The sequence below is a fragment of the Lampetra planeri genome, chromosome 36 (assembly GCF_965212315.1).
Source record: "Lampetra planeri chromosome 36, kcLamPlan1.2.h2, whole genome shotgun sequence".
NCBI classification, from domain to species: Eukaryota; Metazoa; Chordata; class Hyperoartia; order Petromyzontiformes; family Petromyzontidae; genus Lampetra; species Lampetra planeri.
Window position 1 is genome coordinate 9,993,756 of NC_136142.1, and position 71,332 is coordinate 10,065,087.

Consider the following 71,332-nt stretch of genomic DNA (forward strand, 5'->3'; position numbering starts at 1 on the left):
TGTTCTGTGTGTGTGTGAGATCTGTGTGTGTGTTGTGTCTTCTGTGTGTCTGTTGTGTGTTCTGTGTGTTCTCCCCCTGCTCTTTATGGATTTCCTTCGGGTTCTCCAGTTTTCCTCCAATAGCCACCCCCCCCCCCCCCCGCATAAAACGTAACTGGCACTTTATTGGCCAAAACATCCCGGTGCTGAAAAGTTACCCGCGAATTACTCAGTTTGGGATTGTGCTGAGAGAGACACAAGAACACTGACGCCTACCTAGGCACTCCAATACGACCGTTGTCATAATCACCACGAGGATGCCATAATCATCGAGCCTCCCCATGTCTCCACGTGTCTCTTTCTCCGTGTCCGCCCCACTCTGTCCCCTCGTCTCTCCTCCCCATGTCTCCTCCTCGTGTCTTCCTATGTCCACAAAAGACGGCGGTCACCGCATCGCGCGGCGCTTTCAGATGCACTTCCGTGGCCGTCTGGAACGCCCTGCTCTTCCTTCCGATATTAGCAAGCCACTGGAGCTATGCACTTTTACTACATCGTCTAGATTGACAAACTCATTTCTCTAGAGAACTGCTTTTTGTTTAGTTTGTTGTCCTTCCCCCGCACCTCCAATTCGCGCGGTTGGCTACATACGGAAAGAAAGTAGCTCAACATACACAAGTCTTCCCCGTGTCTCCTCGTGTCTCCCCATGCGTCTCTCCATGTCTAACCACCTCCCGGTGTCTCCCCCATGTTGCCCCACGACTCCTCGTGTCTCCCCATGCGTCTCTCCATGTCTAACCGCCTCCCCCGCGTGTCTCTGCACAGCGACCGCCCAGGGCTGCGGGGTGCCCAGTTACCCGCCCATCGAGAGCCGCGTGGTCAATGGGGTGGAGGCGACACCCAACAGTTGGCCCTGGCAGGTGCGTGCCTCACTCCTGGCTCCCCTCGCGAACAGCCCCGGGTTTTACCCTCGCGGGGATTTTGCGCTCAATCCCAGGGCCCCGATCTACGCTACCCCCCCCCCCCCCCGAGCAATCCCGGTTGCGGAAAACCAGATCACTCTCCAAGTTACCGCTGGAACCGCCTTTGGCAACGACTTGCTCCGCCCGCGACTCGCTCCGCCCGCACGCCGGCGAGCGGTCGCTCTGCCCCGTGGCGTCCTGGGTTGGTGGCCCGTCGCGTCGGCGCAAGCGGTGGCGCTCGCCGATCCGAGCACCGTCCAGGCACCGTGAAACCCCTCGTTCGCCCTTCTCCATGAGATCGGGGGGGTGGGGGGGTAAGGGGCCGTCCATAAATGACGTCACGCACCTAGGGGAGGGGGGTCAGACAATTGTGACGATGTGTGACGAGGGGGGGGGGGGGTTGAGAAATGTGACGTCACATCAAAATGCGCAACTTTAAATAAATATAGACAACACGTTCTACTTAATTAAATAGACTTTTTAATAAATGTTTTCTCCTACAACATTAGAGTGCAGAGGCACATTAAATACGCACTACAATGACAATAGTTTAAAGCGATTTGAAGCACGTTTTATATATTTTGGGGGGGGGGGGGGGGGGCAAAGTTTTGTGACGTCATATTTGAGGGGGGTCTGACTTTTTGTGACGCCGTGTAACGAAGGGGGGGGGGGGTCAAAAATCGTCCAAAATCGCGTGACGTCATTTATGGACGGCCCCTAATGGAGTGAAGCAATAGGGAGGGAGGATTTCTCTACAATTTAGGGTTGTCACCTGGATATTGGTGGCGAAAGCCCGACTGCTACTACTACGATGTGTTCAACTGTAACAGAGAGTTGACACCTGTGTGTTATTATGATGGTGGTTTCGCTTGTTAACCCGGCAAAGCCTCAGCGAGTCTCAATACTCATCTTCAGGAGGGTCCTGCTAAGCAGAACTTGCCGCGGCTGCGGCTGCTGTTGCTGCTGCTTGTGTAGATTCCAATTTTAATGATTTGCCGAGGGTAATTTTTCTTACATTTGGCAAATTTGGGACCGTGACGCCGGCACGCTACGTGATGGGAGTCACTGCATCTTTAATGTCGACCGCGAGCAATGCAGACGGCGCATACTAAGTAGTAGTCGTACCGCAGTTCACACAAAGACATGGGGGTATTAACCGGGGCGGCCGCTTGGAATTCGAACCGTGAACCTCCACAACAGCAAGCGGCGACCACGGTCACCGCCAGGCCGTGCGGGCCGAGGGAGCGGCCCCAGCAGAGACGGCGGCCCCAGCAGAGACGGCGGCCCCAGCAGAGACGGCGGCCCCAGCAGAGACAGCGGCCCCAGCAGAGACAGCGGCCCCAGCCGCTCAGGGGCAGGAAGACTGCGTCGCGAGAATCGTGCCGAGAGTAACCGCCGCCATTTTCGTGTTGAGGTGGCGCTTGTGTTGGTGGCTGTGGTCGTTGTTGTTGTGGTTGATGAGATTACGGTTATAGTGGTTGATGTGGACGTGGTTGTTGTGGTTGTGGTGGTTGTGGTGGTTGTGGTGGTTGTGTTTTGTTGGTGTACTTTGATGAGATTACGGTTGTTGTGGTTGATGTGGACGTGGTTGATGTAGTTGTTTTGGTTGTGGTGGTTGATGTGGTTGTGGTGGTTGTGGTTGATGTGGTTGTTGTGATTGATGTGGTTGTGGTGGTTGTGGCTGCTGTGGCTGCTGTAGATCTCCCTGCAGTACCTGTCTAGCGGGTCCTGGTACCACACGTGCGGCGGGACCCTGATCGACCCCCAGTGGGTGCTCACGGCGGCCCACTGCATCTCGTGAGTTGTACCTCATCACAACCTCATCATCACCACCTCATCATCATCACCACCACCACCTCATCATCATCATCACCACCACCACCACCACCACCTCATCATCATCATCACCACCACATCATCATCACCACCACCACCACCTCATCATCATCATCACCACCACATCATCATCACCACCACCTCATCATCACCACCACCTCATCATCATCATCACCACCACATCATCATCATGATCACCACCACCACATCTTCATCATCACCACCACCTCATCATCACCACCACCACATCATCATCATCACCACCACATCATCATCATCACCACCACCACATCATCATCATCACCACATCATCATCATCACCACATCATCATCACCACCACCACCTCATCATCATCATCATCACCACCTCATCATAATCATCACCACCTCATCATCATCATCCTCATCACCACCACCAACATCTCTAGCAGCAGCAGCATCTCATCATCATGAGCAGCAGCATTTACATCTTATCTCATCAACATCAGCAGCATCATTTACATCTCAGCTCATCAACATCAGGGTGACCATTATCTCACCAACAAGAGCAGCGTCTGCGTTGATGCAGTCTTCAAAATGAGTAGCTGGTGCGGGGTGTAATCATCGCCACCGGGGAGACAAAGGCGGCCGGGCAGGCGTGGCACTGGCCAACCTACCCCCTCGTCATCGGTGTGCCGTGCCACGGTCTGCATTGGAGGTGCCACTCGCTGACAGCACTTGCCCCAACGTATCTGTTGAAGGCTACCCGGGTGGTCTTTGCCTCTGCGTATGCGTGTGACAGCGGTCGTCCAGCGTGGCCTTAACGTGCACCTAGCCTGGCACAAGCGCCGTGATGACGTCACCGCTACTTAGTGGTGGTTAGCGCGCCGCGCTACGAACCCGGCCGCCAGAGTTCGATTCCCGCTCACGGCCAACACCGGTGACGAACTGAACCTGTCCCGGGCCTCCCCTAGGTCGACTCGACCTCAAATGAGTAAACATCGCCGCCGGAAAGACAAAGGCGGTCGGGCGCGGTGCTGGCCACCTCCTCATAAGCGCTGTTAGCGAGTACTCGTCCCGACAGTCCGTTAAGTGGTCGTCCATAAATGACGTCACTCACCTTGGGGGGGGGGGTCAGACATTTGTGACGATGTGTAACGAGGAGGGGTGGGGGGTTGAGAAATGTGATGTCACATCAAAATGTGCAACTTTAAATAAATATAAACACATTCTACTTAATTAAATATACTTTTTAAATCAATGTTTTTTCCTACAACATCAGAGTACAGCGCCACATTAAATACGCACTACAATGGCAATAGTTTAAAGCGATTTGAAGCATGTTTTATTTTGGGGGGGGGGGGCAGAGCTTTGTGACGTCATATTTGAGGGGGGGTCTGACTTTTTGTGACGTCGTGTGACGAGGGGGGGGGGTAAAAAAATCGTCCAAAATCGCGTGACGTCATTTATGGACGGCCCCTAAGGCTACCCGGGTGACCTTTGTCTGTGTGTCGCGTGTACGGCAGCTCGCGCACGTACCGCGTGGCGCTGGGCAAGCACCTGCTGAGCGTGGCCGAGGGCGGCGAGGTGCAGGTGGAGGTGGCGGCCATCCTCGTGCACAGCGGCTGGAACGGGAACAACGTGCAGGGCGGGTGAGTCGCCAGACTCGCTTGCTCGCTCACTCGCTATTTCACTCGCTCACTCACTCGATCGCTCACTCACTCGATCGCTCACTAACTCGCTAGCTCACTCACTCGATCGCTCACTAACTCGCTCGCTCACTCACTGACTCGCTGTCTCACTCACTCGCTCACGAACTCGATCGCTCACTAACTCGCTCGCTTGCGAACTCGATCGCTCACTAACTCGCTCACTCACTAACTCGCTCGCTCACTCACTGACTCGCTGTCTCACTCACTCGTTCGCTCACTAACTCGATCGCTCACTGACTCGCTGTCTCACTCACTCGCTCACGAACTCGATCGCTCACTAACTCGCTCGCTTGCGAACTCGATCGCTCACTAACTCGCTCGCTCACTAACTCGATCGCTCACTAACTCGCTCGCTCACTCACTGACTCGCTGTCTCACTCACTCGTTCGCTCACTAACTCGATCGCTCACTGACTCGCTGTCTCACTCACTCGCTCACGAACTCGATCGCTCACTATATCGCTCGCTCACTAACTCGATCGCTCACTAACTCGATCGCTCACTAACACACTCGCTCACTCACTGACACGCTGTCTCACTCACTCGCTCACTAACTCGATCGCTCACGAACTCGCTCGCTCGCTAACTCGCTCGCTCACTAACTCGATCGCTCACTAACTCGCTCGCTCACTAACTCGCTCGCTCACGAACTCTATCGCTCACTATCTCGCTCGCTCACTAACTCGATCGCTCACTAACTCGATCGCTCACGCACTGACTCGCTGTCTCACTCGCTCGCTCACTAACTCGCTCACTAACTCGCTCACTAACTCGCTCGCTCACTAACTCGATTGCTCACTAACACGCTCGCTCATTTAACTGACTCGCTGTCTCACTCACTCGCTCACTAACTCGATCGCTCACTAACTCGCTCGCTAACTCGCTCACTAACTCGATCGCTCACTCACTCGCTCACTAACTCGATCGCTCACTAACTCGCTCGCTCACTAACTCGCTCGCTCACGAACTCGATCGCTCACTAACTCGCTCACTAACTCGATCGCTCACTAACTCGATCGCTCACGCACTGACTCGCTGTCTCACTCGCTCGCTCACTAACTCGCTCGCTCACTAACTCGATCGCTCACTAACTCGATCGCTCACGCACTGACTCGCTGTCTCACTCGCTCACTAACTCGCTCACTAAATCGATCGCTCACTAACTCGCTCGCTAACTCGCTCACTAACTCGCTCGCTCACTAACTCGATCGCTCACGCACTGACTCGCTGTCTCACTCACTCGCTCACTCACTCGATCGCTCACGCACTCTCTCGCTCGTTTACTTATTCATTTGTTCTTCTTCTCACTCGCTCACTCCCTGACGCCTGTAAAGGAGTCTCGTCGGGGCTTAGGTGACGCTTTCCTGGCTGATCAAGTGGATGCATAATTATCATATAAATTCATCGAACATTCAGCCTCGTGTCAGACGGTCCGAGAACGCAACCTTGGGAAGGCGCAACATGACCTCGTGCGCAGGCTGTGGGAGGGGGCGATGTCTTGGGGGAGGCCTTCGTCCAGCAGTGAATTGAGCATGGTCGACGACTGCGTCTCGCACGCAGGAATGACATCGCGCTGATCCGTCTGGCACAGCCCGTGGCCCTGAGTGACAAGATCCAGGCGGCCTGCCTGCCCCCCGCGGGCCTGGTGCTGCCCCACGACTACCCCTGCTACATCACGGGCTGGGGACGTCTCGTCAGTGAGGAGACGCGCTCGCTCACCCAACCGATCGCTCGCCAAATCGTTCACTAAATCAAAGCAGCCACCCACTCACACAATCACCCAACCACTCACTCACCCACGGGGTCACTCACTTAACTCGCTCACACACTCACCCACCAAATCTCGCGCTTAACCATTCACTCAACCAGCCACATACCCACCGAATCACTCAGTTAGCCATTCACTCACCCAGCCACACGTTCACTCACCAAATCACTCACTTAGCCATTCACTCGCCCACCCACCCACTTCCCCAACACAGCCACACTTTAACACCGTCTCCGTCTCCCTAGCTCTGCCACACCATCACCACCATCATCATCTCACCTGTGTCCACCCTTCTCCCCGCTCCTCTCTCTGTCTCCCTCTCGCTGCGTCCGCTGTAGCCGGGGGGGACCTCCCGGACGCGCTGCAGCAGGCGAACCTGCCCGTGGTGGACTACGAGACCTGCAGCAAGCCCTCGTGGTGGTGGTTCAACATCCGCGAAACGATGATCTGCGCCGGTGGGGATGGCTACGACTCTGGCTGCAACGTACGGGGACGCACGGCGCTGTCACTTGAACGCGTGTGCGCGCGTGTGTGTGTATGTGTGTGCGTGTGCGCGCGTGTGTGTGTGCGTGTGTGTGTGTGCGTGTGTGTGTGTGCGTGGGTGCGTGTGTGTGCGTGTGCGTGCGTGTGCGTGCGTGTGCGCGCGTGTGCGTGCGTGTGTGCGCGCGCGTGTGTGCGCGTGTGTGTGTGCGCGTGTGTGTGCGTGTGTATGTGCGTGTGTGTGTGCGTGTGTGCGTGTGTGCGCTCGCGTGTGTGTGCGTGTGTGCGCGTGTGTGCGCGTGTGTGCGTGTGTGTGCGTGTGCCTGTGTGTGCGCGCGTGTGTGCGTGTGTGCGCTCGCGTGTGTGTGCCTGTGTGTGCGCGCGTGTGTGTGCGTGTGTGCGTGTGTGCGTGTGTGTGCGTGTGTGTGCGCGTGTGTGTGCGTGTGTGCGAGTGTGCCTGTGTGTGTGTGCGCGTGTGTGCGTGTGTGTGTGCGTGCGTGTGTGTGCGTGTGTGTGTGTATTTGTGGGGAGCGGTGGCGCAGCGGTCACTACACTGCGCTACGAACCCGGCGACCCGGGTTAGATTCCCGCTCACGGCCAACAACGGTGACGATTGTCTGAACCTATACTGGGCCTCCCCTAGATCGACTCAGCCTCAAATGGGTACCTGGTGCGGTGTGTAAAACATCGCCACTGGGGAGACAAAAGCGGCCGGGTTTGGTGTTGGCCCATCCACCCCCTCGTGTGTCGCAATCGCCGAAGAACCACAAACGAGCTGGAAAAGGCAGGCGGTGAAGCGGTGCTACCAGCAAGTGCCCGAGCTCTGCAGTCCTCTCTCAATGTCAAAGATGTTAGCAAGTTTTTTTGTTAAAGAGCACCCGGAGAAAACCGCATTTACACTTTGACTCTGCACCACACCCACCCACCCACCCCTCCCCCATTCTCCCCACTGCTCCCCACCCCCCGACCCACCGCAGGGCGACTCTGGGGGCCCCCTGAACTGCGTGAGTGAAGACGGCTCGTGGGCCGTCCATGGCATCGTGAGCTTTGGCTCGGGCCTGGGCTGCAACTCCATCTACAAGCCCACCGTGTTCACCCGCGTGTCCGCCTTCGTCGACTGGATCGCCGACGTGAGCGATCCTCCTGCTTCTCTCCCCCACCTGCCCACCGGCGCCCCCCCCTCCCCCATCAGTTCTATCCGATCACATTCTCTGCATAGCTGAACTTAATCGCAGCGTAACAGCGATAATGGGTTGTTGTTGTTGTGCATATGCTCACGGCCAACATCAGTGACGATTATCCGAATCCGTCCTGGGCCTCCCCTAGGTGGACTCAGCCTCAAATGAGTACAGTCTATTAAGATCATACGGGGGATATTTTTTTCTTTGTCTAATCCCAATTGAGTGAACTACGATGCCATTTTCCAATTTCGCCAAATTTGCGCTGTGACGTTGGTCGTTTTGAATTGTGGTCAGTGGATATTTAATGATAAAAAAGACGATTAATTATTTTGAGATAATACCCAGCATTATCCGGGGCAGCTTCCAGGATTCGAACCGGGAACCTCAAGTGGCAAATCACGCCACTGGGTGATGACAACCGAGAAAACGTGTGCAGTAGCATCTCATTCGGTAGAGTGGTTCAAATCGCCCATTTGATTAGCTATGGTTGGCTACGTACGGTGGGAAAGAAGATCGTACGTACATACGTACAAATCTGGCAGACCGCCCTTGTGATTACAAACACGATTCCGCACCGACTGCTCCACTTACAGCAATGGACGTCACTGAAGATCCCGCGACGTCGTACGTAACAAGTCCCGTCCTCTGCTCGGTGCCTCGATCTAAATTTGAAATTTTAAACATTGCAGATTACTTGATTGGGATCATGCGCAGCAGCAGCAACATCGCTCCCCTCCCCTCCTGCAAAACCACTGCAGGCAGCGTGCCTGGTGTGAAACACATCGGCGCCTTCCTTCGCCCCACGCGCCGCTGTTAAGAGCCACCGCGTCGACGCCTCGCGCACTCAGTAATTACGCACGTAACTGTGATTAATAATTATTACCGTGCCCCCCCCCCCACCCCCCTTCACCGCCGCACCCTCCCAGGTGATGGACACGTACACGGTGCGTGCCGACGACTCGCAGGTGATCATGTTCCACTGAGGCATCGCGGGGGGGTCAGGAGGTTATCGCGGCCAATGTTCATGACGACGATTCCGAAGCAACTCGCTCATCATTTCCTCCGTCCCTCCTGCCTGCTGCCGTCGATCCGACACCAGGAGGTGTCCGGGGGAGTCGGCTGCCGTCAAGGAGCTGAGAAATTCTAGCCAGGGTTGCTCGTGAGCGAACGTCGTGACAACGTCGCGTCGGTAGCGGATCGATTAAAAGTTGAGCCAAGAAAGCGGAGTCGCGCTTTGCCCCTCTCTGTGTGTGTCCTTGCTGGCTTTCGTTTTCGTTAAAGTGTGATGCATGTGCCGTACAGCAGCCAGCTGTGCCAATCGTAGGTGGGCGAAACGCAATCCATTTTCTCCTGTGGAACCAAAAACAGTGAACTCAAAAGCCATAAAAACCCAACAGAATGTACACGTATCATGTGCATACATAACGTACTGTACATACATGAATAATGTATATCCATAATGTACATACATGTTGCTTAACTGTGAATAACCCAACCGCAAATCTATATCAATTTTAATTTAGATGAATACATTAACCCCCCCCCCCCCACCGGGCTCACATTTACCCCCAGTCTATTTAAGACTGAAACAGGAGGGAGGATTTCTCCACAACTCTGGATGTCGCCTAAAATTGCCCATAGACTTACATTGCCTAAAGACTAACATTGCCCATAGACTTACATTACCCATAGACTCACATTACCCATAGACTCACATTACCCATAGACTAACATTATCCATAGACTCATATTGCCCATAGACTCACATTGCCCATAGATTCACATTGCACATAGACTCACATTGCCCATAGACTAACATTATCTATAGACTAACATTGCACATAGACTAACATTATCCATAGACTAACATTGCACATAGACTCACATTGCCCATAGACTAACATTATCCATAGACTAACATTGCACATAGACTAACATTGCACATAGACTAACATTGCACGTAGACTAACAATGCACATAGACTAACATTGCACGTAGACTAACATTGCCCATAGACTAACATTGCCCATAGACTAACATTGCACCATAGACTAACATTGCCCATAGACTAACATTGCCCATAGACTAACATTGCCCATAGACTAACATTGCACCATAGACTCACATTGCCCATAGACTAACATTGCACTATAGACTAACATTGCCTATATACTAACATTGCACCATAAACTAACATTGCCCATAGACTAACATTGCCCATAGACTAACATTGCCCATAGACTAACATTGCCCATAGACTAACATTGCACCATAGACTAACATTGCCCATAGACTAACATTGCCCATAGACTAACATTGCCCATAGACTAACATTGCCCATAGACTAACATTGCCCATAGACTAACATTACACCATAGACTAACATTGCCCATAGACTAACATTGCCCATAGACTAACATTACACCATAGACTAACATTGCCCATAGACTAACATTGCCCATAGACTAACATTGCCCATAGACTAACATTGCACCATAGACTCACATTGCCCATAGACTAACATTATCCATACACTAACATTGCACATAGACTAACATTGCCCATAGACTAACATTGCCCATAGACTAACATTGCCCATAGACTAACATTGCACCATAGACTAACATTGCACATAGACTAACATTGCACATAGACTAACATTGCGCATAGACTGACATTGCCCATAGACTAACATTGCCCATAGACTAACACTGCCCATAGACTAACATTGGCCATAGACCAGTGGTTCTCGGGTTGCATGGCCACAATCGCACTCCTGTGGATCGCGTCTTTTATTTACCATTTAAAACTCGATTATCTGAGCTCATCAAATATAAATTATACTATGAACGTGTACGCCATGTGCTAGTTACCTGTGTAGAATGAAGAAAAAAACCAGTACAGTGATGTACTCGGTTTCAATGCCGACGGGTCTGCGGTCATGGTGGCTCAGAGTCGCCGACCCTCGACGAGTGATCATCATCATGTGCGTGCCCCTCGGGGCGTACCAGTCCCCACTGGCTACCACCAGGCAATCGTATCTTGCGCTTGCCGCCACGCTGAGTGCAAGCCAAGGCCGTGGTGTCGAAGATCGGCCTCGATCGTGCGTGTCCATGTCAGCCGTGGTCTTCGATACCGCGGTGGTCCCTCGACGATCGCGCGCAGGGCTCCGGCGTGATCTGTCGATGCGTCTGCCCGGGCAACGCGTCCTAAAAGCCTCAAGTCTTCTGGCTCTGTTTCATGCGTTGCCGGGCATCCCGTGCTAAGGCGCACCACGGCATTGACCATGTGTTCACTGAAGTGGATGCGGAGTAGCCGTCATCGGCACCACTGGTCGGAGGCATCCAGCTAACAGTAGTATAGGCGAATCTTTGTTGCTGTTGTAATACTGGAGCACCAGATGTGTCTGTCGAGCTATTTCATGCATCTCGTGTGCCATTGAGATTCGCTTTTAATTTATACATCGCTGCTTCCAGTGTGTTGCATAGTGCAGCCGCTGCTCATCAGTGGTCTGTATTTTTGTTTTAGCCCAATTTATTTCCAGGCCAAATGGGAAGGCTTCACTTTGCATGATCTCTAGGGCTCGGAGTAAAACTTCAAGTATTTCAGTTAGCAAGGCAACGTCGTCTGCATAGTCCAGGTCGGTGAACACCTAATTGCCGAGGGTTACTCCCAGCAGGCCTTTGTGGACCGTGCAGTGGGACAAGTAGAAGGTTCGGGGCAATGTTTGCCTTGCCTTCCTCCACTTTGGGTGCTGAACCACTCGGACAACTCTTCGTCTACGCGAATGCAACTAATTATATCTGTGTAGAGCTTCTTCATCAGATTCACGATCTTCTGTGGTAACCCAATGCCAAAAAGCTTTGCGATCGATTGAGTCGAAAGCAGCCTTGAGGTCTACATAGGCACTTATAAAAGTTTATTTTTTATTCTTGTTGGGAAAATTGTGGCAGGGCAGGAGAGTCGAGTGATGGCACGATAGTTCTTCCACTAACGTCTACTCAGTGTACCCTTGTAAAAAGGCAGGATGATGCCTTTCTTCCATTCTGCTGGTCCCGAGCATGTCCTCGACGAGTGCTGGAAGATCCTTATTGGCCATTTGATGACAACTGGGCCTCCGGACTTCAACATTTCTGCCGAGAGGTTGCAAATTCCAGGTGCCCTGCTATTTTTCATTTTTCTGAGAGTAGCCATCACTTCTTCTTCCTAAGATGGCTCAGATTTTGTGATCTTCGTTGCTGTTGCTGCAGTGGCCTGCAAAAGTTCTTCCGAGGGGGAAGCTCTGGGTGATTCAGCAGCTGAGAGTAGAATTATTTCCAGTGTGATAGTTTCTGCCTCCTATCACTGACCAAGAGGCATCTGCAGTCCATGATCTGGCGGGAAACTGCGAAATGAGTTCCCCGGAGCTGCCTAAAGTTTGCAAAGGCATCCTTGAGCTGACCCTTAGCAAGTTCTTGCTCCGCTGCTGCAGCTTTCTCCTCTGCCCACCTCTGATGGTCACCCTGAGTCTGGTTCTTGCATTACCTTCTCAGGTCCTTGTAGTCTTGGGCAGACCCTGTTAATCGTGCTTTGTTGTTTCTTGTCAATTAGGCTCCGTGTCTCGTCACTGATCCACTCTTTTTTTTATATTGTTATGAGTTCCAAGGCAGGTATTGGCCACGTCGTTGACAGACTCTTGAAAATGGTTCCAATCTGTCAGCTTTTCGTTGGATAAGGGGGAAAATCGGTTGTTAATATCGACCGTGAATTGCTGTTCGAACGCCAGGTCTGAGAGTTTTTCTTGTATTGGGGAGATTTTTTGCTGGGGAATCGTTTGAGTCTGATACAGATGGTTGCGATAACTGGCGATGATCTGTGTCGACTCTAAACTCCGGTAAACTCTACAATTTTGCAGAGCTTTCCATCTGGAGTTAATGAGTCAATATCTTTTTCTGTGTGGTCGTCGTTTGAAAACCAGGTAGGTCTGTAAATGGCATAGCGCTGGAACCAGGAGCCACACATTCTAAGCCCATTTCCCGTGCAAATATGTAGTAGCCTTTTAAAGTTGTCATTAGGGGTGCCGCTGCCATGTGGGCCGATCACAGTTTGGAGGCCTTCTCTAAAAGTGCCAAAGATTGCATTCAAATCTCCGAGGCATATAATGAGGTCCCTTCGTTTTGTGAGGTTTAGTGACTGTTCCAGAGACTGATAGAAGTGGCCTTTGATGTTGTCGAGTGCTTCGGAGAGCCACCAGGAGGCTCCGACCACAGGATGGTGTAGTTTCCTCCAGTGGTTTCACCAGCACCACGCATAGAGGCCCATGATACTGATTCGTACTCTCTCAAGTTCTTGTAACGAGTTTATGAATTGCACCTGGCTGCCCGAGGGTGATGATGATCCAGGTGCTGATGTGAAATCGTTTGCATAGTTTGAGGTTTTTGGTCATGTCCACCATAGCACACTTGTCACAGCTGGCCAGTGAAAGCCAGGCTGCGAGCTGCATGTTAACCTGCGCGACGAGTGATGCGGTATAACGACGTACTTGGTAGTGTTACTCATGGGGAATTCTTGCCAGTTATGTTCCCCTGGTCTCTTGCCGGCAGGCCTGGGTATGTAGCTGGGAGACTCGATGTTCGGTACCCTTGAGCCGGCTACCCAGCTGCTACTTTAACCTCAGAGCCAAGAGAGCTGTTGCTGAGCTTCGGGACATGTCCACACGCCGGTGGGACCAGCACACTGCAGCTATGGGGCAGGCATCTGCTCACTGACCAGTTATTCCGCCGGACGTTCGGTCGCATGTATAGACTCGGTGATGAACAGGGGGGACCACGAGATGGTGGCTGTACACACATCTGGCAGCGAGAGGCTATAACGAGAAGCATCACTGCCCCCCACCCTCGACGAGTGAGGAGCAGCTAAATAACTAAACGAACATGTATTTGTGGTTGCGGTTCTTAAGCGTGATGATGTATCATTATTACTGGAGACAAAGGCAAAAACTCACCCAGAATGTTTACTTAGACCAGAGAAACCCGACTAGCTATGAAGCTCTTTTTCACTGGTATCCAGTATGGGCACAGGGTCAGAAAGTTACCCACCTCGTGTACTGTACTTGACCTCGTGTGCTGTGCCGGGCTTCACAGGTGCTATTCGCTAACAGCACTTGCCCCGACTGTCTGTTGAGGCTAAATAGGGGGCGGGGTTGATCCTTGTCTTTGACAGGCCACGTGCTTCCGGTCACATGGTACATGTGTCTTCCGAGGGTGCCACACAAGCGTGGTTAATCCGCAAACCGGCGAGATACACTCACAGATAATTGGTTTTCCTGTGTAGTGGGTACAAACTAGAGCGAGACTTCTCTCTTGGAGGCAACACGTTTATTTCCCAATAGCGATACAGAACACAGAGGGGTACGGCCCCTTCCACCCACTACACTAGGGAGGTATATCCTCCTCACTGGCGTGCCCTATACATTCGGGACTAATGTCTATAGGGTCTTTTTCGATTTAAAGTTGTCGTGACTGCAGGGATTCATCTTCTTGGTTCTTTCGGTAAAGTCACGTAGAATGGAAATAATAAAATAAAACATAATAAAATAATTCTCACGACGTTTCGGCCACAACGCAAGCAGCCGTCCTCAGGTGAAGAACAGGTCTGTCGAGACGACAGAGTCTGAATGACACACCCCAGGCTTGGACCGTCTATTTAAGCTGGGAGGAGGAAGAGCGCATTGACAAAATAATTTGCATATCAAGAGGAATTTCAGCATATTTATGGGAAATGCAGATATGCGATTAGTACTACTTGTGAAATGCGTAGGTTTGGCGAGGGGTTTAAAGTTATGTTTTGCCTGTGCATTATGCAGGATTATCAGCATCAAAGGGAGGGGATAGGGGGAAGCATTAATAAAGGGAAGGAATGTTAATAGTCTGTAGCTGCAGTAACTAAATCACCACGTAAACAACTAAAGTATAAACTACATAGTATCATCAGTATACTAAATATACTCTCCAATAAGCTGAGCTACTAACAGTAAGTAATACATTACAATTCTATGTCGCAAAAAATATAATATGCTTCCAGCTAAACTTTATTCTCTTACATCACACGGGTCTACACCGTACTATATACTGCCATAGACAAACCCAACATTAAATTATATACTGTATTACTATAGGTATAGGGTGGTGTAGGCACCACCCTATACCTATGTGTGTGCCTCCCTAACAAGAACAACAATAAACGCTACAAAAAGTAAGTGCCCGACATAAATACACCAGCCCACCTGTACAAATTTACACAAAATACATAATAACACAAAACAAGCAATGCGCGAAGCCCATCACCCCCCCCCCGCATTGTGTACCATAACGAACAATTTAATAAAGGCAAAAAGGAAATGGCCAACAGTGTGCGGTACTCAATGAGCGGTGTGCGGCGAGTGTATGTGGTTGGCGGGGTGGGGGTCAAGAGAATCCGGAATCGAGGGGCTTTGGACCGAGTCCTTGTCGCCGGACCCCCGGTGGAGGCGGGGGGGGTAGGCAAGTGTGGTGGAGCAGCAGGTTCCGCATATGGAGCATCCGGCAGAGCAGAGGAGCTCCCTGTGGCCAGAGCCGGGGGAGCAGAGGCCGGCGGCGTTAGGCGCGGCATCAGTTGTGCGGCGTCTGGAGAAGGCATAGGCTTCTGCTGAAGATTATCATCAGCAGGCACATAACCCGGCTCGTCAGACACATCACACACTCGGCCCTGGATTTGTGGAGGCGAGACAGGGTCGTGCGGGGCATCGAATGGCTTGAGGCGCGACGGGTGCACGAACCAGCAGCGGCGACCCCAGCGAATCTGAACGCACTGCGGATGGACAATGCGGACCACAACGACCGGCCCTCTCCAGGGCTTGAACAATTTGTGTGACGTCCCCACCAGAACCTGTGGGCAGTGGAGCCATGCCTTGTCTCCGGCCCTCCACACATGTTGCGAAGTACGCAGGCCCTGCAGACGTTCATTGGCCAATTGGCGCGAATCAGAGTTCACCCTCAAAGCTTCCCGTGCCTTGGTCAGCTTTTGAATATTAAAGCGGACGGAGTCGGAAATTTTGGACGCGGCTTAACGTCGATAGGGGGGTCGTGGTCCCTGCCATACATGAGTAAGAAAGGCGAATAGCCTGTGGACGCGTGAAGGGCCATACGGTACGCAGCTAAGAAGCCCGGAATGCGTAAGTCCCAGTCCTGCTGAGATTCACTGACCTGGTGGCTGAGCATAGCTGTGAGCGTCCGGTTCAGATGCTCAACCATACCATCCGTTTGGGGGTGGTACGGTGATGTCCGAATTGTGTGAGAGTGAGAGTACACCGCCACCGCTCATGGGGAGCCAGTGACGCAGTGGATAAGCGCGCTACGCTACAAACTCGGTGGCACAAGTTTGATTCCCGCTCACGGCCAACACCAGTAACGTTTATCTGAAAGAGTGCTGGGCCTCTCCGAAGTCGACTGAGACTCAAATGACTACCTGGTGCGGTGTGTAAACATCGCCACTCGGGAGACGAAGGCAGTCAGGCTGTGGTGCTCGCTGACAGCACTTGCCCCAACAGTATGTTAAGGCTATACGGGGGATCTTCGTATTTGTTGGAAGAATGAGTGTATGAGTGAGTGGATTTTTGTATGTTCTCTCCCTATTCTGCAGAGTTAGTGTGAGTGATACCTATAGGACTCTTTTTTGGCAGTATCAAGAATATAGGATGTGTTAAGATGTTCAAACACCAAATGTACGTATGTTGAACTTATTTCGTACCAGATGTAGCCAACCATGTTTATGGGAGGTGCGGGGTAAGGACAATAAACTAAACGAAAAAAGCAGTTCTAAAGAAATGAGTTTGTCAATCTAGATGATTTAAGAGTGCATAGCTCGAGTGGCTTCCTAGTATCGGGTAAGAAGAGCGTTCCAGACGGCCGCAGAAGCGCATCTGAAAGTGCGCAATGTGAGTGATCATCTTTGTTTCATGGTTAGCCAAAAGGCGCTGCTGTGAGGATGACTGGAGTTTGCGTGATGGTTTATGCTCCTTGACGAAATCAGCAAGGTATTGTGGTTCATTTGTGGCAAGCACTTTGTGTGTAATAAGACATCATAATGTATGATTTCCTCTTGTTCTGCAGTGTAACTGTGCAGGGCCGGATGACGGTTCTTGTAGGCCCTAGGCACTTCTATTTCGTAGGCCTTCAATGATAACTCTTTAGATTTGGTACTGCTACTGCCCCATGTCACTACCGCCGCTGCGCTGTACTTTGTTCAGCCGCTGGACAGACGTCGTTACCGATACATTAATTATTTAGTCCATGCCCTCATTCGACGGGAGCGTGCTGTGTGCCGCAAATAAGCAAATTTAATTTAAAATTATTCAAGAAACAACAAGGTAAGTCTAAAAATATGATAAGTGAAATTTTCTTCAACTATTATGTACTCTGATAATTATTGTGTTAAGGTGCAAATGACGACGCGGAGGCAGGTCTTCATGTAAGGGCTTGCGCTGGTTTATTAAAAAGGATTGAGACAACTTCACCAGAGGAAGGTGCCCTACACTGGGTCCTTCACTGACCCTCGGCTGTGTCTGTCCCTAGCTCGGCTAGCTCTTGGGCTCTCTCCCTCAAGTCGGATCGGGGGATCAACCAACACCGACTGACCGGGGAGAGCAGCACCTTCCACAACTCCAGCCGGCTTCTCTCCAGGCTCCGTGAACTCTACCCCTGGCTGTCTCTTTAACCTCTCTCCATCCTGGGCTCCCACAACGACCCCGCTTTCGTCACGGGGTCCCCCTTAAGTACTACGAGGAGACATGACGCCATCGCACTGCCCAGCGCGCGTGACGTCACGTCACGTGACGTCATCGCACCGCACAGCACGCATGACATCACGTCCCCATATTACTCCTCTACATTTGTATCGGATGACGCAGCTTTAAAAGGATGCTAATTATTTTCATCGATAACAAATTCAATGTTCTGGCAAGACGACCTCGTGGCAACCGCCATATTGTTTTACTTTTGTTTAAGCTCAACGATTTGTTTGACTGTTATTTTAGAGTGTAATATGCCTCACTTACCAGTCAACGACCTGTTACCACAGCAAATACATTCAATGAGCAGCCATATAAATATATTTATTCAAGAAGATATCTTGGTTACATTTTTTTATCAAACAAACAAAACGTGGTAAAAAAGTTTTCATTGGCCCTTTAGTTTTCGTCAGAGGTGGAGAAAACGGACATATAACTGCATTTGGCGAATGCCGCGTAGTTGCTCTTGAGGTAGACCAACTTCTCCACCGAACTGGGCGCCAAGCTGTTCCTGAGCTTGCTGTGTATGAAGCCCATAGTTGAGAAGTTGCACTCCGAGGCTGCAGAGGATGTCGCCATTGTGAACAGCTTGACGTCGATCTTCTGAAGATCGGGCGAGGCCACGCCGTCAGACTGCCAATACTGCAAAGGTGTCTTACATCCCTTGAGCAGCACAATGAATCTAAACCCGCCGGCATCCTTCTCCTGCGGCGCCGAAATGACGTACTCGATGAGCTGCATAAAGAGCGCCTCTCGCCTCTCGTCATCAATCGCCATCTCATCGTCGATCGGTGTCTTCAGTAAGATGTTCTCCAGCTCTTTTCGATTAGCCGGGCTCAAGCCCTCTCCAATGAAGCGGGGATATAACAGATACACCAGTCCATGGGCCTTTCCATACATGAACTGAAAGCGACTTGCTGACAACTTGATCAGGTAGTTGATCTCTTCAGTGCTCTCATGGCCGTTTTTGTGCAGCTTGGCAAACTCAGCAGGGAGGGCGTGAACTTTCGGCAAGACTTCAGAGACTAGTATGGAATCGGATTGATATTTGACAATGGGTCGATGGGCGTGAGAATGGCAAAGGACTTCTGCAACAGAGAGACGAAGTCGTCGCTCGTAATAATGGTCTTGATTCGCATGCGCTCGGATTTCTGAGCTGCCGTCCCCTTGATGAAGTCGCGAGCTGTGACAATGGAATGCAGAATCCTCTCCAATGACAACAGCATCTCGCAACAGCCTTTGATCATTACGAACGTGTAGGAGCCGGCCAGACCAATGCTCAAAAGCCAAGGATCTTATGTTCAGCCTGCAGGTGTGCCTCGAGAACATAACTGTTGTGAAATAATTTGACCGTGTCCTTGCACCCCACGATGAACTCAAGCAGGTACTCAAATGGATAGTCGATCGGGTATGTGTGTTCTGATTGGCCGGCTTTCCTCGTTTTCGTGGCAGAGAATATGTCCTTGACAAGCAAATGTAGACCATGCGACGAGCTGTACCCACGCATTCTTGTTGGTTGATGTGTTGTCGGTGACCGCGCCAGCGAATGTAGTCTTCGGATGGGACGCCATCACACGTTGAAGATCCGAGGCGATCCAGTCAGCGTTGTGACCCTTCTCTCTAGTGGATACCGACTCGAGAAACAACGTCGTGGACGGCAATGTGACCATTTAGTTCACATTCGGATCATTCTTGATGTTTGACCACACATCAGATGTCAGGCAATGGTCTCATTGTCCCGGACGGTGTCAACCTTCTTATTCATGTCGTTGTACACCCTGTCGAGCAATTGTCCGGCCAGCCTCTTCCTGTTCGGCAGCAGTGCATCTGGGCAAAGGGCCTCCACAGCGATTACCAGGTTCTCCTCCTCGACCCGCTGGAACGACGTGCCCGAGACAAAGTAATGCATTGCTATGGCCTGCTCGAACTTCTCCTTCATCGAGCTTGGGTATTAGGTGATCTTTGATCGATCCTTGCTTCATCAACGAAGCATTCGATGTAGATGGAATTGAGCTGCCGCTTGCCTTCGATGGCTTCGCCCGCTTCTTGTTCGACGCATACCACTCAGGACGATCATCTCTCTCGGTGCCATTCATTGCCCTCCGAAAAGCGGCACATGCATTCAGGTGCCTCATCGCCTGCTCACTCGTCTTGTGATGGTTGAATCTGGTGCGACAATGTTTGCAGACGGCACTCTTCAACTTGTGCGATTCCGGATCTTCGGCGAAGTAGTGCCAAAACTGGCCCATCGAGTGTCCTCTGGCCTTCCCTGCATTTGCCGACGCCTCGTCGGCCACTTCATCCTTCTCCGCATCGGCCACTCCATCATTCTCCATCACAATTACGACATCACTATTACATTCTTCGCAATCGAGTAAATCCTCATTCAGGTCCTGATCCATGATCCTGCTCGTGGTGCAAATTGGGTTCTTTGATGACACTAGTAACTGAGGTAATGCCAATATGTTTGATTTCCGGTCACCGGCCTTCCGCAGTCTTCCTGCAAAACCTCACCCTAACTGGCCCTTCGGGATTTTGAGGTTTTAAAAATGTAAACCTTATCAAACCTAATTGTTTTAAACCTCGCCTTGCCACCCATGGCTTTCGTGCCTACTGTGTCTAGGGCCTAATAAAAGTGTAATGCGAGCATAAACGGGGTGGTTACTGGCCCCTGCGCCAATCATACGGAGCGTGTGGGAGGAGCCACTGCTCACCTCGGCTCCAATGGGAGACGAGGTGAACGAGGGGCGGAGATGGGGGCAGTACAGGAAGGAGGAGTCAGGGTCACGTGATGGGAAGGATATAGGGAGAGAGCCGGAAGAGATCGGGGAGTTGGAACGGAGCGAGAATAGGGGAAGCCACACTGGGCAGTGCGGGAGGAGCGGCGCCATCTGCCACGTGGTCGGAGACCTACGCACACCGTTGGCCAGCGGTGTGCGTGGGGTAGATGGAGCTAGCGGTGTGTGTGTGAGGGGCTAGCAGAGTGTGCAGGGCACACGTGGCTAGTGAGTGACTAGCGGAGTGTGCGGGACACACGGAGCGAGCGGTGTGGCTGGCGGCGTGTGTGGGGCACACGGAGAGAGCGGAGCGGCCACCAGCGAGTGCGGCCCACACGGAGCGTGCGCGGGGTGCGCGGCGGAGGCGGCGCGGGTCCGGTCGAGGACCCGCGGGGTGCGATACGAAGAACCTAAATAAACGACAATGGAGACTAAGAGAGCCTGACAGAGTCGTTTATTACATTGGTGTCAGAAGTGGAACGTGATGTCTAAACATCTCAAGAAAAAGAATATACCAGCACCATCTTCAGAAGACGAAGAGGATCTTCCTCCGGCGGTAGCAGTCCCGACCATGGAAGGCGTGGGCGAAGTGGCGGCGAGCGACACGCCAGGAGTACAAGATGTCGTCGGGTCGGCCAGACGGCTGGCGACACGTGGCAGTCCAGCTTGATTCGCTGCGGGTCGTTCTGCTGCAATTACTCACCCTGGTGGCGCCAGCAATGATGCCGGATCGCCCAAGTGGGGAGCCTTCGAGTGAGGCCGAGACGTCCGCCATTGGGGCCTGTGCGACGCTTCCCGCCCTCTCCGACACGCGGCAAGACGCCGCCATCTTGGGTGTGGTCGGGGACGAACGGCGGGAAGCCGACATCTTGTCGCCTCCACCGCGGGAAGCCGCCATCTTGCCCCCGCCGCATGGAGACGCCATCTTGTCGCCACCGCGTAGAACACCTGTGGCGGAAGACGGCGACTCGGAGTCCCGCAGCCATCGTCTGACGACGGTTAAGGAGTTCTCAATTGGCGGCGTTTGGAGTGCATTTGCCTGCCGTTTTGAGGTGGTGGTCTGATCCGCCAAGTGGACGGATGCGGAAGCCTTGGAGGTCCTGCCGACGCTCCTGGACGACGAGTCTGTGAGATTCTTCCGCTCCATCAAGGCTGCGAGGAAGACGACGCTGAAAGGAGTGGTCGAGGAAATGGCGGAGACTTACGAGCCCCCAGACGATGCACATCGCAGATTCGTGCAGCGCCAATGGGCACCAGAAGAATCGCCAGTGGCTTTCCGGGGCGCTGTGTTAGAGCTGGCTATGGCCGCATATCCGGACACGGAGCCCGACTTGCCTTTAATATTGGGCAAGATGTTGGAGCTGTCCAGGGATTTGGGCATCCCCATGCCGGTGTGCAGCCATGACCAGCTGACCTCCCGGATGGCAGCCAAGTGCCTGGACGCGCAATTCAACCTACGCCGGTGGAAGCAGGTCACGGCCTGGACGGGGAGCCCCAACATCGAAGGTGGTACCGCCGGGTGGGATCCGTCCAAAGCCGTCTACGTATGGGACGAGAGGGGGCCTGAGGAGCTGGCGGTAGCTTTGGCACAGTGGGCTACTCGAAAGGGAGCGGAGTTGCGCTCGGGCCCACCGCTGCGGGATCGGCGAGACAGAGGGGGAGCCGGACGACGAGCCGACTCGTTGTGCTTTCGCTGCGGCCGTCGGGGACATTTGCAAGTCGGTACGCATCAGACACCCGGCAAGGCCTGTCATCTCATGCATCACCGTCACTATGGGGTCCGGGAGACATTCCTAACAGGGGGGCGCTGAGAGATCCGCGTTGCTCGCTGACGCAGTGGCGGAAATTGGCGCAGAGGGTGGTTGCGGCCGCTACTGGGTCGTCGACTGTGCCGGGCTCGATCCAACGGGTCGATGTGCGCATTTTGGTGGACTCGGGTGTGTCCGCGACCATTATCTCCGACGTGATATTCCATCTCCTGTCCTTTCCACCGGGGCGGGTACAACCGGTTTACGACTCGTGCATAGCGGCGAACGGAGGGAGTATGGGCATAGTGGGTCAGGTGGACGCGAATATATCGGTTGGGGGTGTTTCGGCTTCAGGGACAGTGTTGATCTCCAGGTCCCTCGTGGTGCCATGCTTATTGGGGACCGATTTTCTGGCGGAAATGCCCATTCAGATAAGGGTGGATCAGAATTGTATTGAATTACCGGGGAGCCAGAAAATTTCCCTCTTGCGGTCACCGTGGGGCCAGTCCGCTCCTGACCGCCAGGTGCAGGCGCTGTCCGAGGTTTCGGTTGACATTCCACCTGGCTCGCAGATGCTTATTCCGCTGCGGTATCGGAAGCCGGTGCCGGGAATCGAGGGCGCAGTGGGCGTGTTGCTGTCACCGTCCAAAGCGTTTATGGGTGGCTTGACGCTGGTCACAGCACAGATGATTGTTTGTCCGGGTCAGCCTCCCTTTTTGCAAGTGTTGAATGGGAACGGGGAAAATGTCATTGTGCCGGCCGGGACGGTTTTGGCACATGCTATGACTGCCTTCATGGCCCATGACGATTGGGGCCACCGGGACCTCATAGGGGGGGTCTCGACCTCGACGGCACAGGATAATCGATGGATTGCCGAGTTGTGCCAGGAAAATGCGTCCTTGACTGCGGACCAACGGTCCGCGCTTCGCGCGCTGTTGGGGAAGTATTCGGAAGTCTTTAGTTCGGACGATTTCGATCTGGGATGCACGTCGTTGCTCTCCCACCATATTGATACGGGGGATGCCGCTCTGATTCGGATGAACCCACACCGGTTGAGTCCGGCGGAGCGGGATCATGTACGCGGCGCAGTGGAGGATATGCTGGCCCCTAACATTATTTCCCCGTCAAACAGTCCGTGGGGCACTCCAGTGGTCCTTGTGAAGAAAAAGGATGGGAAATTCCGATTTTGTGTCGATTTCTGCAGGTTAAATAAGGTGTCGGTTGCGGACGCGTACCCCCTGCCGCGTATGGATGATTCCCTTGATGCCTTGTCTGGAGCGCAATTTGTTTCTACTCTTGATCTCTCGTCGGGATTCTGGCAGCTTCCCCTGGACGAGTCCTCGAGGGAAAAGATGGCTTTCCGTACGCCGCAGGGCTTGTTTCAGTGTAATTGTCTTCCCATGGGCTTGAACGCCGCCCCCGCGACGTTCCAGCGGTTGATGGAGCTCGTGTTGACAGGTCTGCAGTGGGACACGTGTTTGATATATTTGGATGATGTTATCGTCTTCAGCCACACGTTTGACGGACATCTTCGGTAATTGGACGCGGTATTTGCTAGGATGCGTTCCGCCAATTTGAAATTTAAGCCCAAAAAGTGTCACCTGTTGCAATGATCCATGCGCTATTTGGGCCACATAGTCAGTTGGGACGGGGTGGCCACGGACCCGGAGAAGACGGCGTGCGTCCGAAACTGGCCGACTCCGTCCACAGTGGGGGACGTGCGTCGGTTCATTGGGTTCGCTTCCTATTACTGCAGGTTCGTTCCAAACTTCGCCACGATCGCTGGGCCGTTGCACCTCCTTACGGCAAAGGGCCGGAGGTTCAGCTGGGGGCCGACGGAGGAGGCGGCGTTTCAGGGCATAAGCGATCGTTTGGCGTCGGCACCGACGCTGGACTATCCTGATATTACTCAGCCTTTTATTCTCGATACTGATGCTAGTGACACCGGGATTGGGGCCGTTCTGTCCCAGTCTAAGGGCGGTGTCGAACGCGTGGTGGCTTACGGTAGCCACGTGCTATCTCCGGCAGAGACCCGCTATTGCGTTACTCGTCGGGAACTCTTGGCTATAGTGCATTTTCTTCGTCAATATCGCCCGTATTTATAAGGCCATAAGTTTATCGTGCGCACGGACCATGCGGCTTTGCAATATTCCCTGAGGGTTGACCAAACGTCTGGCCAATTGGCTCGATGGTTGGAAACTTTGCAGGAGTTTTCGTTTGAGATTCAGTATCATAAAGGATCGCGTCACGCAAATGCGGACGCGCTCTCCAGATTGCCGCAGGGTCCCCCTTGCACCTGTGCTTCGGGCACGAATAGGTGCACGCGGGTTCAGCCCCCGCGGCCTGTTATGTCTGCTGTGGAGGTGCCTGAGGCTCCCGCATGTCCGGAACCTCTTGATGGGGTTTTGAAATTGCCGCGTTCTGTATGGGTTCACGAGCAATTGCTCGATGAGTCACTGGGGGCCTTGCGGGGTCGGGCTGCGAAGGAGAGAGGAGGGCCGCTGTCCAATGGGACGCCGGGAGCTGCTCTCCGTGATGGCCTGTTGATGTGGAGGGAAGGCTTGCAAGATCGCTGGCGTCTTGTTGTACCGTCGTCGTTGCGATATGAGTTGATTTGGACTCTGCACTCTGAGAAGTTGTTACATCTCGGGGTGCAGAAAACTTTGTTGACGTTACAGCGGGATTATTTTTGGCACGGCATGACGACTGATGTTGTTGGGCACATTCGGGCATGTTCTGACTGTGCCCGGCGGAAGCCGCCTAAACACCCATATCTTCCACCAGTGCAGTCCATACAGGTGTCACGGATTAACGAGTTGGTGGCCTTGGATATTTTGGGGCCCTTTCCACCGTCCGCCCGGGGGAATAAATTTTTGTTGGTCAGGGTGGAATATCTTTCCCGCTGGCCGATGGCCTGGCCCTTGGCCGACCAGTCAGCGGCATCTATCACGGAGGCGTTCCTGTTCGGATACGTAATGGACAAAGGGGCACCGGAGATGTTGCTCACAGACCAAGGGCTTCCAAACTGTTGAGCGAGGTGTGCGCTGCACTGGGGACCAAGACGGTTCGGACGTCTCCCTACCATCCGCAAATGGATGGGATGGTGGAACGGCTGAATCGGACACTGTCGGCCATGCTCTGTAATACAGCTAGCGAAAAGCAGGCTGATTGGGATTTGCATATCCCTGGGGTGCTCTCCGCATACCGGATGACGCCACATGCGTCGACGGGGTACTCACCTTTCTTTTTGATATACGGCCGCGAGAATGTGCCGCCGGTGGAAGTGCAACTGGGCATGGGGGCGAAGGGTCCTGTTAAGCCTCTCCCTGAGTATATTTGGGACACCGTTCATCGCGAGGTGGCCCGATTGGCTACGGCCAAGACCCAGGCCCGGAACGAACGTTGTGCACGGCGCTCGCATGGTGAGTCCCCATGGCGAGTGGGGGACATGGCCTGGCTGCACTGCCCACAGGTACCGGTGGGGACCTCCCCTAAGTTGCACAAACCGTGGCAGGGGCCGGTTGTGCTTATTGAGGTTCCTAGTCCGCAGTTCGCGCGTGTTCGGTTCAGATCGCGGCGCTGGTACGTTCATACGTCTCGATTGAAACCCTACGTGGCCCCGCGGGTGGAAGCATGTTGCCTTGCCGGTGTCTGTCGCGGCCGACGTGCCACTGACCTTACCTGTTCAACCTGCAAGCGCGCCTGTCATGCCTCCTGTAGACGGACCGGCTGTGATCCTGCCGGACACAGGGATTCCTGCACCGGGTGGGCCTACCACGGTGACGGGGACACTTGGCCCCGCTGCCCCTCCAACCCCGCCGTGGGTGCGGTTGCAGGAGGCCCCGACGATGGGCCTCTCTGGGGAACGAGACGCTGGGATTGACAGGCCTCCACCAGCGGCGGGCGGTTCCAGTCCCGCCGCTCCTAAAACCCTGTCAAGATCACGGTCTGTGCGGGGGCCGTCCCCCGTGCAGGACGGGCCGGCGACTTGTACTCGTTCTAAGTCCCTCCCCTTTCGCTAATTGTTGTTGTTCTAATCTCCGTTATGTCGTGTTTCCTGATTGTCATGTTGTTGCTCGCATTATTATTGTTCTGCTGCAGCCGGGGACGGCTGGCTTTTTCATCAGGGGGGGGGGTCATGTAATGCGAGCATAAACGGGGTGGTTACTGGCCCCTGCGCCAATCACACGGAGCGTGTGGGAGGAGCCACTGCTCACCACGGCTCCAATGGGAGACGAGGTGAACGAGGGGCGGAGACGGGGGCAGTACGGGAAGGAGGAGTCAGGGTCACGTGATGGGAAGGATATAGGGAGAGAGCCGGAAGAGATCGGGGAGTTGGAACGGAGCGAGAATAGGGGAAGCCACGCTGGGCAGTGCGGGAGGAGCGGCGCCATCTGCCACGTGGTTGGAGACATACGCACACCGTTGGCCAGCAGTGTGCGTGGGGTAGACAGAGTGTGCGGGGCACACGTGGCTAGTGAGTGACTAGCGGAGTGTGCGGGGCACACGGAGAGAGCGGAGCGGCCATCAGCGAGTGCGGCCCACACGGAGCGTGCGCGGGGCGCGCGGCGGAGGCGGCGCGGGTCCGGCCGAGGACCCGTGGGGTGCGATACGAAGAACCTAAATAAACGACAACGGAGACCAAGAGAGCCTGACAGAGTCGTTTATTACAAAAGTAAAGCCCTACTGTGCCTCTTGGATAATACGGCCCTGAGTGTGCGGTTTGTATTATCTCCCCCTGTTCTGCTTCGGCTGTCTCCGCGTTCGCCCGCTTCCTCACGCGCAACGTACAAGCGGTGTTGGCCAACACATCCCAACGCTGGGAGCCTCCTGTGGCGCCCGTACTTGATGACTCTGCGGTAATAATTACGATGCTTATCAAGGTCGTGAGATAATACGACTCGTGGAGCACGTGTGTCTGTCGATGCGTTGAGAGCTGACGGCGAGCGATTTACCCAGTGAAAGTTGAGCGATGCGCCAACATTGGTCACATTGCAAGCGCTAACTCAACACTGCATCCTTTACAGGGCAATAACTGTTGTGTGCCAGAGGCTTATCTTCCCATCCGTGTTTGTAGCTCCTGACGTTGACCCAAGTTCCAGGGAAACGCAGCAGCTGGAGTCGTACGAGACGTTGAACATCGCCATCATTGCCATCAACACCGTCATCATCAACACCGTCATCATCACCACCGTCATCACCACCGTCAAGACCACCATCGGCACCATCACGTTCGTGAAAAAGTGAGTTAAGCACTTTATCGCTGGAGGTCGTGAGGGTGGTGAGGGGTGAGCGGTGGTGAGGGGTGGGGGTGGCGAGGGGTGGGGGTGGTGAGAGGTGGGGGGTGGTGATGGCTGGTGTTGAGTCACCCCCACCTCTTCTCTCCTCCACCCTCTTACTCGCAGGGTCTATAAAGGGGGAGGAACTCACCGACTTGGGACGAGACTCGGACAAGATGCTCGCCCTGATCGCCTCCGTGTTCCTCCTCGTGCAGGGTGGGTGTCATCATCATCGTCATCATCATCAATAATAATGAGTTATCATTCTAGATTTGAAGTTTTCGTGACTGCAAGGATCCATACTCTTGGTTCTTTCGGTAAAGTTACGTAGGTAAAAAAAAAGATAAAAAAAATAAAACAAAATCACGACGTTATCATTTTTAACACGTCTAATTTTTGTTAACCCACGTGATAATTTCATCAGGATGTGCAGGAGACCACAGACAAAACCGGTGCTATCAACGATTGCCCAAGTTCTGTAGTCCTATATTGGGATGTCTGGACAACTCCATCATCATTACCCCCTGTGGAAGCTCATTCTCCGCCATCATTGAGTCAAACTCTTTGGTTCTTTCGGTAAAGTCACGTAGATGAAAAAAAATGAAAATAACTAAATTAAATCACGTTTCGGAGGCAACACAAGCTCCCGTCATCAGGTGGAACAGCCACAGCAAAATTACTGGTGGCTATTCCACCTGATGACGGAAGCTTGTGTTGCCTCCGAAAGGTCGTGATTTAATTGAGTTATTTTCATCTTTTTATTTATTTTTATTTTTCATCTACGTGACTTTACCGAAAGAACCAAAGAGTATGGATTCTTGCAGTCACGAAAACTTCAAATCTAGAATCATTGAGTCATAATTATAATCACAAACATTTTGGGCCATCGTCATCTGAAACGGGAATATTATCACCGTGATTATCAGCAGCATTAACAATATCATCAGTGACAGTAGTATCATCATCACCACCACAATCATCATCATAGCAAGGCGTGTTATAATTATATATAATCAATAGCAAGCAACCCTTTACCATGATTCCTCCATAACTCTCAGTCTCACAGGGTGTCTCCCCGTGTCTCCCTGTCCCTCCCAGTGTCTCCCCCTGTCTCCCCGTGTCTCTCCCTGTCTCCCCCTGTCTCCCCCTGTCTCGCCGTGTCTCCGCCGTGTCTCCCCCTGTCTCCCCCGTGCCTCCCCGTGTCTTTCCCTGTCTCCCCCGTGTCTCCTCGTGTCTCCCCCTGTCTCCCCCTGTCTCCCCGTGTCTTCCCCCTGTCTCCCAGTGTCTCCCCCTGTCTCCCCCGTGTCTCCCCGTGTCTCCCCATGTCTCCCCCGTGTCTCCTCGTGTCTCCCCCTGTCTCCGCCTGTCTCCCCGTGTCTCCCCCCTATCTCGCCCGTCTCCCCGTGTCTCCCCGTGTCTCCCCCTGTCTCCCCGTGTCTCCCCCTGTCTCCCCGTGTCTCCCCCTGTCTCCCCCGTGTCTCCCCGTGTCTCCTCCTGTCTCCCCGTGTCTCCCCCTGTCTCCCCTGTCTCCCTCGTGTCTCCCACCGTCTCCCCGTGTCTCCCCCTGTCTCCCCGTGTCTCCCCCGTGTCTCCCCGTGTCTCCCCCTGTCTCCCCGTGTCTCCCCTGTCTCCCCGTGTTTCCCCCTGTCTCTCCGTGTCTCTCCGTGTCTCCCCTGTCTCCCCGTGTCTCCGCGTGTCTCTCCCCGTGTCTCCCCGTGTCTCCCCCTGTCTCCTCGTGTCTCCCCCTGTCTCCCCGTGTCTCCCCATGTCTCCCCCTGTCTCCCCGTGTCTCCCCCTGTCTCCCCGTGTCTCTCCCCGTGTCTCCCCGTGTCTCCCCCTGTCTCCCCCTGTCTCTCCGTGTCTCCCCCTGTCTCCCCGTGTCTCTCCGTGTCTCCCCTGTCTCTCCCCGTGTCTCCCCGTGTCTCCCCCTGTCTCCCCGTGTCTCCCCCTGTCTCTTCGTGTCTCCCCTTGTCTTCCCGTGTCTCTCCCTGTCTGCCCGTGTCTCCCCGTGTTTCCCCCTGTCTCCCCGTGTCTCCCCCTGTCTCCCTCTGTCTCTCCCCGTGTCTCCCCGTGTCTCCCCCTGTCTCCCCGTGTCTCCCCCTGTCTCCTCGTGTCTCCCCTTGTCTTCCCGTGTCTCTCCCTGTCTGCCCGTGTCTCCCCGTGTTTCCCCCTGTCTCCCCGTGTCTCCCCCGTGTCTCCCCCTGTCTCCCCCTGTCTCCCCCGTGTCTCTCCCCGTGTCTCTCCTGTCTCCCCGTGTCTCCGCGTGTCTCTCCCCGTGTCTCCCCGTGTCTCCCCCTGTCTCCTCGTGTCTCCCCCTGTCTCCCCGTGTCTCCCCATGTCTCCCCCTGTCTCCCCGTGTCTCCCCCTGTCTCCCCGTGTCTCTCCCCGTGTCTCCCCGTGTCTCCCCCTGTCTCCCCCTGTCTCTCCGTGTCTCCCCCTGTCTCCCCGTGTCTCCCCCGTGTCTCTCCGTGTCTCCCCTGTCTCTCCCCGTGTCTCCCCGTGTCTCCCCCTGTCTCCCCGTGTCTCCCCCTGTCTCCTCGTGTCTCCCCCTGTCTCCCCGTGTCTCCCCATGTCTCCCCCTGTCTCCCCGTGTCTCCCCCTGTCTCCCCGTGTCTCTCCCCGTGTCTCCCCCTGTCTCCCCCTGTCTCTCCGTGTCTCCCCCTGTCTCCCCGTGTCTCCCCCGTGTCTCTCCGTGTCTCCCCGTGTCTCCCCCTGTCTCCCCGTGTCTCCCCCTGTCTCCTCGTGTCTCCCCTTGTCTTCCCGTGTCTCTCCCTGTCTGCCCGTGTCTCCCCGTGTTTCCCCCTGTCTCCCCGTGTCTCCCCCTGTCTCCCCCTGTCTCTCCCCGTGTCTCCCCGTGTCTCCCCGTGTCTCCCCCTGTCTCCCCGTGTCTCCCCCTGTCTCCTCGTGTCTCCCCTTGTCTTCCCGTGTCTCTCCCTGTCTGCCCGTGTCTCCCCGTGTTTCCCCGTGTCTCCCCCGTGTCTCCCCCTGTCTCCCCCTGTCTCCCCCGTGTCTCTCCCCGTGTCTCTCCTGTCTCCCCGTGTCTCCGCGTGTCTCTCCCCGTGTCTCCCCGTGTCTCCCCCTGTCTCCTCGTGTCTCCCCCTGTCTCCCCGTGTCTCCCCATGTCTCCCCCTGTCTCCCCGTGTCTCCCCCTGTCTCCCCGTGTCTCTCCCCGTGTCTCTCCGTGTCTCCCCCTGTCTCCCCCTGTCTCTCCGTGTCTCCCCCTGTCTCCCCGTGTCTCCCCCGTGTCTCTCCGTGTCTCCCCTGTCTCTCCCCGTGTCTCCCCGTGTCTCCCCCTGTCTCCCCGTGTCTCCCCCTGTCTCCTCGTGTCTCCCCTTGTCTTCCCGTGTCTCTCCCTGTCTCCCCGTGTCTCCCCCGTGTCTCCCCCTGTCTCCCCCTGTCTCCCCGTGTCTCTCCCCGTGTCTCCCCGTGTCTCCCCCTGTCTCCCCGTGTCTCCCGCTGTCTCTCCGTGTCTCCCACTGTCTCCCCCGTGTCTCCCCCGTGTCTCCCGTGTCTCTCTGTCTCCCCTGTCTCCCCGTGTCTCCCCGTGTCTCTCCCCGTGTCTCCCCGTGTCTCCCCTGTCTCCCCCTGTCTCCCCGTGTCTCCTCGTGTCTCCCCGTGTCTCCCCCGTGTCTTCCCCTGTCTCCCCGTGTCTCTCCTTGTCTCTCCGTGTCTCCCCCTGTCTCCCCGTGTCTCTCCGTGTCTCCCCGTGTCTCCCCCTGTCTCCCCGTGTCTCCCCCTGTCTCCCCGTGTCTCCCCCTGTCTCCCCGTGTCTCCTCGTGTCTCCCCGTGTCTCCCCATGGTCCACCAGTCTCTCCCCTTGTCTCCTCATGTTTCCATGTCTCTCCCCGTGTGTCCTCACATCTCCCCTACATTGCACCTGTGTCTCCCCTTGTCTTCCCTCTGCCCCCCTCACGTCTCCCCCGTGTCTCCCTGGCGTCCTCGTGTCTCTGCACAGCGACCGCCCGGGGCTGCGGAGTGCCCAGTTATCCTCCCATCGAGAGCCGCGTGGTCAATGGGGTGGACGCGAGACCCAACAGCTGGCCCTGGCAGGTGCGTGCCTCGGCCTGGCTCCATGAGCCATGCATGTTTACATGTGGTGACGTATTCACCGTGAGTTAAATATGTAATGAGGCGACTTCCGAGACACAACTTACAGAAGGTTCCTTGTTTATTTCTCGATATTTTACGGACAGGGTCACTGAGTAACATACACACTGGGCTACGTATAGCTGATCCACCCATACATCCACATCGGCGACGTACAACTATATAGCTGTCTGACGATATAGCGACGACAACGATGAGGACCATACAGCGGATCAGCTGTGCAGCGGCAACGACGATTAAGAGATGTCAGCGAAGACAGTGACGGAAGCCAGGACCCGAACCCCCACGACAGCCCCGAACCCCCCGTTGCCTCTCCCTTTCTATCCCCCAGCATGGCCATGCCCCGCCGCTGGCCACGCCCCACGTCTGGAACTCTCCTGCTGGTTCCAGGAACTTCCCGAGTGATCCCCGCCTTGACCCTTTGCCCAGTTACACCCCCTTATTATTGGCCGTTGTATAGCGCACCCATAACTGTAGTTAGCGCCCATGGTCAACAGATGCCACCCTGTCACTATACATACATATGTAGTGAGTCCAACTGAGTCGCAGACGTTATTCTTCAGAGGCAACACATTTATTCGCAACACGTATATACAAAGGGGTAACTGCCCCTTTACCAGACACAGCCTGGGGTGGTGACCACCCAGCTACAATATACACGGGAGTTACGGCTATGATGGGTCGGACCCTCACTCGGGTCCCCAGCCACGTGTTGGTGCCTCTTCAGACGTAGGACGTAGGCGTAGAGCTTCCAGCTTGTAGAACGAAGCGACCCCGGTGCCTCTCAGGGACCCACCCTGTACCCTCCCGGGTCGGGGCCGCTCGCCCTTGGCCCCGCCCGCCTTCTCGAGCGTTCTAGCTCCCTCTCCATCCCTCTCGAGAGCTCTCCCCGGACACGTGATCACCCCCTAGCCCCCCCACCTGGGGCCCTCTTGTGGACACTTCGGATCACGTGCCTACCGGGTCAACCAGAGTGCCATGGCCCGGGGCAACCCTGTCTCTGGGTTGACACTCTCACGCTCCCCCTCGTGGGAGCCCGCACTGCACGCCATGCGTGGTATCCGTGCTTTGCCAGCGCTCACCAAGCCCCGCTAGGGCTGGTACTACACTCACCTACGGGGTGTACGCAATGACGGTGCATCGCACGCCACGGCTCTCCCAGGCCAGCACCATACAGTGACATCCTCGATGTCACTAGACATAGTACAACGTGTTGATGGGTGTGTTTGTTAGTGTTTACATGTGGGGAGCGGTGGTGTAGCAGTTGGCGCGCTGCGCTACGAACCCGGCAAACAGAGTTTGACTCCCGCTCACGGCCACCAACACCGATCCTGGGCCTCCCCTAAGTCGACTCAGCCTCAAATGTGTACCTGCTACGGTAAGCATCGCCACTGGGGGAGACAAAGGCGACCGGGCGTGGTGCTGACCATGCACCCACCCCCTCGTGTACCGTTCCAGTCTGTTAAAGGCTATACGGGGGGTCTTTGTCTTTGTGTCCAAGTGAGTGGTCTTCATCCAGCACGCCCTGTACATGTGCATGTGGAGTTTTATATGTCCAAGTGGATGTGTGTTTGTGTGTAGTACATGTTGCTTTGTGGCCACCGTTGTTGTTGATGTGCCTGTGCTTTTGTTGGTGTGGTTGTGGTTTATGTGAACGTGGTTGTTGTGGTTGTTGTGCTAGTTGTGGTAGTGATGTGAAAGTGGTTGTGGTTGATGTGGTCGTGAGTGATGTGAAAGTGGTTGCTGTGGTTGTTGTGGTTGATGTGGTTGTTGTGGTTTATGTGGTAGTGAGTGATGTGAATATGGATGTTGTGGTTGATGTGAATGTGGTTGTTGTGGTGGTTGATGTGGTTGTGGTGGTTGATGTGGTTGTGGTGGTTGTTGTGGTGTTTGATGTGGTTGATGTGGTTGATGTGGTTGTTGTGGTGGTGGTTGTTGTGGTGGTTGATGTGGTTGTGGTTGTGTTTTGTTGGTTTACTTTTGTAATGAGAGCGCCATCTCCTGTATTATATGGGGCGTTACTTGTTATGCAGTTTTGGTTTATATCTGGAGCAAATGTGGTGGGGGGGGGGGATCCACCCGGGAAGCCTCCGGACCGTTCCCGAAAGTTCCAGGAGGGGCGTGGCCAGAGGCGGGGCTTAGCCGCCGGGGAGCGAATATAAGCGGGGGCCGGAGCACGGTGCGGGGTCGTTGTTGCAGATCAAGAGGAGCTCCCCGTCGCTGCTGGCCCGCCATCTCCATCGGCCACGTGGCGGCTCGACCTCCAGCCGCTCAACCGCTCCCTAGCGCGTCGTCAGCCAGCGGCGTGTTAGTGAGCGGGTGAGCGCCACGTGGCACGGGGCGGCGAAGCCGCCTGGGCGGCGTAACATCCGTAGTGAGAGAGAGAGACAACGAAGCTAATAAACAATGTAAAATCTAGATTTGAAGTTTTCGTGACTGCAGGGATCCATACGTAGGTATAAAATACCTACGTGACTTTACCGAAAGAACCAAAGAGTAAACAACGTAAAGTTCTTACCGTGTCGGAGCCACTTATTACACTTTGATGAGATTATAGTTGTGGTGGTTGATGTGGTTGTTGTGGTTGCTATGGTTGATGTGGTGGTTGTGGCTGTTGTGGCTGCTGTAGATCTCCCTGCAGTACCTGTCTAGCGGGTCCTGGTACCACACGTGCGGCGGGACCCTGATCGACCCCCAGTGGGTGCTCACGGCGGCCCACTGCATCTCGTGAGTTCGACTTCATCATCACCACCTCGTCATCATCACCAGCATCAACATCCCTCCGAGTGTGTCTGTGTACGTCTCTTTCTGCTGTGTGTATCTCTCGCGTGACTCCGTGTACGACTCTCTTCGTGTGTGTGCGTGTCTGTGGGGAGCGGTAGTGTAGCGGTTAGCGCTACGTTGCGCTATGAACCCGGCGACCTGTGTTCAATTCCCGCTCACGGCCAACACCAGTGACGATTATCTGAACCGGTCCTGAGCCTCCCCTCGGTCGACTGAGCCTCAAATGCGTACCCGGTGCGGTGTGTAATCATCGCCGCTGGGGAGACAAAGGGCGTGGTGCTCGCCAATCACCCCCTCGTGTGCTGTGCCGGCCTTCATTGGTGCTCGCTGACAACACTTGCCCCTACAGTCTGTTATGGCTATTGGGGGAGAGATATATTTATCTTCGTGTGTATCTGTGTGACTCCGATGTGTGTATCTGTGTGACTCCGATGTGTGTATCTGTGTGACTCCGATGTGTGTATCTGTATGACTCCGATGTGACAGCTCGCGCACGTACCGCGTCGGGCTGGGCAAGCACCTGCTGAGCGTGCAGGACGAAGGATCTCTCTTCTCTGACGTGTCCACGATCCTCGTCCACAGCGGTTGGAACGGAAACAACGTGGCCGGAGGGTGAGTCGGCCTGGCTCGCCCGTTTGCACACTCACTCACACGCTCAGTCACTCGCTCACTCACTCGCTCGCTCACTCACTCACTCACTCGCACGCTCACTCACTCACTCCCACTCACTCACTCACTCACATGCCCACACGCTCACTCATACGCTTGCACGCTCACTCACACACTCACCCACTCATTCATAATGATCACTCGCTCACTCACCCACTCATGTAACCACTCTATGAAACACCCACCTAACTACTCACCTAGTCGCTCACAAATAATAAACACGCACTTATACACACATTCACTTATAATCTCAATCACTTGCTTACTCACTCACACAGCAACATGTTGGCTCATTCACTAAACACGTGGAGAGTCACCAATTTGACTCCGTACATTGACGCAGCTATCCGGGATCTCATAAACCGAGGCATGAACAAAATAAAACAACAAACCCTACCAGTCATGAGAACTCGTCACCTACTCGTGTGCGCACACATTAACACAAACCGACATTCTGACCTTTGACAGTGACTTCTGGCCGTAACCTTTGTCTGTGACCTTTGTTCATGATCTCGTGGCCAGCAATGACATCGCGCTGATTCGCCTGGCGCAGCCTGTGACCCCGAGCGACAAAATCCAGCCGTCCTGCCTGCCCCCTGCTGGGCTGCTGCTGCCCCACGACTACCCCTGCTACATCACGGGCTGGGGCCGTGTCGTCAGTGAGGAGACACGCTCGCTCACCCAACCGCTTACCCACATAATCACTCACCCGACAGATCACTCACCAAATCGTTCACCCAATCAAAACAGCCACCAACCCACTTACACAATCTCCCAACCACTCACTCACCCACCAAATCACTCACTTAACCATTCACTTACCCGCTGACTTCCCCAACACAACTACACTTTCACATTACCTATCTCTGTCTCCCTATCTCTGCCACACTACCACCATCCTCATCATCATCTCACCTGTGTCCACCCTTCTCCCCGCTCCTCTCTCTCTGTCTCCCTTTTGCTGCGTCCGCCGTAGCCGGGGGGGACCTCCCGGACGCGCTGCAGCAGGCGAACCTGCCCGTGGTGGACTACGAGACCTGCAGCAAGCCCGAGTGGTGGTGGTTCAACATCCGCGAAACGATGGTCTGCGCCGGCGGGGATGGCTACGACTCTGGCTGCAACGTACGGAGACGCACGGCGCAAAGACAATCAGCACCCCTCCCGCCCTCCCCACACAATAGACGTGCTGTCATATGGATTCTGGTCTCCTGCAATGCTGTGGGAGTTGTGTTCCAGAAGAACACCACGTTATGGAATTAAAAATAATAATATACAAAATATAGAGGTAAAGCACAGTCCGCGATAACACGTGAGATGCGTACGCGTGGGTAGCATCTGTAAGCATCCAGCAGCATCCCGTCCTGTGTGATGCTACGCCGAGGCAGCCTCACAACCGCTTATTCCTTCCGTTCACTCAATCGCGTTACATCCAATTCGCACACCGCGTGATCAAAATAATGTGTTCCCTAATACATTCACATTCATTTCGCGTCATGAAAACTGCGCGGTGTTACAGGAGAACAGGCCGTACGTAGGCTTCTGCGGCCCAATGCGATGATGATGCCACCGCCGATGTTATACACCGTATACACCGCGCCTTCTCGTCTCCCGAAGGGTCTGCATCGTTAGCACGCTGCGTCCCCTCCCGCCGAGCGATCGACGCGGTTCACGACGGAACCCCGCAAAACAACATCGATGGAGACGCTGCCGCTGCTGCCAGTGCACAAACCTCATGCAGGCGAATACGCCAGCGTGGTTTCACTGGAAGGGGTCACCGGTCCGAAGAGCCGGAACCGTTTGACCAGCGGGAGATGTTGGAGATCGGATTTGTCAACGATATTGTTGTTGTTGTTGTCCACGATAGACTGGATAACAGTGCACAATGACAAACGTTCAGACCCATTCATAATTTTTTTTTTTGGTCAGATCGTCGCGTAGACAGGATGCCAATTGTTGTGACTACTGTATAACCGTTTCTAGCACCCAATGACAGAGCCAATCAAATGAAGCTGTCACGTCGTAGGCTAAACCTGCCCCAATCGATTTGGTTTATCAGCGTCAAATATTGTTACTGACGCTTTCGCAGGGGATTACTAAACTCAACTATTTTAGTTCTTAAACTCATTTGTAATTGTACCAGGTAAGGCCCCACTGACCTATTTAGCTTTTTTTAGAAGCGACCTGCCTATCACATGATAGCTCAACGAAGTGGCTTATCATGTGGACACTTATAGCAGCCAAAACAGAGGGGGATCTCCGATATATATGTCAGGGCTAGGGACCAGAAGGTTGCGACTTATAACGAAACAATGTATAACGGGGAATTTCCCCCCATAGGAATACATGTTAATGGTGGGGGATAGGGTCCGTAAGTGCGTAAACATTGCCTCTGCGACGCAAAGTGGGGCAATTTCTCCCAAAAGAATGGAATAAGGTCAGAATAGGGACCGTGACTTAGGGAAATGTTGTTTCATACCTAGCAAACAAAATAGTACAGTACATGTACTGTACTTGTGCTATACTGTACAACACAATGTACACATATAACCAATTTTTAGTTCAAAAGCCTTTAAACAGCATTAATACTTAACGAACACTTCATTGAAAACCATTTTCATGAGCATTTCGAAGCAGTACACTTTAAAAGTTTTCTTTTTTAATAGAAAACGTATTTGTGACATTTTTAAACGGTGACTCAAACAGAAAACCATTTTAGTATAAAAAAGCACGGAATCTTAAACAGCATTTTAAAAAGATTTTACCTCAACCTATCATTTTTATGATCTTACCTTGAGGAGTGGATGTGTTGGGTTGAAGGGTTGCGACAATATTTCAAGACAAAGTACGCGCCGATGACAATGAGCACTTGTAGCTACGCACGCGAGAGAATACGATGGGACTGATAAGATGGTGGAACATGCTTGAGTTTTACATTACCTCTATACACCCCCAGAGCAGAGTCCAGCTGAGCCGAGTTGAAAATTATAATCGAAAACGATATTCGTCACTGGTGTTGGCCTTGAGCGGGAATCCAAGTCGGGTCGCCGGGCTCATAGCGCAGTGCGCTAACCGCGCTACGCACCCACGAGCAATGTCTTCGACTCGGCTTGGCTGAACTGAGTCAAAAGCGACTTTTATATACGGGGGAATTTGACGTTGTGTTCCTCAAAAAGTCGGCGATGTGAGTGCGAAACAACGCATATCGAGACAACGTTTATCGGGCACCCCCTGTACTCCAAATGCATGTTTTTAAATGTGGAGGGAAAAAACCGGAGGATGTGTAGGAAAATCCACGCTACCACGGGGAGAACATGCAAATTCCAAATATACAGGCATCAGGGTCGGGATCAAACCCACGACCTCCTGTATACCAAGCGAGGTCGTTAATATCTAGCCACTGTGGCACCACAACTAGCGTCACCCACGTGTGAACAAAAGTTATGTTCTTTCGCACGTGTGTGGGCAAATTTGCCACATTTTTGCTTGGTCATTTCAACGTTTCGGTTTTGCTGATTAACCAAATCGACTGCCAGACCGGAGTTGAACTCGCGACCTTCCAACGAGCGAGCCGCTCGCACTGCGGCCGAGCCACCCGGCCGGATAATCACCGACTCCGTCGCGACCCCGTTCCCCTGAACCCTCGAGCAGGGCGACTCTGGGGGGCCTCTGAACTGCATGAACGCTGAGGGCCAGTGGGAGGTGCACGGCATCACCAGCTTCGTGTCGGGCTTTGGCTGCAACTACATCAGCAAGCCCACCGTGTTCACCCGAGTGTCGGCGTTCAACGACTGGATCGCCGACGTGAGTGCAACGGGAGAGTACTAGGAGGGCCTGTGCCTGGGCATCCCCCCCCCCCTCACGCCCCCACCCATTCCCCTATCCCACCACAGCAGTCACTCTTAAGGTTTGTCGTAACTCCGGTTGTAGTGTGATTGTTCACGTAGTGGGAGAAAATGGATCGTGAGTCAAAAGCAAAATGCGGGGAGTGAAATTGTGGGCACAAGTGTGCCGGAGGCAAGTTATTGGAGTCGTTATCGTGTCGCAAGTCCAAGGTCGTGTAAGATGGCTCGCGCATTGGGGTGTGCCACGCTGGATGATGGGAATAATTTAAATGTCAGCTTTGTAAGACGTCGATTGCCGCACAATCGCTCGCTCCGAAGCGCGAGAGAGAGAACGACCCAGAGGTGCGAGGAGCCACACACGCATGGAGACAAGCAGGCATTTTTGCACGTTTCATGATTACTGTATGTAGTTTACCCAGGTGAGAACTAAAGTGACCACGATGAATCTCGCATACAAGAGTGGCCTGGGGCATTAACTCTGCCCGTAGGGGGCGATGATTGCTGCTGCTGTGTGAATTCTAATCGAGACGTTTGCAGGGCGTTTTCTAATTTGGCAGATTTGGAAGGCAGCAGCCAGATGGTGAGCCGCCACCAACTTGCCCCATCCAAGCTCTGCGGTCCTCTATGTATATTAAATGTGTTGGAGGCACTTTTATTTAACGAGCACCATCGGAATAATACACACCCGACGCGGGTACACACTATTACTGTTGCTAGCCTATACAAACCACTAACCGTCTTAACACTGACGGCGCTGAACCGAGACAGCCAACAACCATCTAGCAGCGCAATATCGAGTGAAGACCACAGCGACGATGGCGATGACGAGATGGAAACGACGACGATCTTGAACAGCACGACGGGGATCCCACTTCCAGCAAGAGCCACGAGGTCCCCCACAGGGGCCCCTCTTACAATCTCAGCGTGGCCTCGCTCCGCCCAGGCCACGCCCCCTCTCTGGAACCTACTAGCGGGTTCCCGAAGCTTACAGATGGGCCCCCCTCTGTGACCTTTCCCCTTGATGTCCCCTCTCGTGTCTATCGTGGCCTGCTGACGTGGGTACTGCCATACACCGCAGTTATCCTTTTTCGCCAGCAGCCAGCGCTATGCCACTACACATGCAACTGATACATCTATATATATAAAAAAGGGAAATTTGTGAATGTGTTCGAAATGTTTAGCATACGTCACGACATGCAACAAACTTGAAATTTGGCATGTGGGTAGCTTCCAGACTGTACACAATGCGAAAAGTATAAAAATAGACTTTTAGATTTTTTTGGGGGGGGGGGGGGGGCAATAATGGATATATTTTGCACGGCAAGTGAGCGGTGACGTCACATCTGTGACGTCACCCGCTGACGTCACGCATCCCCCCCCCAACCCTCCGCGTAGGCCGTGTATTAATCCAAGACAAAAATTCAAGTCTCGGGCGAAGCCGGGTAGTAAAGCTAGTGTTTAATACATTAGAGTTTACACATGTTTATACACTTTGTCCCACACATTAGGAATGGCGGGTGCATATAATTTATTTGTAATCTTAATTGTAAAATGCTTAAAATAAATTAATACAGGTGTCCAGTTTGGGGGGGGGGGTGTTGCCCTCCCCCGTGCCCCCCCCCCCAAACTCCGCCCATGCCTGGGGCTCTGGCTCAGCCTTGCCAGAAACATAACAGCAATGTCTCAGAGCGGTAATGGATTAAGAGTCTGCAATTAATTACTGCCTTCCCACATCTTGTACAGGTTATGCGCACGTACGGCACCCACGCGCTGGACTCGAAGACAATCATTTACCACTGAGTGAAACCTTGTGCATACCACACACACACTCACGAATCAACCTTTCAGCTCTCCTACTACTCCCCTTTGGATTAAAGTCAAATAAAGCCTCGTCTGCTATGTCATGTTATTCCGTGCCAGTGTTAATATTACGCGTGGATGATTGTAAATGATCATTATGGGTTTTGTATGGGCATAGATCACGCAGTGGTGATAACGAGAGGGCAGTCGTTCACAGCGAGGAACCGGGTGGCGTGCTCACAATAAAACACAGGGCTACATTGGGAACCGAGTTTAAAACGAATCATCTGGTGATGCTGCCTAGAGAGTAGTGCACAATCACAGGATGACATTTTTTTTCGTCACGAACACTTGTGGCCTTAAATGGAAACAAATATATTTCGACAACTTTTTGAGCAATGGCCCTTCCTCATAGCACATATGTAATATTGTAAATTACGGCGGGAGACCACTTGACGGGTAGCACACTTTATTAACACTTTTCGTAGCCACAATAACACGTGTGGTCAATTACAGCTCACGCTACACGTTCCACCTGGCTACACACACACAGGCTCTCCAGCCCCGTAGCTTCCAGGGGAACTCACAGACCCACCCCAGCCGGGGTATGGATCACGACCATTGGGCCCCGCAGCCCGGCCCTCACAAGGACGTCCGGCCGCGGGTTCCGAGGTCCCGCCTCTGAGCCACACAGGGTCCCGGCCCTTACAAGGACAGCGGGGCTAGGGGTCTCAGGGCCCTATCTCTTCCTCCTCCGTCTTCCGTCTTCACTGGTTACCAACTCCCCGAGCGCCCGCGCGCATCGCCTTTCATAGTCCTCCGCGGAGCCTATGCGGACCTCGATGTGAGCACCCACTCTAGTTGACCAATCACCACGCGCTGCCACACGATCTCTTTTGCCAGCGCGTGTCACCACCACATAGCCAATCACCACGCGCTGCCACACGATCCCTCACTGCCAGCGCGCATCACCAATACACAGCCAATCACCACGCGCTGCCACACGATCCCTACTGCCAGCGCGTATCACCACTACATCACCCCCTCCCACATAGCTCGCAGCCGGCCCGGCTGCAAAAAAAACCCCACTCTCCAAGTGTGCCCCGTAACATTAACCACAATGCAACACAACAACACAACACAACAACACAACACAACACCGAACGTTAACCAGTAACAACAACGAACTATGTACAAACCGACGAGTAACACAATAAAAGTTATTTTGAAAAGACCGACGAGTCCAGTGTCTCCTCGACTCCCGATCCCCCTCCCGCTCGCCCCTTGAATGGAACGATAGAGTCGTCGAACGGACGGGGAACGCCGTGACGAGACGATCCGGCCGACTCGTCCCGCACCTCCACCTCATTTATTGGGTCAGGAAAAGTGGCGCGATCTAGCACGAGTCCGCCTGGCCGGTCCGTCGTACGGGACGGGACGCTGTCGACCGTCCGGTGGCTCCGGCAGCCCCGGAAGGCACGGAGCGGGCCTGGAAGAACCGCCCGTGCCGCGGGGATCCGGTCGCCGGTGGTCGGCAGCCGTCAGTTCCGAGACACCTGGGAGCGGATCAGGCGAAAACATGTGAGGATCAGGCGGAGACATTTCCCTCCCCGGGTCGTCGGTCACATCACATGCTCGGTCCTCACGACATAAAGGAAGGCCATATGGTGGCGAGAACGGTTTCAGCCGGGAGGGGTGAACGTACCAACGGCGCTTTCCCCATTTTATCTGAACACACTGGGGTCGTGCAACCCGCACGACCTCCACGGGTCCCCGCCATGGCCTCGATAACTTAGGCGACGTAGCCAATGGTGCATGAGGGCAGTGCAGCCAGGCCCTATCGCCCGGTTTCCAATCGTGCACGGACATCTTCCGTGCACGCAAGCGCTCGTTGGCGATTTGGCGAGACCTTGAATTTAGCCGTGCGGCCTCCCGTGCCTCGGCCAGTTTTGCAATGTTAAATTTAATATGGTCGGCCAACTTGGAATTAGGCCGTGGCACGGAAAGCCCCAGCTGAGTCTCCATGGGCGGATCGGCCTCCCGACCGTACATCAGATAAAATGGGGAAAATCCCGTAGCTGCATGGGGGGCCATCCTGTACGCGGCGAGGACCCCTGGGACCTGCAAGTCCCAGTCAACCTGTGCCTCGCACACCTGCTGGCACAACATGGAAGTTAAAGTTCTGTGGAGTCGCTCCACCATCCCGTCAGTCTGTGGGTGGTATGGGGAGGTACGCACCTTTTTTGTACCCAAAAGGTCGCACACCTCATGCAGCAATTTGCTCGAAAAATTCTTCCCCTGGTCGGTCAGCAAGCGTTCGGGAGCCCCCTTGTCCAAGACGTAGCCCTGGACAAAGGCGTCCGCCACGGCCGCCGCCGACTGGTTGGCGAGTGGCCACGCCATAGGCCATCGAGTAAAGTATTCCACACCAACCAGCAGGTACTTGTTACCCCTAGGCGTGACAGGAAAAGGCCCCAAGATATCCAGCGCAACGAGCTCGTTAGTGCGCGAGACCTGAATGGACTGCAGCGGTGGATTTGGCGCAACGGGCGGTGGTTTCCGTTTCGCGCAATCCACACACCCCTTCAGTATATTGACCACATCGCTCCCCATCCCCGGCCAATAATAGTCACGCTGGAGCAGAGCGAGCGTTTTGTTTACTCCCAGATGCAAGAGGCATTCGTGTGCGGCCAGAACAACTTTGCCCCGCATAGCGGAAGGCACGATGAGTGCGTGCCGCCGGGACATATTGTCCCATCTCATTAGCAGGCCCTGCTTAAGCAACCAGGCTCCAGCTCGCTTCTGACCTTCCTCGGGACCCCCCGCCCTGCGACGCAACGCAAGCAGCGAGCTGTCAGCCATCTGGAGTCGGCCCCACTCAACGAGAGACAGTAAGAGTAGCGAGTCCCCGCCCGCAGGAGTAGCGGGAATGTCAACCAACGGTGAATTCGCGGCCGCGACCAACTCACCCTCGGGTACAGCAACATGCGGTTTACAGCGCGCCAACCCCATCAAGCACGCACATTCGGGACGAGGCGGCAACCGCGACAGGGCATCCGCGTTGGTGTTACCCCTAGGCAACCCCTTACGGTAAGTGGTCGTAAATTGATAGTCCTGGAGGACCTCCAACCACCGTGATAATTGGCCCGAGGGTTGGGCGACCCTCAATGCATACTGAAGCGCCGCGTGGTCCGTACGGACCGTAAAATGACGGCCATAGAGATAAGGTCTAAATTGCTGTACAAAAAAAACAATAGCCAGCAACTTGCGACGGGTCACACAGTAGCGCTGCTCCGCTGGCGATAAAACCCTGCTACCATAGGCGACCACCCGTTCGATTCCCCCAACGACCTGTGAGAGCACCCCCCCAATGCCCGTGTTACTAGCATCAGTATCCAGCAAGAAGGGTCTCGTAAAATCAGGGTAACATAAGGGCGGGGCACCCACCAAGGCGTCCCGAAGGGAGCAGAACGCGGCCTCCTCCTCTGGCCCCCATCGAAACCTGACCCCTTTGGCTGTCAGAGCATGCAAGGGTTTGGCAATGGTGGCGAAATGCTCAACGAATCGGCGGTAGTAGGAAGCAAATCCAATGAAACTGCGGACCTCAGAAACCGACGTGGGCGTCGGCCATGAACTAACACAGTTCGTCTTCGCGGGATCGGTGGAGATCCCCGAAGAGTCGACAACGTGGCCCAAGTACCTTACGGATTTCCGAAGCAGGTGGCATTTAGCCGGTTTAAACTTCAACTTAGCCGATCGCATCCGCAAGAACACCCCCCTTAATTGCTGGAGGTGTTCCTCGAAAGTTCTACTGAAAACAATGACATCGTCAAGGTAAATCAAGCAAGTATCCCATTGCAGACCCGACAAAACCAATTCCATAAGGCGCTGAAACATCGCGGGAGCGGAATGGAGTCCCATGGGCAAGCGATTAAACTGGAACAGGCCCCCTGGGGTTCGGAATGCGGTCTTAGGTTTTGACTCATCGTCGAGTGGTAATTGCCAGAATCCCGACAGTAAGTCAAGTGTAGAAAAATACCGCGCCCCGGATAATGCATCCAGAGACTCATCCATTCTGGGGAGCGGATACGCGTCAGCCACGGAGATCTTATTAAGGCGACGGAAATCTACACAAAAACGCAAGGACTCGTCTTGTTTCTTAACCAGAACGATAGGTGCTCCCCATGGACTGGATGAGGGCGAAATGATGTCGGCAGTCAGCATGTCATTGACGGCCGATTGAACGTGTTCCTTCTCGGCAGGACTCAGCCGGAAGGGATTCTGCCGGACTGGTGCCGCATCACCTGTTTAAATGTGGTGGCGCAACAGGTCCGTGCACCCAATATCATATTTGTGCTTGCTGAACACATCGGAGAATTCGATCAGCAGAGCGCGCAGCGCACCCAATTGCATCCTCGACAAATCACTGGAGCCCGCACACAGCGAGTCCAACCATTCCAGGTCCGCTCCTGATTGAATTTTCTGCCCCGGGACGGGATCAACATGCGCAATAAGCCGCTCTTCCGCAGGGACCCGTGCCGCGTGAGCAAGCACGGTGCCCTGCGGAATAACGGCCGGCCGCGAACCCGCGTTCAAATCCATAACGAACGGGTCCCCGTCAGCCTGAACCAACGTTTAAGCCACCGCCAAATCCAGACCCCCGACAGCTCTATTCGACGGACCCAAAAGCACGCCTTGTCCCACAGTCTCCCCACCCAATGGCTTCCGCAACCGGAGGGGTACCAACATCTGCGAACCCGGGGGCACGTGCACCGTACGGGTCGCTAGCGCTTGGATCGTCGCACAAGCCGTCCGCAGTTCAGTAGGGTTAGACAAAAAGGAAATACGGCGACCCGATGGCAGCTCAATACAACCTTGATCAACTAGAATCTTAATGGGCATCTTAGCCAAAAAGTCTGTACCCAACAGACAAGGAACCGCTAGGGAAGAGGAGACCAAAACAGGTCCCGCCAATTTAATATCCCCTATGCAAATGCTCGCCCGAATCTGACCGACAATGCCCAACGAGCCCCCATTTGTCGCGTAACATGGCACGTCCACCGGGAGCAGAGGCCGACAATGGACGGGGAGAATGTTATAAATGAGATCGGAAATGATAGTCGCCGACGCTCCCGTGTCCACCAACACCCTGGCCTCGATACCGTCTATGAATCCCGTAACGACAGACGAGCCGGCCGACGCAGCCACTATTCTGTGGCCCAACTCGGACCATTTAATTTCCCCCGGGCCCCGTACGAACCCCCCTTTCCGAACCGAATCCCCGGCCCGCAATCGCACCTCCTCCGCCGCAAAGTGGCGGCCCATGTGTGTCGTGTATGTAGACCGAGCATGTGAAGTGCCGCGACTTGCCGGGGGTAGTTGGGACGACTTGGGGCCTTGGTCGTCGTCCAGCCGAGGTCCCGTGGTGCGCTGACGTGGAGCGCGGCACCCGGATGCCACGTGGCCCCGAAGGCCGCAGTTGTAGCACGTGACGAGGGATGTCGGATGTCTCGGTTGCTCCAGCTTGCGGGTCGATCGCAGAGGCGAACGACCCCCCGACCTCCAATCCCCTGGTCGTGCTGCAGCGAACGCCTCCTCCCGTGGGCGAATGACTTGGGGCTCGGTGTCCACCGGGGCCGGAGCTGAGACCGCGGCAGAAGCGCAGACGACCACCTGTTTCCGCTTGAGGACCTCGTGCGCCTGGATGCTCGTCGCAACACGCAACGAACATATGTCCACCTCGTCGGCTGTGTTGATGGGGACCCCCAGGTCCTGAGCCAACTTCAGCAGTTGTTCCAAAACCATGGCGTCCTGCCCCTCCTCATCCATACGAGGGAATGCGGCGTCCGCGAGAGCCAACAACGCCGTGCGGTAGGCGAGCGCGGTCTCCGTGTCTGCCTTCCGTCGCTTGTAAAATTGGTGGCGGCAGGCCGAAGGTGGTCCGTACACCTTGGCCATGAGGCCCAGCGCGGCCTTGAGCGTGGAGTGGGCCGATCTCGGGGCGGACCTGAAGGCCGCGAGCGCGTTGTCGTCCAGCATCGCAGGCAGTGCCCGTAGCGCTGTAGCGTTGGACCAGGCCGACATCTCTTGATGGCCGAGAAATCTTCACTGGAATGCGCCCCAGTCACCCCCTTCCGCCTTGAAAGCCGTCAACGCGGGAAGACGCTGCTGGAAAATAATGTCGTCCTCTGCCTCGTGATTTTCCCGCGCCGCACCGTCGATAGGAGAAATGGCGGCCTCTATGACGGGTGGCTGATGGCGGCCCGTAGCGCACGCTGATGACGTGAGCGGTAGAGATTGGAGGACCCCTGCCACGTGTTGCTCGCGATTCCCGCCAATAGACAGCCGCTCGGTAGAAATGGTGGGATTTTCAAAGTCATTCGTGTGAAGCACATTTTGGCGGGAATCTGCAACGCGACCCCTTTCGATGTCCGTTGACATTCTCCCTCCTCCAGACGTGGTGATCTCCGCTAGGATGGACGCCGCGGCGAGTAGCAGCTCTGCCAGGCGGGAGTGCGCGTCGCGGAGTCTGGCATCGGACTCCAGCGGCTCGTTGGGCACCCATGAGGGGTCCTGTGGCGCCGGCATCACCTCCTCTTCTCCCCCCCGATGCCTGCTGGCCCGAGTCGTCGTGGTTTTCCTCCCGGTCACGCTCGTGAGTCCGATGAGTCTTCCTGGTATCCATGGCTGGAAGACTGTTTCACTTCTGACGCCAGTTGAAATATTGTAAATTACGGCGGGAGACCACTTGACGGGTAGCACACTTTATTAACACTATTCGTAGCCACAATAACACGTGTGGTCAATTACAGCTCACGCTACACGTTCCACCTGGCTACACACACACACGGGCTCTCCAGCCCCGTAGCTACCAGGGGAACTCACAGACCCACCCCAGCCGGGGTATGGATCACGACCACTGGGCCCCGCAGCCCGGCCCTCACAAGGACGTCTGGCCGCGGGTCCCAAGGTCCCGCCTCTGAGCCACACAAGGTCCCGGCCCTTACAAGGACAGCGGGGCTAGGGGTCTCAGGGCCCTATCTCTTCCTCCTCCGTCTTCCGTCTTCACTGGTTACCAACTCCCCGAGCGCCCACGCGCATCGCCTTTCATAGTCCTCCGCTCCAGAGGGGGCGGAGCCTATGTGGACCGCGATGTGAGCACCCACTCTAGTTGACCAATCACCACGCGCTGCCACACGATCCCTTTTGCCAGCGCGTGTCACCACCACATAGCCAATCACCACGCGCTGCCACACGATCCCTCACTGCCAGCGCGCATCACCAATACACAGCCAATCACCACGCGCTGCCACACGATCCCTACTGCCAGCGCGTATCACCACTACACATAAAAGAGGCCTGACAGAACAGCGTCCGAGTCGTGGGACTCGAACCCAGGCCCTTCTTGGTGCGAGGCACGACAGTCACGCCGCCAAACTGAGCGGGGAATATCCCAGCAGCGCGACGCGGTGGATTCAAGTCTCCTTTGAGAACCCATCTAAAGTGGCCTTCCCTATCTCGTTTGGTCGTTTGCCCCTGGGTTATTGTTTCCTGCTGTTCGTGCATTGCTCATTGGGATCCGAGAATGGAATGCGCATTATAAATTAGAATTGTTAATTATTAATGTATTCGCCATCAACCGGGGGGGGGGCGGGAGAGGCTTGGCGGTGACCCCAAATCTGGCACGAGCTGGATGGGAGGAGCAGTGGACGCGACGAGGAGAGGGAGTGAAGCAGTGGCGGCTCCTGCAACATCTCTCAGGGGGGGCAAATGTTTGGATGATTGATAAGGATAAGGTCCACCAATGCAATGGACAAATTAACAGCTTAAGCATGTAAAGGCAACTTCACTACTTTAATATTAATGAAAAATAAAGTGACTCTTACAATACATCTCCTTGTTTGTTTTTATACTCACTATTATTACACTGCTTACATCACATTACTCGCTTAATACACTGCTTACTTATGTAATAAACGACTGGACCACGATGTCTGGCTCAGTGTCCTTTATTCGGTTCGTGCTGTACACCCACACGGCTGTCTTTACTCTGTAGCTTCTCCACGGTGCTGACTCCAATGTCGGCCCGATCCACAACAGCAGCCCCGCTGCTGTTTCTCTCACACAGCCCCCCTTGGCTGTACTCGCTGCAACTCCTCTCTCTCTCCGCAGCTCTGACAGCCTCGTGCTGTCTCCCTCTTTCCCTCTGCAGCTCTGACAGCCTCGTGCTGTCTCTCTCTCTCTCTCCGCAGCTCCACCTGGCAGCCACACCGCTGCCTCTAACACGCAGCCCTTCTGGCTGTCTCCTCCGCAGCTGCACACCACCCCGCAGCTTCCTCTTGTCTTTGGGGTTGGCTCCCGATGGCCGTCGGTGCCCCCCCTCCTCTCACTCGCCCGCGTGGCCTCACTCTTTTCCGCTCACACTCCGACTGACTTCCCCTTCCGGTTTACCCACTTAAGAACCCGAACCTACCACCCACGTCACATGGCTCCACCCCCCGTGACGTCACATCCGGAAGGTCGCTTACGCCCGCATTACACCACCCTCCCCCGTAGAAAAATCCCAGCCGACCTTGGCTGACCAATAGCAAATCGTAATGCGGCGAACCGAGCTTCCCCCCCTAAAGGACACTAAGCATAAAATGTAACAGCAAGAACAACAACAACGCAATTAACATCAACGAACGTACAAAAAGCATGCAATAAATACAACTGTAAGAGGAAAAAAAAAATAACAACACAGCAACAATCAACGAAACGTAAGCGATTTGGAACGTGTGCGGGTCGCCGGCCCGTCCCGGACGGTCGGCGGCCCACTCGCAGAACGGGAACGCGATGAAAGTCGAGGAATGACAGGGGGTAATCCCCCTGTCGCAGCTGGAAGTCCACCGACGTCCCGTGTCCCTAAAGAGTTAGTCTTGGGCTTGTCCTGTGACCGTGCCCGCAGCTGGGTCGGAAGGGCTGCAGGGCTCGAAGGTCCCGCAGACCTGGCAGGCGTCCTCCGAGCAGGGCCCCTCGTCCCCCGCAATGTCACGGCCGGCCTGTCTGGAACAGGTACGACAGGCGCTCTAGCAAGATCAATGGACGCAGGCAGGGGAGAGTCAGCAGCAACAGACCCCGGCAAGGCAACATTGGGGGATGACGCATCATGTAAGGGAGCAACATATGGTTTCAAGCGCGACGTATGCACAACCCAGCGACGAGACCCAATCTGGACGCGTACTGACTGTGGGTTGGGAACCGCAATGAGGCGTACGGGACCATGCCAGGGTTTATGCAATTTCGGCGAGGTCCCCGGACGTACCTGTGGACAATGAAGCCAGGCTAGGTCCCCAACCTTCCAAGGGCACTCCCCCTCGGACCGTCGCGCATATCGCTCGTTCCGGGCCTGGGCTTTGGCCGTAGCCACGCGGGCATTCTCCCGCGCCTCCGTGACTCGGCGAACCGTGTCCTGAATGTATTCAGGAAGTGGTTTACGAGGTCCCTTCACCCCAGTTCCCAATTGCACATCCACCGGCGGCACGTTTTCCCGACCATACATAAGGTAAAACGGCGAATATCCTGTAGCCGCATGAGGCGTCATCCTGTACGCCGAAAGCACCCCGGGGATGTGCAGATCCCAATCTGATTGTTGTTCACTCACGGTATGGCAAAGCATGGCAGACAATGTCCTGTTCAGCCGTTCAACCATACCATCCGTCTGCGGATGGTATGGGGATGTCCGTACTTTCTTAGTCCCAAGGCCCGCGCACACTTCCGCCAATAATTTAGAAGAGAAATTCCTGCCCTGGTCCGTGAGGAGTCTCTCAGGCGCCCCCTTATCCATAATATACCCAAACAAAAAGGCGTCGGTAATGGCCGCGGCCGACTGATCGGGCAACGGCCAGGCCATCGGCCAACGGGAGAGGTACTCAACCCCTACCAGCAAATATTTATTACCCCTCGCCGATGGTGGAAAAGGTCCCAATATGTCCAGTGCCACCAATTCATTGACTCGAGACACCTGAATCGACTGGAGAGGCGGCACGTAAGGATGTTTCGGCGGCTTACGTCGTGCACACGCAGGGCACGCGCGCACGTGCCCTACGACATCTGTCGCCATGCCGTGCCAAAAATAATGACGTTGCAACGTCAACAAGGTCTTCTGCACCCCTAAATGTAAGAGAGTGTCACAATGGAGGGTTCTAATCAACTCGAATCGCAAGGACGTTGGTACCACCAGGCGCCAACGTTCCTGGAACCCCTCCCGCCACATAAGCAGACCATCTCGGAGAGCGGTTTGCGGCCCCATAGCCGTACTCGGACTCCCATTGTCCCTAGCAGACCGCTTCCGCAAAGACACCAACGACTCATCCATCATCTGTTCCCGGATCCAGACAGACCGCGGCAGGTTCAAAACCCCGTCAGCCGGTCCCGGTTCCATCGGAGCGTCCGACTTCTCGACGGCCAACGTAAGCGGCTGAGGGGGGTTTGGAATCGGCGAACACCTATGCGTCCCCGACTCACATTTACAAGGGGCGCGCCGCGGTAATCTGGAAAGTGCGTCAGCGTTCGCATGGCGCACTCCCTTCCGATGTTGAATTTGGAAGGAAAATTCCTGTAGCGTGTCCAACCAACGTGCCAACTGTCCGGATGGCTGGTCAATTTTAAGGGCATATTGCAAGGCCGCATGATCCGTACGCACAATAAAAGAACGACCGTAGAGGTATGGTCGAAATTGCCGTAGGAAAAAAACAACCGCCAATAGTTCTCTGCGAGTGACACAGTAGCGGGTTTCCGCAGGAGACAAGACTCGGCTACCATACGCCACGACACGCTCTACACCCCCTTTAGACTGTGATAATACCGCCCGAATACCTGTGTCACTCGCGTCCGTATCAAGAATGAATGGGTGATCGAAATCGGGATAATCCAATGTTGGGGCCGTGGCCAATAGATCACGCAGACTCCGAAAGGCCGCCTCCTCCGGCTGTCCCCAAACGAACTTCCGTCCTTTACCCGTAAGGAGATGCAAGGGCCTCGCAATCGTCGCAAAACCCGGCACAAATCTTCGGTAATACGAGGCAAATCCCAAAAACCGCCGAACATCCCCCACGGTGGCCGGAGTCGGCCAATCCCGGACGCACGCCGTCTTTTCCGGATCCGTGGACACTCCCTCAGCACTCACAATGTGCCCCAAATAGCGGACGGACCGTTGCAGTAGGTGACATTTCTTTGGTTTGAATTTCAATTTGGCAGAACGCATCCTCGTGAACACTGTCTCCAGCCGCGTCAAATGCTCATCAAATGTGCGGCTGAAGACAATAATATCGTCCAAATATATAAGACACGTCTCCCACTGCAACCCCGTCAAAACGAGCTCCATCAATCTTTGAAATGTAGCAGGGGCCGCATTCAATCCCATCGGGAGACAGTTGAATTGAAATAACCCCTGCGGCGTACGGAATGCGGTTTTCTCCCGTGAGGACTCGTCAAGGGGAAACTGCCAAAATCCCGAAGAGAGGTCCAGTGTGGAAAAGAACTTAGCCCCCGACAATGCGTCGAGGGAGTCATCCATACGCGGCAGGGGGTACGCATCTGCCACCGATATCTTATTCAATTTGCGGAAATCAACACAGAATCGCAATTTGCCATCCTTCTTCTTAACCAAGACGACCGGAGCGCCCCATGGGCTGTTAGATGGCGATATAATGTCCGCAGCCAACATGTCTTCCACTGCCCCCCGTACGTGTTCTCGCTCCGCAGGACTCATCCGATGCGAATTTAATCGAATAGGGGCAGCATCGCCCGTCTCAATGTGATGGCAAAGCAACGAAGTGCGGCCCAAATCCAAATCATCGGAGCTGAACACATCGGAATATGTCAACAACAATTTACGCAGCGCACCACGTTGCTCCATGGACAGGGAAGAATTTCCGTCACATAAATCAGCAACCCAACGATCATCCGAACTCCTTGGCTCGGAAACCCCAGCAACAACTCCCCGGCTATGCGGACAATCATGGGTCGCAAACGCCGTAGTGGCATGTGCCACAACCGTACCGGCCGGGACACGGACGTTTTCTCCCCCCGCATTAAGCACCTGTAAAAACGGTAATTGATCCGGCCGGACGATGGTCTGTGCCCCCACTAACGCCAACCCGGTTGTTATCGTGGCGGACGGTGACAACAAGACCCCTACTGCTCCTAGCCGATCAGGCAGGGGCTTCCGATACCGCAAGGGTATAAGCATCTGTGTACCAGGTGGGATGTCCACAGATGCGACGGACAGCGCCTGCACTTGTACGGCCGAAGCAGGTCGCCCCCAGGGCGACGGCAGAAACGAGATTTGACGGCCCCCCGGCAGTTCAATACAATTCTCATTGATTTTGATCAAAATGGGCATCTTAGCCAAAAAATCGGTGCCTAACAAACAAGGAACCGCCAAAGATCTCGATATCAACACAACACCCGAGGCCGACACATCCCCAATAGATATCTTAGCATCCACCTGACCCACGATACCCATGCTACCCCCGTTTGCAGCGACGCACGACCCATAAACCGGACGCACAGCCCCCGGCGGGATGCCCAACAGATGGAAAATGACATCCGAAATAATAGTCGCAGACGCGCCGGAGTCGACCAAAATGCGTACGTCCACCCCTTGTATAGACCCCGGTACAGTGGACGAGCCCGTAGCGGCCGCGACGACTCTCCGTGCCAACTTGCGCCACTGCGTGACCGAGCGACAAGGCCCCGTCGAAGGGCATGCTTTAACCACAACGTTAGGATGGCGCAACGACGGTGATGGGTGAGGTGTAAAGCCTTGCCGAGTGTCTGGTGCGTGCCGACATGCCTGTTTCGGAGGATCTTTAGGCGACTTGTCCGGTGCCGAGGCCTCCTGCTGCGGCGGACCCGGGAAGCGGGCCCAGCAGTCTCTGGCGTAGTGGCCCCTACGCCCGCAGCGGAAACATTCGGCCTCGTTGCGCCGAAGCGCAGGCCTTGCCACCTGACGGCCCCGTTCTGGTAGCGCCGCGCGCGGTCTCGGCCCGCCGCGTCCCGTCCATGGAGCGGAGGCGGCCGTCAGCTGTTGAGGGCCCCGGTCATCCGGAACATAGACAGCCTGCGCAGGGTTCCACCCCAGCGCATCCCCTTCTTTGACGGGCCCCCCCGTCCACGCCGTCACTTGTTTCCAGCGACGGAGGTTGAATTGCGCATCAAGACACTTAGCAGCCGTCCGGGAAGTTAGCTTCTCATGCCCACACACAGGCATGGGGATCCCTAGATCCCGAGACAGCTCCAACATTTTCCCTAATATGAGAGGCTCGAGCAGGTCCTGTGGCGTCTCAGGATAAGCTGCCATGGCCAGCTCCAGCACCGCACCCCTGAACGCCACGGGCGACTCCTCTGGTGCTCGTTGTCGTTGAGCGAATCGCCGATGCGCATCATCTGGTGGCTCATAAGCATCGGCCATTTCTTGAAAAACACCACGTAAAGTTGCCTTCTTATCGGTCGTTATGGAACGGAAGAATCGGACAGATTCGTCGTCCAGGAGAGTCGGCAACACCTCCAAAGCCTCCGCATCGGTCCATCTTGCTGTGCGTACCGCCGCCAAAAAGCGGCAGGCGAACGCGCTCCAGTCCCCACCGACGGAAAATTCTTTAACCGTTGTAAGGTGGCGACTCCGACTCCTCTTCCCGCCGTCTTCCAATGGTGGTGGTTGTGGTGGCAAATTCAAAATGGCGTCGGCCCGCGGCGTGGGCAAGATGGCGGTTTGGCGCCACGGAGCGCGCAAAATGGCGGCCTCTTGCCGCGTGGGCAATGGCGGCGGCAGGACAGGCAACGTGGCGGCCCGCGGAGCACCAACTGCGTCCTCCATCGTCCCTGGCGCGACGAGATGGCACAGATGCGCCAGGACGTCCTTAAGTGCCTCCAGTTGTACCGCCATCGCTTGCCATCGTTGATCCGCGTCTGATGATGTCGACGGACCCGCCACCGCGCCAACATCCTCCACTCCCGTTCCCGTGGTCGCCTCAGCCGGGCTCTCCTCCACCACCCCAACAGGATCCGTGGTTGGAGGGAGTTCGTCGTCGTCGGACGAAGAAGCCGATGCAGGCGCCGGATTAACTTTCTTCCTCACTTGTTTCGACATGCCGTTGCACTTCCGACACCAGTGTAATAAACGACTGGACCACGATGTCTGGCTCAGTGTCCTTTATTCGGTTCGTGCTGTACACCCACACGGCTGTCTTTACTCTGTAGCTTCTCCACGGTGCTGACTCCAATGTCGGCCAGATCCACAACAGCAGCCCCGCTGCTGTTTCTCTCACACAGCCCCCCTTGGCTGTACTCGCTGCAACTCCTCTCTCTCTCCGCAGCTCTGACAGCCTCGTGCTGTCTCCCTCTCTCCCTCTGCAGCTCTGACAGCCTCGTGCTGTCTCTCTCTCTCTCTCTCCGCAGCTCCACCTGGCAGCCACACCGCTGCCTCTAACACGCAGCCCTTCTGGCTGTCTCCTCCGCAGCTGCACACCACCCCGCAGCTTCCTCTTGTCTTCGGGGTTGGCTCCCGATGGCCGTCGGTGCCCCCCCTCCTCTCACTCGCCCGCGTGGCCTCACTCTTTTCCGCTCACACTCCGACTGACTTCCCCTTCCGGTTTACCCACTTAAGAACCCGAACCTTCCACCCACGTCACATGGCTCCACCCCCCGTGACGTCACATCCGGAAGGTCGCTTACGCCCGCATTACACTTATACTGAAATTTTTCTCTTCTCTCTTTCAAAGTAGCAAAGTGATCAATTACTCTCTAATTGAAAGCAGGCATGTTCCTGACTAGTTCCCTCTCCATGGAAAGCATAGCCAGTGCATTCAGACGTTCCTGTCCCATTACATTTCTCAGGAATGTCTTGATTCTCTTTAAGGTTGAGAAACACCTCTCAGCTTGAGCAGTTGTCATGGGAGTGGTTATGAGGATGTTCAACAGAGCAACAGTCTCTGAAAAAGTATCCTGGAGGTTGTACTTCAGCAAAACCTGATACAGCGCCAGTGCACCACATCAGCCCTTGAATTCTGGACTCTCATAAATGAGAGACAGTTCAGTCTTCAGCTTCGCCTTATTTAACATAGGGTATGCCCTGACAGTGATGTTCAGAGCCTCAACAGGGAATGTATGTCCATGCTGTTGAAACATCTCTCCTTGTAGCAGCGTGGCACTTACAAGGTGGTCGGTAAAGGAGAACCTTTCTTTGGTGTGGACCAAGATTGTGTCGCAGACCTGATAAAATAAATACATTTATTTTAGTTATAAAATAAATTATTTATTATAATATAAATATGGAGATACAAGGTTTCCATCCCGACAGCAACAATGTATTAGGCAGAATCCATATTTTATATCTCCATATTTTTTCAAAAATTAATGCTATTGGTCACCCTTTACATCTGTCAATGTGTTTTACAAATATTTAACCAATGAAAAGCATTAAAAGAGCTTGGAAATTATTTGGGGGATAAAACTGGTTTTCTTTCGTTTCCTGAAAAGTAACAGTTTGGACATACAAGGCTTCCGTCCGACAGCGATGTTTGTTCCCACCAATCGCTGCACAAGTTAAGGATACGTATGATGACGTAAGCACGTTAGTGCGAGCCCTCCCGGAACCCATAGAAAATGCATTGCAGTGCCTGCAGTTCGAAAAAAAACATCTTTGAATGTAAGTCTATGGGAACACTCTGGGCGATTCTCAGCCAGAGTGAAATCTCCACAGAACGTGACATGACGCTGATTGGACTATATCCAGAGGCACAGTGACGGCTAGCGTAACTCTGTGGTTGAATGAGATTGTGAATGTGATTGAAAAAGTCCCTTTCACACTTTGGTGGTGCGTCGCCCAATCGCCCTAATGAAGAAACCGCCCCTGGAGTGAAGGGTTGAACTTGCCGTGTAGTCTTGTTTATATGCTTTGGAATCTTTTGATGCTTTAATATCTTCGGATCTACGAAGCCTTATGAGCTGAAATGTTCTACAGACTCATCGCCTCATGTGACAATTCACCATTTCATTTAAAGAACCGGTCCAGGTCCTGCCCATCGTGGTCTTATTCGTGTTTGTAACTAAATGCTACTCATTAATAACACCAGAAGGCGTACGACTCATCTGGTCCAACACCAATGGGGACTAGGCTCTAAAGAAAGCCGTCTCGGGTGTGGACCAATCAACTTCAAGGACAGTGCATATTATTATCATGATCAGAGTTGCTTCTTTTTGTTTGCTTTTTTGACTACTTGTGTTGTGGTTATTGCAAACATAATGCTTTGAATAAAGGTGTCAGTTTTGTACCAGTTTAAAAGAGTAAAAACCTACTACTATATTTTGCCACTGGTAAAAGAGATCTCATAGTGTAAACATTCCTTTAATTCCCCAGTACACAGCAACACTTGTGCTAACACCAATCCTGAATATCCGCCCCCACAGCCCTTTAAAACAGGTCTCTGCGGGGTGGGCTGGTAGGAACGAATAACCAAAGAATATAAACATAATGTATTATTACACTTGTTTAGCCAGGAAAGCCTCACTGAGTGTAAAGGTTTTTGTAGGGTCCTGCCAAGTGTTTGCAGTAGAAGGCGATGTTGCTACACCTAATCGGACGATACGAAGGGAGAGTTTGAGGCCTAGTTCTAGGCTTTATGCCTAGCTGTAGGCTTTAGGCCGCTGAGTTAATTTTTAATTTAAATGTTTTAATTATTAATGTAAAAGCTTTAAATTTAAATGTTTCTATTTAAAAACATCAGGGAATGTAACATTGTTAAACATTAACTCCCTTTCACACACGCGGGGGTACGATACGAAGGGAGAGTTTGAGGCCTAGTTCTAGGCTTTAGGCCTAGCTGTAGGCTTTAGGCCGCTGTGAGTTAATTTTTTATGTAAATGTTTTTATTAAAAAAGTATCTCAGGGAATGAGTTAATTTTTAATTTAAATGTTTTAATTAAAAACTATCTCAGGGAATTAAAAAACTATCTCAGGGAATTATAAGGGAATGTTACACTTGTTTAGCCAGGAAAGCCTCACTGAGTCTAAAGGTTTTTGTAGGGTCCTGCCAAGTGTTTGCAGTAGGGGGCGATGTTGCTACACCTAATCGGACATCGGACGGACGGACGGACAATATAATCTATTGTAGGCTGGTTCACTTCGTTCCTACCAGTATCATCTCCAATACAATCCCCCACACGGCTACGCGTGTACGAGTGACGTCCATGCCCTCTGACCCCCGACTCCCCGTCCCGTGCGTGCGATTGGTGTGACGCTCTAAAACCAACTCCGAATACCCGCCCCACAGCCCTTTAAACAACCTCCATTGCCCGCCCTCGGCGGCAACGCGTCTACGAAGGACGTCATTGCCCTCTGACTCCTGACCCCCCGTTCAGCACGTGTGATTGGTGCGCGGGGTTGTGTGAGCGGAGACGTTGCGTTTGAGTGGCTGAGAAGGTTGATTCCAGGCAGCCGTGTGCCAGCCCCGAGCTGTGCCCCACAAGCAGGACTCGCGAACTCGAGGGGCTGCGGCGCGAGGAGAGGAGCCGGAGTGCGGCAGCCCTTCCCCCGCGAGTAGCGGCGGCTCTCACACGAGCGAGGAGTCCGGAGCCCACAGCCCTCCCGAGATCAGGAGCCGGGGGCCCGCGTCCCCCACAATGCCAATGCAGCAGCAATGCCAATGCAGCAGCAATTCCAATGCAGCAGGAATGGTGATGCAGCAGCAATGCCGATGCAGCAGCAATGCCGATGCAGCAGGAATGGTGATGCAGCAGCAATGGTGATGCAGCAGCAGTGCCAATGCAGCAGGAACGGTGATGCAGCAGGAATGGTGATGCAGCAGCAATGCCGATGCAGCAGCAATGCCAATGCAGCAGCAATGCCAATGCAGCAGCAATGCCAATGCAGCAGCAATGCCAATGCAGCAGCAATGCCAATGCAGCAGGAATGGTGATGCAGCAGCAATGGTGATGCAGCAGCAATGCCGATGCAGCAGCAATGCCAATGCAGCAGGAACGGTGATGCAGCAGGAATGGTGATGCAGCAGCAATGCCGATGCAGCAGCAATGCCAATGCAGCAGCAATGCCAATGCAGCAGGAATGGTGATGCAGCAGCAATGGTGATGCAGCAGCAATGCCGATGCAGCAGCAATGCCGATGCAGCAGGAATGGTGATGCAGCAGCAATGGTGATGCAGCAGCAATGCCGATGCAGCAGCAATGCCAATGCAGCAGGAACGGTGATGCAGCAGGAATGGTGATGCAGCAGCAATGCCGATGCAGCAGCAATGCCAATGCAGCAGCAATGCCAATGCAGCAGCAATGCCAATGCAGCATAGGTCCGCCAGGAAATCCCTGCACCCCGCTCCACACACCACACTGCTGACAGTGGAGGTTGATTGACAAGACCCAAAGTGGTTGATGACATCTTTCCAATGATTGCTGAGTCTGTAACCTTCCTCTCGGTTTAAATTGTCTCTGTGTCTGTATATTTGGATGGCTTCATGAACGAATCTTTGTTGATAGCCAGTAGGCTTTAAAAGTACCATCGATGTAGCGGAACACACCGGTCCTCATATACGGTTTGTGGTTTTTGGGCTAATCAAAATTATTAGTCATGGTCTATCCACTGCTGGGTGAAGGGCTCCCCAAGTTGCTGCCACCTGTTGCTACCTTACATTGTAATGATCAGCTTAGCACCGGCACATGAGCTGGTTCGGGATAGGTTTATGGGTTATTTAGTGGGTTAGGGCTAGGCATATGGTTGGGTTGATCGAACTGCAGCTGACTCTTTAGGAGCCGTCCATAAATGACGTCACGTGATTTTGGACGATTTTTGACCCCCCCTCCCCCTTCGTCACACGGCGTCACAAAAAGACCCCCCCCTCAAATATGACGTCACAAAGCTCTGCCCCCCCTCCAAATTAAACATGCTTCAAATCGCTTTAAACTATTGTCATTGTGGTGCGTATTTAATGTGGCGCTGTACTCTGATGTTGTAGGATAAAACATGTATTAAAAAGTATATTTAACTAAGTAGAACGTGTTGTCTATATTTATTTAAAGTTGCGCATTTTGATGTGACGTCACATTTATCAAATCCCCCCCCCCCCTCGTCACACATCGTCACAAATGTCTGACCCCCCCCCCCCCAGGTGCGTGACGTAATTTATGGACGGCTCCTTACACACCGCACCACGCACTCATTTGCAGTTGAGTCGACCTAGGGGAGGCCCAGGACCGGTTCAGATAATCGTCACTGGTGTTGGTAGCCGCGAGCAGGAATCGAACTCAGATGGCCGGAATCGCAGCGCAGCGCGCTAACTGCTGCACTCCCGCTCCCCTGCAGTAGCGATGTGCCCACGCACACACCCTGAGTCAGGGGGTACCTGGTTGCGACCTCTGCCCCTGACCGTCCCAATCCACAAGAGGTCGGCCTTGTATAGTGCACGGATCGGCAACACGCGGCTCTGCAGCTGCGTGCGGCTCTTTAAGGACTGCGAAGGGACGTTAAACATTGCCCCATGCTCTTAACATCACCCAGAGACTTAACATTGCCCGTAGACTTACCATTGCCATAAACTTAACATTGCCTGCAGACTTACCATTGCCATAAACTTAACATTGCCTGCAGACTTAACATTAACAATAGACTAAACATTGCCCGTGAATCTTGATTTGAAGCTTTCGTGACTGCAGTAACTTAACATCACATGTGGACGTAAGACTGCCATAGACTTAACATTCCCATATACTTAACATTGCCTGCAGACTTACCATTGCCTATAGACTAAATATTGCCCATGAACTTAACATTACCAATAGACTGAACATCACCCATTAACTTAACATCATCCATAAATTAACATTGGCCATAGACTTTTCTGTTTAACACGTAGGCTTTCGCGACCAATATCATCCATAATAGAGTTTTTTTTCGGGTTAGATCGCGTAAATATATAAATGTGTCGTTAAACCCGCCACCACCCAACGCAGCCAACTAGTAAGGATTGTCACGTAAACAAAACGTGCCAATTCGTCACTAGTACAGCACACCGGTGTGTTAGAGAGCCAGGCCACAACATTTACAATCTGAGTACGACGTTTCGCCAGTAATTACAACTAGCTTCATCAGGCGACAGCCAGAATTGTGGAGAAGTCTGTTTCGTTCCTAATATAGAGGCGTAGATGTGGTGAACACGCTTCTGCGCTCTTGCGCAAAGTGGGGGGGGGGGGGGGATTACTGAGTCAACGTACATTATGCATGCGCATTATGCGAGCCCTTTGATCGTGTCCTTCCTGTCTATTGTGTTAAAATAGCCGTACCAACGGTAATCCCTATTAAAGTACGCTGCCCTTTGTATGCATGCATTTAAACAATGTAGTATTTGATTAATCGTTTCCACGCAGCACTAAGGCGGTAGTTATCGAATGGTTAAATGTATTTAAACATTTTTCAATTTCGATAGATTTTCTCATTATTCTTGGCCAGTAGTAGCTAGTTTTGCACAGAACTTCAAAATAATCAAATCAATTGAGTCCCGTGAAAATGTACCGGAACCCTTGGGATGCTTTTTGAGGGGAGAAGCTTGGGATAAATAAGAGTCGAGGCGGAGTGATTTTCTGCTCAACTAAGCATCGATGGGCGATGTTCAGCTCCCGTCTACAGACCTGAGCCATTGGTGGGAATTCCCCATTCCCACGGCGGGGGAGGAAGAAAAGTTTATCCAAATGATTACAGTTGATTTAGAAGAGTAGACTAAATACTCTCTACGAGTTTCTTCTCGTGGAGGCCCCATCCGCCAGCAATTTGAGGGCTTCACCTGTACCTGTTACTATTACCTCCCTTCCCCCCACCTGCTCTCTCTGTGTTGCTATCCGGCAGGCTGCCCCGGTTAATACTTGCGGATGCAATTCGCTTGAATATCGAGGTGTCGCAAGCCACAGGCGCCACCGTGTGGAGGCCGTAGATTTAATATTGCCCATAGACTTCACATTTCCCTGAGAGATTTAACATTGCCTATAGACTCACATTGCCCATAGACCAGTGGTTCTAGATCACACGTGTGATCTGGTCGAGGTGTCGCGAGCCACAGGCCGCCACCAAGTCGTGGCTACACTCGAGGTTTCCTGCGAAGCGTCGACGATGCGTTCCATCGTCTTTCCGTGGTCACATTGTGGACTTATATCGCCGTCGTGAAAAACTTACAACTGGACTATGGCACGTGGCAGATCGATTCCGCTGAACACTGTTGAAGTTTCTAGTCTGGCCCGTTTCTGGTCTGGCCCATCGTCTCCATCATGCTGCTGACATGACGACGACCTTCCAGCAGGATGAAAGAGAGATAATTTGGAATTGTCTGCGACCAATCCATATGTCGCACCTGGCACGCGTGTGGGCGCCCGTGTGTTTCAATGGCCTGAAGGTCCAGGGAGGCTAATCCTCTATATCTGTCGTGCTTATCCCCCCCCCACCCCCCATTCTCACGCCGTCACCGCAATTAGCTGGGAACCAGAGCACACGGCAAGGGCAGGGGTGTGGGAGATGGCGATAGGGTTAGGGATACCATGAAAGTGATTATTCGGCGTTCCGGTGTAACAGGCCGTAGTATACCCACATGCCGTAGTATACCCGGGGTTAAAACGGCCTAGGCTAGATTATACCCGGGTATATTATGGCCTAGGCCAATTTACACTTTGAGATATATTATGGCCTAGGACAAATTATGCCCCTCTAGGCCAAATCATATCCCCATGATAGTAATAGTGTTGAGCGATATACACATGAATTACTAAATTTTTACAACATTTTATTTAAAACTGTAAACACATAGACTTTGATTGCTTCAACCAGAAAAACTTTAATAATAACCCTAACCCTAAAAATGCTTCAATTGATCAAATTGAGATTCTTACTTCCATTAATACGCTTTTTAGATATCGATTGAAGTTCGTTGTCGGCTGTTCTCTGTGTGGATAATTGCCTTTGAACTTTCACATGGGGCATATTCTGACCTGGAGGGTATGGTCTGGCCCAGTCTAGTTTAAACCCCCGGGGGGTATAGTTTAGCCTAGGACACTTTATCCCCCCGGGTATACTCTGGCCTGGGCCAAACTATACCCGGGTTTAATCGGGGCAGGGGTTATTTTAGCCTGTTACACCGGTTATGACTATGGTTATGCAAGTGCTACGGTTAGTGATCCCCAGATTGCTGCTGTCGCAATGTTACAATGTAATGATTACCTTAGCACCAGCACATGAGCCAGTTAGGGATAGGTTTACGGCAAGGGTCGGCAGCCAAAATAACAAGATAATGTTTTTTTGGTAATTCGGTAAAAAAGCTAAACTTCATATTTCAAGAGCTGCAATGCACGTGAAGAACATCACGAAGCAGCCCTTAAAGAGCCGCATGCAGCTCCGGAGCCGCAGGTTGCCGAGCCCTGGCTTAGGGGTCACTTGATGGGTGAGGGCTATGGCTGGAATCATGGGTAGAGCGTGTATTAGGCCAAAGGTGAGTGTGTTTTGGGCGACAGTTAGGATCAGGGATTGGGATAGCATGAAGGCTAAAGTTAGGCTGAACGTGTTAGGTGAGGACATGTGCCGACGTTAGTTAGGTGTCTGGTTGGGGATATGGTCTTTTGGTTATGGCTTCGTGTGGACTGATTTAATGTGAAGTACACAGCCACTTCACATTAAATCAGTCCACACAGCCACTTACCATAATGGAAAAAAACAACATCACTGGTCGTAGACTTGAGAGACCAGGGATTAACAAAAATGGGGCCTTGAAATCCACGACCAAGTCTGGAAGATTCGCATAAAATCTCACCAGTCCAGCTCTGGAGAGCTCCACATCAGATTTCCACTCTGCTCCGATTGCTAATGGCGCTGGAAATACTACATCTCTTTTCAGCCACCGCCAGCGTCCCCAGAACCCGGATTCCTCAACCGATTCCATCGTTTGCCAGATGTGTACAACTCTCCTACTCTGTTTATAAAAAAAAAATCGGGAAAAATCAGACATGGCGTCCTGGTGTGTGTGGCTCTTTTCCTCCTCTGCCCAAACCCCCAAATGCCAGGTGCTTCTGTCACTCCACCATCTTCCCACGACGTCCGTCAGCCAGTCACCATGAACAACATCACTACCGTCATCCCTCAACCTAAATGACGGGAAAACCTTGTGCAACGCGGCTTCATCGAACGTGTGTTCGGATGAGGCCTGAATTCTGGAACAGCACTACCTTCTTCGTCTCCACCTCTTTGCGAAACGTCGCAACGCGAATACATCCGTCACTTGATCAATAACCACAACCTGATGTTGCATCGCTTCAACCCCACACACTTACGTCGCCGACGGCATCGTCCATCCATTCTCGTTATCCGTCGCCACTCAGGCTTTCGCCGCCACCTACTAGCCTGCCATGTGAAATCGCTTTGATTGACGTTTCGATATTCGTCGTTGCACCGACGTAAACCGGGGCATTGCTGCACGCGGTTTGACGCCGTTTATGATTCTCATCGAATAGTAGCGCCGTGAGAGTTGCCACATTCGTTGGAAGATGGGAACGAATCGAATCGACTGTGAGAACTATTTATTCACCAGGGGTGTGTTTGTGTTTGCGCGATAACGTAATGCACTCAACACGGACAATGCAAACGTCACACATTGCCGCGTGCATCTGGCCGTGCAGTCATTGAGGCCGTTAGATGGACGCTTGAGTTGGCGAATCGTGAGCGGTCAAGTGACAGTGCCAGGGGCGAGCGTTTGGGAGCAAGTGCCGCGGTGCGGGAAGAGGAATGGAGATGGTGTTTTTTTTGTTGAGGTGAGATCGAAAAATAAGGAGTGTCAAAGACAAAGATTCCCCCGTGTACCCTTAACAGACTGTTGGAGCAAGTGCTGTTAGCGAGCGCCTACGAAGGTTGGAACGGCACACGAGAGGGTTGGTCGCCAGCACCACGCCCGGCCGCCTTTGTCTCCCCAGTGGCGACGTTTCCTACGCACCGCCCTAGGTACTCATGTGAGGCTGAGTCGACCGGGGGGCAGGCCCAGGGCCGTTACAGATAATCGTCGCTGGTGTTAGCCATGAGCGGGATTCGAACCCGGTTCGCTGGGTTCGTAGCGCAACGCGCTATCCACTACACACACACGAGACATTGAGAGTGACTCCGCATCATTTAGTAGAATAGCAAGGGTGGATATTATGAATTAGTAAAACAAAGAGGGGGTGATCATTTCGGACCCAGGTGTGCAACCCTATATTTCTTCTATGAGGTCTATATTATTTGTCGAATGCAGTTTGCCCAACACGGCGTTTCCAGGAACGGAACCCCCGCATTCGGCGAGGTCTGCCTGTATAGGCAATCCTCGACTCGCCAAAGTCGCCCCCTCGTTGCTTGCCCACCCTGGCCTCCTGCATTGCCAGCTTGGTCAACAACTCGGTCAAGATGTCACTCAAGACGCTCAAATATGTGTCAAGTCTCAGCTTCCTGGGGTCACACCCTCTGCTCATTTTGTCACTTTGAGTGTAAAAGTTTACAGCTGAGAATGTCATTCTACTCAGTTTAGAGTTACAGGTTTCTTAGAACATCCCTCCACTTCCTCTCCGCTGCATCTATGGGGGAGCGGTGGTGTAGCGGTTTGCGCGCTGCGCTACGAACCTAGCGACCCGAGTTCGATTCCTCTTTGTGGCCAACACTGGTGACGATTATCTGAACCGGTCCTGGGCCTCCCCTAGGTTGACTCAACTGCAAATGAGTATCTGGTGCGGTGTACAAACATTGTCACTAGGGAGACAAAGGCGGCCGGGTGTGGTTCTGGCCACCCACCCCCTCGTGTGGCGTTCTGGCCTACATAAGTGCTCGCTAACAGCACTTGCCCCAAAAGTATGTTAAGGCTATACGGGGGATCTTTAGCTTTGTCTTTTTAATGAGTGGCACCCACTCACCTACTCACTCATCTACCCACTCACATACTCGATCTCATTATACTCAGTTTATAGTTACAGGTTGCTCAGCACACCCTCCTGCTCGTCTCTGCATCTATGCCCCTATAATGACTGTGTGTATATTGAGCGGTATCCACCTACTCACTCATTCACCTACTCAATCAGGAATCCACTATTTGTGTGTCTTATGCCGACACAATAACTCTGCTTGAAGTGACTGCCGTGCATTGTTCGACTCCATAGAGCAACTGGCAAAATATTGAGCGGTTGTCTCTAAACTCGCAGCGACCTCAGCTTATAGGGCAAATGAATACAACAACTAGGAGGCATGACCTTGACAAAAGTAAAGTTGAATTCAAAGTAATCACTGAAGTAACTTAATTTATCGGTTAAATCTTCTTCCAGAACACGGCACAGGACAAAACAGACGCACATGTTCCACAGGCACAACCCCTCGTCAGAAAATCAATCTCCCCCAGAGGCCTATTTATATTTTTTACGATCGCTCTTATCAAAGACCCGCACGCAATTACAGGGGATCAGAGGGGAGCTTTGATGATGTCCCCCCCGCCTCTCTCAACCCTCTGCTCCACTCCCAGGTTCTATAAAACGGCCGTGGATGAGGAGGAACTCACGAACTTGACTCGGACAAGATGCTCGCCTTGATCGCCTCCGTCTTCCTGCTGGTGCAGGGTGGGTGTTGTCATCATCATCATCCTCATCACCTTCGCCACCACGACCATAATCGAAACTCACTCACCATCGCTCGAGATACCGTGGCCGCCAATGTGCTAATGCCTATCCGTACCCACCCATCTCCCCATGGCCCCATGTCTCCCCATGTCTTCATGTGTGCCTCATATCTCCGGTGCCCCCTGTGGTCCCCAATGTCTCTCCATGTCCCACTGTATCTCCCTGCATCTGCCCATGGCAACCTGTGTTTCGCCATGTCCTCTATTTCTGTCTCCTCGTGTCTCCCCCTGTTTCTTCCTATCTCCCAATGTCTCCCCCTGCCTCCCCATGTCTCCCTGGCATGCCCGTGTCTGCACAGCGACTGCCCAGGGCTGTGGGGTGCCCAGTTACCCGCCCATCGAGAGCCGCGTGGTCAATGGGGTGGAGGCAAGACCCAACAGCTGGCCCTGGCAGGTTCGTGCCTCGGCCTGGCTCCAAGAGCCCAGGCGAAAACAAAAGAAACACAATTCATAACGTGCACATATTCCGCGTGTTGTTGCGACTGTGATTGTTGTGTTCATGTGGGTTGTGTGATCCCGGTTTTTTTGTTTGGTGTATAGTTGTGGTGGTTGATATGGTTGTGGTCGTGGTTGACATGGTTTGTTGTGGTTGTGGCTGCTGTAGATCTCCCTGCAGTACCTGTCTGGCGGGTCCTGGTACCATACGTGCGGTGGGACCCTGATCGACCCCCAGTGGGTGCTCACGGCGGCCCACTGCATCTCGTGAGTTCCACCTCATCACAACCTCATCATCACCAGCTCATCATCATCACCACCACCTCATCATCACCACCACCTCATCATCATCACCACCACCTTATCATCATCACCACCACCTCATCGTCACCACCACATCATCACCACCACCTCATCATCACCAGCTCATCAATACCATCACCACCTCACCACCAGCTCATTATCACCATCATTAACATCTCATCATCACTGCATCTCGTGAGTTCCACCACCACATCACCAGCATCAATATCTAATCATCATAACCATGTTTCGTGAGCTCCACACCAGCATCACCACCTCATGACCACCTCGTCATGATCAACATCTACAGAACAATCATGTCATCACCTGCATCAGCATCAAAATATCAACCCCTATATTCACGTGCATTTGTCCATGACTGTATATGTGCCAATGTGCTGATATGCGTGTGCCCGCATATCCTTTCATAAATATTATCATCATCTCATGACCACGACCACCATCCAACATATATCATCTCCACACGTCCATAAGTGTCCGCGTCTCATTGTGTACACATGTCATTTAATTAACTTTACCATCATCCCATTACCAAGACCACCATTTAACAGACATCACCACCATCTCCACACGTCCATAAGTGTCCACGTGTCCATCCGTGTCTGTCGGTGCCAGCTCCCGCACGTACCGCGTGGCTGTGGGTGAGCACCTCCTGTCGGTCGAGGAGGGCGGAGACGAGTATCATGACGTGGACCAGATCACGGTGCACGCCGGATGGAACGGCAACAACGTGGCTGGCGGGTGAGTCACCTCCACATTGAGAAACGCGCATTGAGACTATTTAGATTGTCCTTTTGCTGGATGTGAACGGGATGTTGATGTGCACTCGAGTGCGTTTGTGTCGGGAATGTGAGCGATTGTTTATTAATTTAAATGAAGCCGTTATTCGAATAACCACCTCGTGGAGACTCTCTTTCCCCTGTGTCTCTACGGACAAATGCCCATCGCACAGCAGTCAAACCCGATAGCTTTTTAATTCGCAGAGCTGGAGATGAGGCAAAGTGCTGTAAGTGGAAGAACGCAACACGGTCACTAATTGGGGACTGGGCTGAGACCATCAACTCCATCAGCTCGCTGCAATTGAGAACCCAATTTAACCACGAGTGGCTGAAACCTGGCATCCAAACCCAGGATCTCAGCCGTGCCATCTCGGCACCTCTTGGCCCCTGTGCCACGTGGTTAACTCGCGCCCAGCAACTTGAGATGTCGTCACATTTAAACGCTGAATAAATACAAATTGCAGGCGACGGGTCTAACAAGAAGGCCACCACCAGAGGGCGTAGTGGGGCACTTTGGCGCTTTGGGGTATTTCGTTGTTCTTCTCCCGTCTCTACTGCAGCGCCGCCACCACCCAAAGTTGGCCACCAGCCGCCACTAGCGGCGCCATCCTTGGGAAGGAGGCGCCCGGAGCAGCCGGCCTGCCCAGCCAGCCCACCCCTCCCCTACATCACCAGCTGTGAACTCTAACCGTGACCTCTGGTTGTAACCTCACCAGGAATGACATCGCTCTCATCCGCCTGGTCACGCCTGTGACCCTGACCAACAAGGTGCAGCTGTCCTGCATTCCCCCCGCTGGGCTGGTGCTGCCCAACAACAACGTCTGCTACATCACGGGCTGGGGCCGTATCGCCAGTGAGTCTTGACCACCGCCTTGCTCTCTCCTGTTGCCAGAGGTGGCGGAGCTGCCTGCCAGCACCACACATACCCTGCCACTGAATGCACTGCTACCACCACTAACACCACCAGCACCACCAATACCACCACTGCCACCACCAACAATGCCACCCTCCCCACCATGTGCTCATGTACTGAGTGTCCCTCCTTGCTCCATTCTCGCTTTACGTTCAGCTGGAGGCGCCCTGCCCGATGCCCTGCAGCAGGCCAACCTTCCCGTGGTAGACCACGCCACGTGCAGCCAGCTCAGTTGGTGGTCGACCAACGTGAAGACCACCATGGTCTGTGCCGGAGGAGATGGATACGACGCCGGGTGCAACGTAAGGAGGAGCGCTACTCCGAAAATATTTGGAGCATTTGGGCCTGATTAACCCAGGATGGATCGTGGGCAGGCCAGCCTGAGAATGGCCTCGCGATATGAAGTAACGGGGGAGGAAAATACCCTGGTAATTGCAGTCTCCCTGGAGTAAGTTGGACGGTAGGCACAGTGATAGGGACGAAAGATTGGAGAAGAGGGAATGCGAGTCTTAGGTTGAGCGAGAGCAAGACCCTCAATTATTTTAGAAACGGTGGAGAGGTTAGTAATCGGGCAGTAATTGTCAGGGTTGTCATTATCACGTCCGGATTTCTTAAGACATGGTGAAACTTGTCACGTGAAATTAAAGCGGGTTGGCGATGGTGCGCAATCACAGTAGCGAGTTCAATGGAGCCTTTCTTAAAGAGGGGCCCAGGAAGGATGTTAAGAGGAGAAGGCTTCATGTAATGTAATTTGATTAAAGCAAGAACTTAATTCCATGATACAGGGAAGAATATAAATTGGGGGAGCGTGAGAAATAGGAGCTGGGAAAGCAAGGGAATTTGGGTATACATTCAAAGAAGCAGTGATGGAGCTAGGAATGAGTGCCAGTTTGTGAGTAAAATAAGTGCTGAACGAAGTGGCGAGTATTGATGTAGCAAGTGAACCACTCAGAGCAGGAACCAAATTTCTGCCTGGGTGTAGGAGGTCATTATGATTTTTCCAGAGGTGTTTAGGACTGTCAGAAGCAGCTGTTATCCATGTATTGAAATAGTATAGATCGTGAGGCAAGGATCTGTTTATTTGTAGGCAACTCTGTAATGTCCGCGGTCAGTGTTGAGTCCACTAGGACAAAGGATCCGCTCCCATCGTCTCCTGCGCCGCTTAGCATGAACGGTTTGTGGTTAACCAACGGTTATCATTGGAAGACGTGCGTTTGATGTGAGATGTTAATGGAGCGAGTTTATCGAATACTTCCAGTAAATCTAGCACGTCCAAGACGTCTCACCAGCGTGGAAGAGTAGGCCAAAAATACCATCTAGTGGGGCTCTCCAGAGCTCCATCTTATGGAGGCCCCTTCCTCCAGCAGGAGGAAGGGGCCTCCATGAGCGAGCAATTGCAAGGCTGCGCATTTACCACTTTCACACGCACACTTACATTGCACCCTCACTCATCATCCCACATCTCTCCTCCACCTCCCCCCACTTCAGGGCGACTCTGGTGGCCCCCTGAACTGCATCAACTCTGCCGGCAAGTGGGAGGTGCACGGCATCGCCAGCTTCGTGTCCTCTATGGGCTGCAACTACATCCGCAAGCCCACCGTGTTCACCCGCGTGTCGGCGTTCAACGACTGGATCGACAGCGTGAGTGTAACAGGAGGGTACTGGGAGGACCTGGGCACCCCTCCCCCACCCAGTCCCCCACCCCACCACGGCAGTCGCTCTTAGGATTTGTCGTAACTCCAGCAGGCTACGGTTGTAGTGCAATCATAAATGTCGCAGGATAAAAATTGATCGCGAGTCAAAAGCAAATAGGGGAGTTAAATTGCGGGGGCGAGTGTGCCGGAGGCCAGCCGTGGAGTCATCATCGTGTCGCAAGTCCAAGGACGTGTAAGATGGCCAGCGCGTTGGGGTGCGCCACGCTGGGTGATGGGAATAATTGAAATGCTAAATGTCAGGTTTGTAAGGCGCCAATTGCCGCACAATCGCTCGCTCACGAAGCGAGAGAGAACGACCCTGAGATGCAAGGAGCCACACACAGACAAGCAGGAATCTGCACGTGTCATGGTTATATAGTTTGACCTAGTGAAAACTCTAAAAGAGACCATTTACAAAGTGACCTGGGGCATTTAGTCTACCAGTAGGGGGCGATGATTGCTGCTGTGTAGATTATAATCGAAAGTTCAGAGCTGCGTTTGAGCCGTGACTAAGAATACGGGCCCATGTGTGGGTTTATAAGGAGGGGCCGTTGCCCCACGCATCAGCTATTAGGGGGTGCTAGTCAGGGCTAAATTAAGGTTATGAGGGGCCTGTGGCTAATAGGAGGGAACAGCCTAATTATGTATGGAAAGGTATCACTTAACGCGTTCACACGTGGAACGCGACCATTATAACGCGGGATGCACACCACTACAACGCGGAAACGTACACCGCTATAATGCAGAATGCACACCGCTATAATGCGGAAATGTAAGCCG

General features: G+C 53.5%; 3 protein-coding genes across 3 annotated transcripts in view; all 3 read left to right on the plus strand.

Moving 5' to 3' along the window:
• LOC144730790 (chymotrypsin-like elastase family member 2A) overlaps window positions 1-9,119 on the plus strand; it is a 10,490-nt gene extending 1,371 nt beyond the window's left edge. The window contains exons 2-8 of the mRNA XM_078611542.1: window positions 802-896; window positions 2,638-2,735; window positions 4,280-4,405; window positions 6,025-6,161; window positions 6,571-6,716; window positions 7,690-7,842; window positions 8,820-9,119. Coding sequence (XP_078467668.1) covers window positions 802-896; window positions 2,638-2,735; window positions 4,280-4,405; window positions 6,025-6,161; window positions 6,571-6,716; window positions 7,690-7,842; window positions 8,820-8,876 — 812 coding nt within the window. The 3' untranslated portion in view covers window positions 8,877-9,119. The remainder of the gene's footprint in view (window positions 1-801; window positions 897-2,637; window positions 2,736-4,279; window positions 4,406-6,024; window positions 6,162-6,570; window positions 6,717-7,689; window positions 7,843-8,819) is intronic.
• An 18,316-nt stretch (window positions 9,120-27,435) lies between these two features.
• Window positions 27,436-40,813, plus strand: LOC144730791 (chymotrypsin-like elastase family member 2A). Its single transcript, XM_078611543.1, has 9 exons — window positions 27,436-27,466; window positions 27,629-27,718; window positions 31,458-31,552; window positions 34,239-34,336; window positions 34,880-35,005; window positions 35,585-35,721; window positions 36,039-36,184; window positions 38,711-38,863; window positions 40,648-40,813. The coding sequence occupies exons 2-9, from the start codon at window positions 27,679-27,681 to the stop codon at window positions 40,702-40,704; spliced, it is 852 nt and encodes a 283-aa protein (XP_078467669.1). The 5' UTR covers window positions 27,436-27,466; window positions 27,629-27,678; the 3' UTR covers window positions 40,705-40,813.
• Window positions 40,814-66,218: 25,405 nt separating this feature from the next.
• LOC144730792 (chymotrypsin-like elastase family member 2A) overlaps window positions 66,219-71,332 on the plus strand; it is a 6,414-nt gene continuing 1,300 nt past the window's right edge. The window contains exons 1-7 of the mRNA XM_078611544.1: window positions 66,219-66,348; window positions 66,707-66,801; window positions 67,012-67,109; window positions 67,782-67,907; window positions 68,662-68,798; window positions 69,015-69,160; window positions 70,347-70,499. Coding sequence (XP_078467670.1) covers window positions 66,309-66,348; window positions 66,707-66,801; window positions 67,012-67,109; window positions 67,782-67,907; window positions 68,662-68,798; window positions 69,015-69,160; window positions 70,347-70,499 — 795 coding nt within the window. The 5' untranslated portion in view covers window positions 66,219-66,308. The remainder of the gene's footprint in view (window positions 66,349-66,706; window positions 66,802-67,011; window positions 67,110-67,781; window positions 67,908-68,661; window positions 68,799-69,014; window positions 69,161-70,346; window positions 70,500-71,332) is intronic.

Bases quoted from the DNA above. Each gene is read 5' to 3' on its own strand.
- LOC144730791 (XM_078611543.1), top strand. From the start codon at position 27,679: ATGCTCGCCCTGATCGCCTCCGTGTTCCTCCTCGTGCAGG. The intron at 27,719-31,457 runs GTGGGTGTCATC...GTCTCTGCACAG, and splicing joins CGTGTTCCTCCTCGTGCAGG to CGACCGCCCGGGGCTGCGGA. The intron at 36,185-38,710 runs GTACGGAGACGC...ACCCTCGAGCAG, and splicing joins GCTACGACTCTGGCTGCAAC to GGCGACTCTGGGGGGCCTCT.